Consider the following 72,089-nt stretch of genomic DNA (forward strand, 5'->3'; position numbering starts at 1 on the left):
TCCATTATTTACAACACAGTAATACGCAACCTTTATTTTGGCCACTGTATTTTTTTAACAACGGCAGCAGTGCTTTTGAACGTCCTCATGTCGGGCGTGCCTTTCAGTAGTTCCAGGTTTACCGCGACGAGAAGAGGTCATAGCTCGCTAACAGTCCTCTAGTCCTGCGCTGTCTGTTTACGGCGCTTCATTGGGAGCGCTCAGCGGGTACTTAGTCCGGCAGCCGCTGCGCCATGAATACAAATGGCGCGCTTTAATCCAAAGTCCGCTCTGGGACTGCTGTCGATTTATCGCGGCCGCGGTCATGGCGGCGGTTGGCTGGACGGTGGGGGGGGGGGGGGGGGGGGAGGGGGTTGCAGTGTGGGGTGGAGGTTGGTAGGAGAGGAGTTTCGGACCGGCCTGGTGATCGCGAACGGAAGCGAAAATGGTCGGTAAGGCCGCTCCCACGGCGCTCCTCGTGAAGAGTGATTTGGCGGCCAGTCGGAGACAAGTTAAGTTTGCGACAACGACGAACACTACTCTGTTTTACTGTTACTGCGAAATTCTGTCCACTGCCATCAAGCTACGCTAGATACAGAAATGTCATCCAGTACTACGTGTAACCATGATAAGAAATCCCGAAGAATCAGTTTATCGACTTTTTGATCAAATATCCGAGAGGATATTGATGGGCTACTTTTCTTAACAGATAGTACAGAAAGTATTAATAATTTCTATTTTTCTGTGTGCCGTAGATTTATTCTTACTTCTAAAGCAATCGTCTGGTAATGTTTAAAAAAATTGTTATTGTAAATCTCGAAATAAAGTGGATGAGCACATTTGGTTCTAACACCTCAGTTGAAGCTATCGGTTGTTTATACTAGTAGCCTTAGGTCTACTGTACAATTTACAGCTTGTCATCTACAAACGTTTTTTATTTCCGTTTATTATGCATTTTCAAATGAGAATCGCTGTCTGTCGGGATGTTTAGAGTGTTACTTACACACACACACACACACACACACACACACACAACACACACACACACACACACACACAACACACACACACACACATACATACATCAACTACGTCAACAACACTTCAAAAACACTCGTCACATCCCAAACAAGTCCGCAGCTGGTGGTCGTGCGGTAGCGTTCTCGCTTCCCGCGCCCGGGTTCCCGAGTTCGATTCCCGGCGGGGTTAGGGATTTTCTCTGCCTCGTGATGACTGGGTGTTGTGTGATGTCCTTAGGTTAGTTAGGTTTAAGTAGTTCTAAGTTCTAGGGGACTGATGACCATAGATGTTGAGTCCCATAGTGCTCAGAGCCATTTGAACCATTTTGTACCATCCCAAACAAACATTCCACGAAACAAATGGATACCACACAGCCATAACAACACTTAATGGCGGCGGGAACTCTGAGCTTGGCAAAAGAGTCTTAGAAAATGTTTGTGTAACGACAACAGCGAAAGAAATAAGAGTATTACCTAGACAGAAACAAAGGGAAAAAACACCACAATATCAAGAACTATAAGCAACTCACTAAGTAACCAGATGTAGAGTGATTCGTAATCGGGAATGCATAATAAACAGAATAATGAAAAAGTTGTGCTGTTTGCAGATGACAAGCTATCATTTGTATAACAGATCTGAAGCTACCAGCGTAAGCGACTCATAATTACATTCGAGGTATGTAAGTAAGTGTGTACATCCACTTTTTAAATTCCGTCTGCTAACGTTCCATTTACCTCACAATAGTGAATAACTTACGGGTAAACAAATGTGAGACTATTATAGACATATTGTTGCCAATCGATATTTCTTAGTGCTAGAAGAATGTAGTAGCTGTCTAAAAGTTAAAAGTTAACTACCAAAAATTTAGTTGTGAACCAAGGGCATTAAAAAAGGTGGAATAGATAGGGTTAAAATGAAATATTAGGAGAAGAGCTTTAGTGAAACAAGAGTCGTAAGTTGTTTGTTATGAAATGAGTGTTCAAGAGAAATCGACGGTAAAAGATCAGACTTACCAAAATATAAATTTTAAATCAAAAAACAGACAGCCCAAGCAATAGTTTGGCAAGATTTCCCCTTTGTAAATCGTTAGCAGTGAAGGTTGGTTCCAAAGGGCGAGCAGTGGTAGTAGATCGGTGTGGCAAAGCTTTGAAGTTTGGAAAGGGCTGGGATTCATGGCGCATCACGGTAGCTCTCAGACAACGAGACGTCTACAGGGCTTCCGTAGGTCTCCCTGCACAGCACAGAGCCAGTAAAAGTGATACTGCAATAGTACAATACAAATTTTTGTTTATTTGTAGACGGAATCACATTCTTATGTCACAGTCATAACCGGTTTCGTCCGTACAATGACCATCTTCAGATTCTAAAACAATACAAAAGCAAATTTACATTAAAACCTAAAAATAAGTGCAATATTAAACCAGCATTATTGGTAATGTAACTGAATTTATGCGAAATACATATAGTTCATACCTAGTACGGATACTTTCAGTTAGATTACTGATAAGTCTGGTTTAATATTGAACTAATTTTAGGTTTTAATATAAATTTTCTTTTGCATTATTTTAGAATCTCAATATGGTCATTGTATGGCCGAAACCGGTTATGACTGTGTCATAAGAATGTGATTGCGTCTATATATAAAAAACAATTTTTACAGTATAATCAATCACTCACTCCATTGACAAAATGTGTTTTTTTTTTTTTTTTGAAAATCGTACGGTACCTTTGGTGGCAGTAATAGTTTTGTCACCCGTAGATCGCTTTTACAAGGAGGTTGGACGTGTCGTGATATTACAGTTGAAGAACAAAAACATACTTTACCTTCTTACCGATCTAGTTTGACAAAAGTATATAACTTAGCCGGCTGTGGTTTTGCAGTAGGAACTACTTCGATGTTTGTAATAATTAGGAAAAGCACTGAAATCATAAATTAGAATGGCCAGAATGGGATTTTAGTGTCCTTCCAACCAAATACAGGACCAGGCTGGACGGACAGTCTGTTAATGCGCAATACTGCGTGTAAACACGGTTTAGTCGCATTAACGTGACCATCATGTATGTTTGACGTCAGCGTGCAATAACCACTCATAGGCGACGTGTGGCAGCACTAGAAGCGAAGGGCAGATAGAGCGTGTCAGGGGACATAGAAAACAGTGCAGTCGTTATCGTAATGAGGAAACGGAGCAATTCACCTGGAAACCAAAACAGCATAATCATTTGCTTTCGGGCCAAGAGTGGAATCATTCACTAAGCGGCTAAGATTGTAAATTGTCCGCTTGACGCCATGATTAAAGTACAAAAGTACACCGTGAATGGCAAAATGGCACTATTCTAAACTGGCGCTGATGTTACTGTGACGCACCGTGGTCCATAGATTTATTTTATTTAATCTTATGGCTAGGGCCCCCATCGGGCAGGCCATTCGCCGGGTGCCGGTTTTCCAATTTGACGCCACTTTGGCGACAATGAGGACAGCACATCACCCAGTCCCTGGGCGGAGAAAATCCCCGACCCACCCGGGAATAGAACCCGGGCCCAGAGCACTGACAGTCCGTCACGCTAACCATTCAGCTACCGGGGGCGGACGACAGACCGTAGATGACAAGAGCGAATGACAGCTGCGGAGATGTGTAGGGCTTTTGGCATCCAACTATTGAGCAACTGACCGCCCAGATGAGTGACGGGGCTAGCAACAGTCTTCTCAGCAAGCTTTCAACCGCAGCGGCCTGGTTCATCCACCCAAGCTACCTACTGTTCGTCGGCGTCGCACGTAACTGGATGTCCACCGAGCGGCGACTGGAACCATTTTCAGGCGAATCACATTTTATGCTTCATCTCACATATGGCCGTTGGCGCTTTCGGCGATAAACATCTGAAAGGAAACATCCTGCAACAATCATTGGAAAGTGCAGGCCAGAAAAGAGAGCGCTATGGTCTGGGGAATGTATTCGTGGCATACCCTGGCTGACGTCGTCATTCTAGAAGCTACCGGCTGGCCCCAGCGGAGGTTCGAGTCCTCCCTCGGGCATGGGTGTGTGTGTTTGTCCTTAGGATAATTTAGGTTGAGTAGTGCGTAAGCTTAGAGACTGATGACCTTAGCAGTTGAGTCCCATAAGATTTCACACATTTGAACATTGTTTGAAGCCACAATGGATCAACACATGTGTGCCTGTATCCTAGGGGACCATGTCCACTCCTAAGCACAGTTCGTTTCTCCCCGGTACGGTGGCACCTACCAACAGCACAATGCAGCGTGTCACACAGCTTGCAGAGCACGTGCGTGGCTCGAAGAACAGCACGATGAGTTTACAGTACTCTTCTGGCCTCCAAACTCCTCCTCGGATTTAAACTCAATGGATAATCTGTGGGAGTGCCTCGATCGGGCTGTTCGGACCGTGCATCCACAATCGAGAAACCTAGCCTAGCTGATCACAGCACTGGAGTCGGCATGACCCCACATACCTGTCGGTATCTTCCAGAACCACATTGAGTCTCTCGCTGCGCTGCAGCAGATTGGTTATTCAGGCTTTTGACAGGTGGTAACATTAATGTGACTGACAGTGCACATTCTTGCAAAGGAATTATTTCATAACTTAAAAAGTTAAGACTGTATATTCACTGATCCTGCTTATGACTTCGTGAATCGCAACTTCCTATTTTCTTGCATCAATAAATGTGTCAGCATCACTCCATAGTCAGAGATATGTCTAAGAATCACCATGGTTTTAGAAAGCATAACTTGTGCGGAACTTAGCGTGCCCATTTCTCACATGATATACGAGAACTAAGGAAACAATTTGACACGGTGCTCCACTGCAGGCTGTTAACGAAGGTACAAGCTGACGGAATAAGTTCACAGATATGTGAGGGGCTCGGAGACTTCTTAAATAATAGAACCCAGTATGTTGGCCTCGACGGCGAGTGTTCATTTGAGAGAAGGGTTTCGTGAGGAGTGTCACAGAGAAGTGTGATAGGACCGCTGTTGTTCTCTGTATGCATAAACGATTTGGCGGGCAGGATGGGCAGCAATGTGCGGTCGGCTGCTGTTGATTGCGTGGTGTACGGAACGATGTCGAAGTTGGGTGACTGTAGGAAGATACAGGACAAGTTAGGCAAAATTTGCAGTTGGCGTGATGAATGGCAGCTAGCCCTAAATGGGCAAAAATGTAAGTTAATACGGATGAAACCTGAACTGTTCGGAAACGGCATTACCAGAGTCTTGCTTTACAGTGTCATGTCATTTGAATATATCGACGTGACGTTGCAAAGCGATGTGATGTGGGACGAGCATGTGACAACTATGGTAGGGGAGGCGAATGGTCGACTTCGGTCTGTTGCGAAAAATTTGGAAAGAGTGGTTCAGCTGTAAATGAGACCGCATATAGGACGCTGGTACGACCTGTTCTTGAGTACTGCTCGAGTGTTTGGGGTCCGCATCAGGTCGGACTGAAGGAAGACACCGAAGCAGTTCAGAGGCAGGATGCTAGGTTTGCTACCCGTAGGTTCGAACAACACACAATTGTTACGGAGATGCTTCGGAAACACAAATGGGAATCCCTGAAGGCAAGGAGACGTTCTTTTCGAGAAACATTATTGAGAAAATTTAGGGAACCGGCATTTGAAGCTGACTACCGAGCGATTATACTGCCACCAATATACACTACGCGTAAGGACCACGAAGATAAGATACGAGAAATTAGGCCCCATACGGAAGCGTACAGACAGTTGTTTTCCATCCCTCAGAACAGAAGGGGAATGACAACTAATGGTACGTGATACCCTCCGCCACGCACCATACGGTGACTTGTGGATTATCCATGTACATGTAGGTGTAGCTATTTCGAGCTCATGAAAAACCTTATAATACCTAAGTCTAATATGAAACGACAAAAGCGTTTTGTCATTAATTACTTCTGTTACATTCTTTTACCAAGCACCAACACTCCGTTATCCAAGAAATATGTCCGTATGTAGAACGTATTGCTTAATAGGAGCTTTTAACTGATTTTTAAATTAGTTTGTTTTAGTAATCTCCTATGACAGTCGATAGAGCACTTTCCTGCAAAGGTCCCGAGTTAGGGTCTCTGACCGGTACACAGCTTACATCTACCAGGAAGTTTCAGGAACCAGTGTTAGTTACACATCTTATCCCTAATGATCCCTGATTATTTAGCAGAATCTGAGAGGGACACACTACCACAGCGTGATGAAAGTGTAGCCGCTGAGATGGTCAGCCTCACTTGAGCCTCTTTCGATGAAGATATCTCTCTGCCGCTATAACACTGGAATGACGAAGCAAATTTTGCTCTTTAGCGTTCTCGGAAAGCTGAATTATTTTTCTTCCAGGGCGTGTGCAGTTTTTGGCGCTCCTGAGTTATTTTCCTTCCAGGGCGTGTGCAGTTTTTGGCGCTCCTTATTTCATTTCTTTTATTATTCGGCATTCTTCATTTATTACTTGTAGGATCAGGGCACGTTATTGCAGACCTAGATTCTGTTCAATCAAGCCCAGCGAACTGGGAGCTGGGCAACCAGACAAAGCAAACTGGGAGCTGGGCAACCAGACAGAACTTAAAACGTGTCTGTGTGTGTGTGTTGTGTTGGTGCCTGTGTGTCCGGTGGGAGGGGGGAGGGATGGAGCAGAGGGGGGAGTGTGTGCTGACTTGAACAGCAGGAGTTGTTATACCCAAGGTTGTCTTACTCAAGCGACCTGAGAAGTCTTGCCAGACCACAACTTCCTAGCGGATTTCAAGCTATGCTTTTCGAAAAAGACTTTTTTCTGCTGCTTCCAGAAAGGCCTAGCAAACCTCGCACTGGTTGAAAATAATTCTAAATGTTCATATCGGAAGGTTTTTATTGTGAACTGATGAAATGCTTTGAAATCATACCCCTAAACACATCTTCCTTTGATAAGCCATTTACGATATACATTCTTCTTGTACGAGAAGAATTCTTTAAGGTCTAACGAACAATTAAAAGTGCCTCTTTCCACAAGTTATCAGCCTTTTACTCGGAAATTGTGTGAAAGGGGCAGTTATACCTCGAGGTTTCTCTTATTTTCGTAATTTTCCAGATATCTGGAGTTGGGTTATCATCATCATCTTATAAAGGCTATTCTGTGCCAGTCCTACCACTCTCCTCTATTTTGTGCCATCGTATTCATTTCATGATAATTTTAGCAATTTTTTATCTGCAACAAATCTTCGATTGTTTTCTATCTTCGCTCCACCTTGGTTTCCCAATCAGATATATCTGTTAAAAACTTATTCTGCGGAAATAATTGATCAAGAAGTTTTGCTTTCCTGTTTTGGATAGTTGATGTGGGGTTATTCTGCTCGTTCACCTCTTTCAGAATATCTCCATTTAATTTACTCTCTGTCCATGTGGCTCACGTTAGCTGCATGCACAGCAACATCGCTTTTACGTGCACTTTGTCTGTCTTCAATACTGTTCAGATTTCACAGCCATACAAGAGTACACTCAAGATGAACGTTTTTAAATTATTTTTTTCATTTCCGTACTAAACGACTTCATCTGAAGTCACATTTAGCTGTTGCAATTATTGTTCTGATGGCCATGATGTATCTGTTATCTTCTTTAATTGAGGTGCCTGGATAACAATATACATCAACTTTTTACGTTTTTTTTTTTTTTGTATCAGCTTTGCTATCAGGAGTCTTCATTTGTGATTTTCTCACTATGATGTTTGTGGATGTTTAGGTACTACTTTGAAGTTCAAATTACTGTATTTCGTTATTGTTGCAAGAGTGGGGATTAAGTTCGCTTTAACACCACATGTTTTCTCCATCGGTTTATATGCAATGTTTTTATGCAATGAAAGTGACGACTGGTCCCTCTCTTCGACATCTGTGATTACACATATAATCAGTCTGTTCTGCGTCAAATTTAAAAACAATCACACAGAAACTCACTTTACGATGCCCAAGAAGCTTGGAAAATAAATCTCATGAGGCTTCAATTTCTGTACTCATATTATTACGAAAGCGAGAATTCAGTAACAGTTAATATGAAAAAGATAAAATAATAACAGGCGTAAACAGGTTCATAATTTTGTGAAGAAACGCCCCCTGTTCCAGTTAACTTTCTTGTCACCAATTGTGATCGGATTTTACATGAGGCGATACCTCTTCCGTTCAGCATCTCAAAATTCTTATTATGGATACACACTGCTGATTTGGGTAATTTTTTTAGAGAATTGTAAATATTTATGAAAATGGTTACGCTACAGTGATAAAAATCTGAAGAATTCTTTTATTTTAAATTACACTTCACTCCTGTTTCCAAAGCCATTTATGTCGAATATCATAAAGCCAAATTGTATGAGAAGTTATCTTTTAGAAAGCAAATGTTGCATTATTAAATCACAACATGGGAAAAAATCGGAAACAGGTTAACATTTGTTACAATGGGCGGCGCTTTAGAGCTTCAGATATTCATTCCCACTTCGCTTCAGTTTCCAATTTTCAGTGCCGATTACATGGCGACTCTTGCACGATGCGACAATGTGTGACAAATTACGCATTATGTGGATGGTGGAGGACGTGATATCCCTCGTTAATACTGAGTGGACGTCATTATTCCCCCAGTCTAGTGATTGATGGAAGATGTCACGTTTTTCGTTCGATTATGGTAATGACAATTGTGTTAAAATAAATTACCTCCTTAAATTTTGTCAATTGTGACTTTGGTAACGGAAAATTAAATTACTTCATTAGCTAATGCGGAATGATTTACTGTATCACACGCTGGAAACTGGTGTTTTGCCGTGGCGTCTGACAACGTTACTGAATGCTACTCAAGCATTTACATCATGATAGATACAGCAGATATTGCTCGTTCATACAAATTCAGTGTTCGCGTGTATTCTAGTGTAAGGTATCCTTTATGGTACAGAGCTTCTGTAAAAGAAACTCGTAAAGAAATAAAGACTACTGCATAACAGGTGCGGGAACAATGCATTGTGTTACAGACTGTTGGTGAATGAAATGTATTTGACTGTATATTACGTGAAGCTTTCAATGACTGTCGTAACAGAATATTATCAAAAAATCTCTTATAAACGTCAAAAAAATTCTTGTCACAGCTAAAGACCATAAGTGATCAAAATTAGTTAGTGTAGTTAGTGTCCAGACACTCACTGATAGCACAGGAACTGAAATGGACGGTTACAAAGCAAAAATAGAAGTGCTGAATTCAGCTTTCAAATGTCCCTTTACAACGAAAAATCCCAGTGTATTCCTCAATTGATTTCCTACAAAGATGACTGATGTATACACAGGCATAATTGCAACATTGCATCATCTTCAGGCTAATATTATAGCTATTGGGAGAAATATGTTTTTAAGTTGGTTAGTACCTCCAAGTACATGTGGCAAGTACAAGCCATTAATGGTTTCTCCCCCGGGGCAGCAAGTCAGGTGCTGCAGTGTGGACGCGAGGACGCAAAACCAATTAGTGGTGTAGACACGACTGAGCAGAAAGCATCAGGTCGTAAAGTTTGTGATGTGTTTGCGGGATACTGCTCGACGTGTAGCAAAAGCAACCAACAAACTCATGCTGGTACATATTAAGGTACCACGTATAAAATTATCTGCATTTAGGCCCTTAACCCCCTGTACGCCACTGGCGTTGTGAAGTGATTCATTAAAAGTGAACAAAGCTGTAGATTCAGATCGTATACATCGAGGGGATTCCGTATATAATTTACGTTGAGTTAGACCCACTTTTGATAGTTTATACAGTAGATGCTGGGAACAAAAAGAAAGTGTGCCCAGTAGTTAGAAGAGAGCACAGGTCACACCCATGTACAACAAGTGTACCAGAAGTCACCCATAAAACCACAAAACTGCTGTCCAATATCCAAGACATCCAGAATGTTGGAAAACATTCTGAGCGAAAAATTAATGAGGTATTTTAAACAGAAAGATCTCGTCCATACCAGATTTCGAAAACATCTGTCATGCCAAAACCAACTCGCCATTTCCTCACGAGGCATTCTGAAAGCCATGGATAAAGGCTGTCAGGTAGATGCAGCATTCTTGACTTTCGGGAACCCTTTGAAGCAGTACCACATCTATGCTTATTACGGAAATTACGACTGTATGGGACATTAAGCGAAATCTGTGATTCGACTGAACGTATCCTGCTAGAGGTACGCAGCATATTGTCTCAGATGGGCAATTAAGGACAGATGCAGAAGTAACTTCAAGCGTGTCCTAGGAAAGTTCGTTGGAGCCCTCACATTTCATGTTATACATGGTGTTCAACAACAGTCTGGAAAGCTTGTAAATGTGTTACGGAGTATGTTAACAGAATTATTAGATCGACTGTGCTGTTTCTGAGCTATTTAGAACTGAAGTCAGCCAGTGAGGTCGTCGGGCGGGCACTGTCTCTGGCAGCCTGCATAATATCTTGTTTGGCTAGCTCCAATGCTAAATAATGCGAAAACGGTGCAACGTAGCGAATTATCTCGGAACAATTACCGTCTCACAACAACGTCCCAACTATTCAGACTTTTCTGACACACTATATAATGAAATACTGTCTGAAAAAATCTGCAAAAATCTTCAGTTAAACCTTTAGACGACTTTAAAGTGGTGGAAATATAGTCAACATACTTTAAATCAGCAACATAAAATATACTGTGACTATCGCACAAAAACGTATATGTAACAATCTGAAGGTGTATGAAATGGAACAATCACACATGCTCAGCTGTAGGATACTATGGAAATTCAGTTAAAGAGGATATTCCTTACAAAAACACTCGTGGGTCCATCATCGAATACTGTTGTGTGGAATCACATAACGGGATTACTGAACGGTATATGAACAAGGAAGGGGAACAGGAGTGATCTATAATAAAGCGGGGAGTATTTATACACTTGTGGTGGTGTTCATTAATACTTAATATTTGATTAATAAATTTATAATACATAACGTTAGTGACAAGGAGCTAGTAGTATGGAGATGGTGGCAAGAGCTCAATTTTGATATCAAATTGATATGCATATTAATTAAATTTATCAATTAATCACCCCCGCTTCCACCCACCCCCGCCCACTCCCACCCCTGACCACACCCACCCCCACTCCCAGATGATGTCACGTGTTTTTCTCAGCCTGCACGTGTACCCCAAGAACCTCCTCCCCCTCCCATCTCCCCAGCTCCCCCTCCCATCAACATACCCTATTGGCGGAAATTTCCAATTTTGGCGGAACTCCGAATTTACGCTGTATAAATCAATTGCCAGTTCATATGCCATAATGTTTACCGAAATTATTGACGCAAATTGTTTATAAAACAGGAATAATTGGTAGGAATCAGAAAAAATAATTCATAGGACAGGAAGCCCGAGAATTATGCTCTGAGAAAGACATAGTTTGCATTTCGTAAGACATGGGCACTCTTGTTTAACTTCCGATCGCTTAATCGTTTCACATATTGCGTTCACAAAGTCATTAAGATGATCCGTGGTGCGCTGCGGGGCTCGCACATTACCGCCATCACCTCGTGTACATGTCCGCTGGTCTAATGATGACCACATGTCTGCCTCCATCGATGGGGAAAGGCAGCCGGAACCTGGAATCTGTATACAATTCCGCTATCAAGGTGCCTTTGTTGGTCATTTCCGGTTTCGATGGTCAGCGTCTATCTCCCTAGCTCTGTCCTAAGGGGGAAAAATATGGTTCAAATGGAACTGAGCACTATGGGACTTAACATCTGTGGTCATCAGTCCCCTAGAACTTAAAACTACTTAAACCTAAATAACCTAACGACATCACACACATCCATGCCCGAGGCAGGAATCGAACCTGCTACCGTAGCGGTCACGTGGTTCCAGACTGAAGCGCCCAGAACCGCACGGCCACACCGGCCGGTTGTCCTAAGGATAACCGCAACACATATTTCGAGGGATGCAGCTGGCATTGGGCGTGTCAGACTTCCCATCTGTCTCAGACTACATCTACATCTACATCTACATGGATACTCTGCAAATCACATTTAAGTGTCTGGCAGAGGGTTCATCGAACCACCCTCACAATTCTCCATTATTACACTCTAGTATAGCGCGCGGAAAGAATGAACACCTGTATCTTTCTGTATGAGCTCTGATTTCCCTTATTTTATCTTGGTGATAGTTCCTCCCTATGTAGGTCGGTGTCAACAAAGTATTTTCGCATAATGTCCAGCCCAAATCCTGTATCATTTCTGTGAAACTCTCTCCCATATTTCGCGATAATACAAAACGTGCTGCCTTTCTTCGAACTTTTTAGATGTACTCCGTCAGTCCTTTCTGGTAAGGATCCCACACTGCGCAGCAGAATTCTAAAAGAGGACGGACAAGCGTAGTGTAGGCAGACTCCTTGGTAAGTTTATAAGTGTCCTGCCAATAAAACGCAGTCTTTGCTTGTAAATCAGAACGAGTCATCTTTTTTCAAAGCTGTCTGCTACTGCAAAACAGCTGTGTGGTTTTTTAGACAGTCTCTCAGCACTAACATCTGTTCCCTGCCACGCTCTCCCTGCAGCTTTGTGCATGTGATCGTTCCGATTTAGGTCAGAACTCGGAAAGTGCTATATCTACAACCTTTTGCAACCCAAGTGAAAACAGGATGAGCTGAGTTTATGCGATGGGATTATGTTTTAATCACTCAGAGGAAATGGGAACATGTTGTCGTAGCTTAGCCATCTGTGTACAATGTGTAACGCCAGTGCCAAATGAAAGTTTCTACTGCAACACGAACTATTATTAGAAAAAAGACATAAGAGACAGTTAGAGTCTTGTTTATTCTTGGGAAAATTAGGAAGATACCATATCATAGTGGAACCTGAAGAAGGTCAACGAATTTGTTACTGCATTGCAATGCATCTCCAACCTACACACAGGTACAGCAGTCTGAAGGAGATCTGCATCCGTCAGGGTGTATTTACACTCGTGGAAATGGGAAAAAGAACACATTGACACCGGTGTGTCAGACCCACCATACTTGCTCCGGACACTGCGAGAGGGCTGTACAAGCAATGATCACACGCACGGCACAGCGGACACACTAGGAACCGCGGTGTTGGCCGTTGAATGGCGCTAGCTGCGCAGCATTTGTGCACCGCCGCCGTCAGTGTCAGCCAGTTTGCCGTGGCATACGGAGCTCCATCGCAGTCTTTAACACTGGTAGCATGCCGCGACAGCGTGGACGTGAACCGTATGTGCAGTTGACGGACTTTGAGCGAGGGCGTATAGTGGGCATGCGGGAGGCCGGGTGGACGTACCGCCGAATTGCTCAACACGTGGGGCGTGAGGTCTCCACAGTACATCGATGTTGTCGCCAGTGGTCGGCGGAAGGTGCACATTCCCGTCGACCTGGAACCGGACCGCAGCGACGCACGGATGCACGCCAATACCGTAGGATCCTACGCAGTACCGTAGGGGACCGCACCGCCACTTCCCAGCAAATTAGGAACACTGTTGCTCCTGGGGTATCGGTGAGGACCATTCGCAACCGTCTCCATGAAGCTGGGCTACGGTCCCGCACACCGTTAGGCCGTCTTCCGCTCACGCCCCGACATCGTGCAGCCAACCTCCAGTGGTGTCGCGACAGGCGTGAATGGAGGGACGAATGGAGACGTCTCGTCTTCAGCGATGAGAGTCGCTTCTGCCTTGGTGCCAATGATGGTCGTATGCGTGTTTGGCGCCGTGCAGGTGAGCGCCACTTTCAGGACAGCATACGACCGAGGCACACAGGGCCAACACCCGGCATCATGGTGTGGGGAGCGATCTCCTACACTGGCCGTACACCTCTGGTGATCGTCGAGGGGACACTGAATAGTGCACGGTACATCCAAACCGTCATCGAACCCATCGTTCTACCATTCCTAGACCGGCAAGGGAACTTGCTGTTCCAACAGGACAATGCACGTCCGCATGTATCCCGTGCCACCCAACGTGCTCTAGAAGGTGTAAGTCAACTACCCTGGCCAGCAAGATCTCCGGATCTGTCCCCCATTGAGCATGTTTGGGACTGGATGAAGCGTCGTCTCACGCGGTCTGCACGTCCAGCACGAACGCTGGTCCAACTGAGGCGCCAGGTGGAAACGGCATGGCAAGCCGTTCCACAGGACTACATCCAGCATCTCTACGATCGTCTCCATGGGAGAATAGCAGCCTGCATTGCTGCGAAAGGTGGATATACACTGTACTAGTGCCGACATTGTGCATTCTCTGTTGCCTGTGTCTATGTGCCTGTGGTTCTGTCAGTGTGATCATGTGATGTATCTGACCCCAGGAATGTGTCAATAAAGTTTCCCCTTCCTGGGACAATGAATTCACGGTGTTCTTATTTCAATTTCCAGGAGTGTATTTCTGTCATCCAAACATTGTCTCTATCGTCGTTATTATGCATCATCCAACATAGATAAACTAGAAACTATAGAAACTCTGCTAATGTCATCCGAGAGAAAACTCAATAAGATATTAATACATCCTTCTCATCCAATATATATTTCGAAAAAAAACTGTCTGCATGATAACATTGGGCATATGTTGGATCCTATTAAATATACACGTATTGCTTCATTGGAGCAGGTGGCCAGTCATCGAAGTTCCTTCCACAGATAATTGTAAAGTTTTGCAACCTTTACACTTGGAGGACCACATTCCACAGACTATCAATTGCAAGAGAGGGCTCTGTGTTGTTATTTGTACATTGCTTTTTTTTTCTGCTGTGTCACATCCAAGCAGTGTATGACTTCAGCTACATACATCGTCATGATTTTGTTTTTCCACCACGACTTTGAGGTATTTGTCGCGATTTGATTCATTGGCTCTCTTAGAGAGCTGGACATTAGATGTTGTAAATTACGCTCCTGCTGCTTCCACAATACATAAGATAACTGAAATAAAAAATGGTCCGTATTTCTTCTTGCAAAAAAAAAAAAAAATGCAAAAGACATCGTGATATATGGAAACCAGAAGATTTTGTGGTGTTGTAGGACAATTTTCAAACAGCTGCCCAAGGGTGATTGATGACCATTACATTTAAGATACGTAAATAGACTGTATAGGTTTTTTTGTTGGTAACGCCACGTATCGCTCTGTATGAAAATCACTTGCTGTGCTGTGTGCAGTCTGTGGCTGGTTTGCATTGTTGTTGGCTATTCTAGTGTTGGGCAGTTGGCTGTTAACAGCCGGTAGCGTTGCGCAGTTGGAGGTGAGCCGCCAGCAGTGGTGGATGTGGGGAAGTGAGATGGCGGATTTTTGAGAGCGGATGATCTGGACGTGTGTTCATCAGAGACAGTAAATTTGTAAGACTGGATGTCATGAACTGCTATATATATTATGACTTTTGAACACTATTAAGGTAAATACATTGTTTGTTCTCTATCAAAATCTTTCATTTGCTAACTATGCCTATAAATAGTTAGTGCCTCCAGTAGTTTTAATCTTTTATTTAGCTGGCAGTAGTGGCGCTCGCTGAATTGCAGTAGTTCGAGTAACGAAGATTTTTGTGAGGTAAGTGATTTGTGAATGGTATAGGTTAATGTTTGTCAGGGCCATTCTTTTGTAGGGATTATTGAAAGTCAGATTACGTTGCGCTAAAAACTATTGTGTGTCAGTTTAGTGTTGATCATAACAGGTAAAGAGTGAAATGTGTGAGTACGTTAGTTTTGCTCAGCGGTTTGAAAATCAAATAAGGTAAGAGATTTATCAGCACAGTAATTAAGTAATTTTCCACCGTCAGGTGGCTTGCGGAGTATGGATGTAGATGTAGATGTAGATACCTCACTGGAATCTTCTGATTTTTTCTTGCAGTTTGTGTAATTAGTGTTGCTATTGTTTATTGCTGGCTAGTAATCACAGAGAGAATTTGCTTTGTAGTTGTAGTTTTTCATTGTTGTACAGTAAAAAAGTTGAGGCATGTGTGTAGATTTGCACCAAGTATTTCGTAACTACGCTTGCAATTAACTAGATATTATTTTCAGTGCTATGTTAATGTGTTTTCTTATTTGCTCTTCAAATTGTGCTTTTCTGAGTTATCGTGTGAAATATTGTGACAGTAATGGCGTGTGAAAAACGTAACACTAGGCTCCAAAGTAAACTGAGAAATAGTAGTGACGACGAGCGTAGCTTATCAGCACCACTGTTAATGAATTAACAGACATTCAAAGTGGTAATTTGGTAATTGTGCATAGGGAAATGGAGCGGGCGGCAAATATTGGCGTAGACTGTGAAACAATTAGTGAACAGGGAAGCATTATCGATCGATCGGTCAGCAACAGCTCGCCTCAGGAATCCGAAATGACAGGACACAATCTCGCAAATACTGTAGATTCAGGTTTTGGGTCCTCACCGTTTTCTCAAATAAGTCAAGACACATTTGCTGCTTGTCAAAATGTGAATGCTGCTAGGTGCAAATTCACTGCCCAAAAGCACTGAAGAACATGTTTCACACACCAGTGCATTGTTATTACAATTAATAGAACGCATGGGACAAACACAGCAAAAGCATCAAAATCTTCAAAAGTTGGTCACAACTTACATTGTTGCTTTTACGGTGTATCTGTTTTATATCTGCACAGTTTTTATGTATTATTCTGGAAAGTAAAACATGTTTTAGTAGGAACTTTTGTGGTATAGCTACAATGAGACAACCTTTTCCATAGCACAACAATACGTTGCAGTACAGTACTTTCTTCATAACGGCAATAAGCGTAGTAACTACGATATCTATACGCAAAGCATTTCACTTTTGTTTATGATGAGGTGAGTACATTGACTTCAGAGAACTTGGCTTACAGAGGACGATAACTACGAACTTCCACAGAATTATCTTACAGCAAGACGCACATTTAGGGTTACAGGACACGCATCAGAGTGATTAATTTTGTACATTTATTTTTTAAATATTTTTGAATTACAAAGAAAGTTTTCCGTGATACATTTCATTCCATTGCTGTAATTTGTAACACCTGAAGGTATAATTACATTAATCCTCAGGGGGTACACGCCTACATTGTGTGCTGTGTGTCTAGCATGCACAAGGAGCCCTAGCTAATATGGTATTTGCTTATACAACTTTACACATCGGTGCCATATTTCTCTAACACATAATTACACAGCTATCTGATCATTTAACTGAGATATAAACTTTTTTTTTAGTACATCAGTGACACACGTTTAGACAATTACACAGTTGGATAACTTCACACTTATGAAATTGTATATTGTATGTATTATGTGAACAGTTCATAGTTTTCGGAACCATTGTGATACTATGAGAGCTTTGAATGATGTATTTAGTATGGGATAATGATTTTTAAAGTATATTTGAGGTAGATGACACTATTGAAATGAGCAGATAATTTTTTTAGGGTTTGAAATTATTGCAGAAAGCTATGACGTTTTTGACATTTGACTGAGGTGTTATGATGTTATTATTACGATGACGATGTGTATTATGCTGTTGAGGTATGTTTATTATCAATAATCTGATGCTGTATGAGGAATCTTATTATGCTACGTATTTATTATGATGAAACATTGAAGTGTCGATGCAAGATAGACTTGTCGACGAATTTGTATATGTGTAATAAAGTTAAAAGTAATGAGTAGTTGTTAACGACTCTTGTTTGTGGAAAAGGATCTTCGAATCCAAGAATCGTACTTTAAGAGTTACGAAATATGAGTATATGCGTTATGTTTCACAATGCCGACGAAAATTTTTTGGACATTGTAATATTTATAGAATTTTGTTTCTACACATTTGTAACGCAAATTCTCGACCTGTGAAATTGTTATATGAGACTGTCACTGTAGCGGAAACTGCTGTCGTAAATATTTCGGTAAGAAAGATAAGTGACCGTGACGTTATGCGTTTTAGGGGCCCAGCTGAGAGATAGTTGTCTGACAAAAGAAAGCCATTAGGTGGAGAAAAAAAGAGGCCATTATACTGGCTGTTGACATTCATTTGTAGAAAGCATCGCAAATACGACACGCTCATTACTTGGAAAGATACTTACATCTGCACACCTGATTATGACAAGCGTCTTTCTAGGATAGTTGAGAGAATTTCTACTAACGTATGAAATGTCATATGACTACTGAATGATATTTTTATGCTTTGCTTTTCATAGTTGCTTATTTCATTTAATATCTGGTTTTCAGCTGTGTTGTAGCATTGGTTTTATGAAATAAAATTAAATGCATTTGCTAATGTGAACAATTTCTGTCAACAGATGTATGAAATAATAATTTTATGATCCACGTTCTTCGAAAAAGAAGCACTTGGAAAGGAAAGAACAATAAGAAGGGATTAATAACAGTTACCACATACATAATTTTCTTTTCAACTACACTCCTGAAAATGGAAAAAAGAACACATTGACACCGGTGTGTCAGACCCACCATACTTGTACCGGACACTGCGAGAGGGCTGTACAAGCAATGATCACACGCACGTCACAGCGGACACACACTAGGAACCGCGGTGTTGGCCGTCGAATGGCGCTAGCTGCGCAGCATTTGTGCACCGCCGCCGTCAGTGTCAGCCAGTTTGCCGTGGCATACGGAGCTCCATCGCAGTCTTTAACACTGGTAGCATGCTGCGACAGCGTGGACGTGAACCGCATGTGCAGTTGACGGACTTCGAGCGAGGGCGTATAGTGGGCATGCGGGAGGCCGGGTGGACGTACCGCCGAATTGCTCAACACGTGGGGCGTGAGGTCTCCACAGTACATCGATGTTGTCGCCAGTGGTCGGCGGAAGGTGCACGTGCCCGTCGACCTGGGATCGGACCGCAGCGACGCACGAATGCACGCCAAGACCGTAGGATCCTACGCAGTGCCGTAGGGGACCGCACCGACACTTCCCAACAAATTAGGGACACTGTTGCTCCTGGGATATCGGCGAGGACCATTCGCGACCGTCTCCATGAAGCTGGGCTACGGTCCCGCACACCGTTAGGCCGTCTTCCGCTCACGCCCCAACATCGTGCAGCCCGCCTCCAGTGGTGTCGCGACAGGCGTGAATGGAGGGACGAATGGAGACGTGTCGCCTTCAGCGATGAGAGTCGCTTCTGCCTTGGTGCCAGTGATGGTCGTATGCGTGTTTGGCGCCGTGCAGGTGAGCGCCACAATCAGGACTGCATATGACCGAGGCACACAGGGCCAACACCCGGCATCATGGTGTGGGGAGCGATCTCCTACAGGGCCGTACACCTCTGGTGATCGTCGAGGGGACACTGAATAGTGCACGGTACATCCAAACCGTCATCGAACCCATCGTTCTACCATTCCTAGACCGGCAAGGGAACTTGCTGTTCCAACAGGACAATGCACGTCCGCATGTATCCCGTGCCACCCAACGTGCTCTAGAAGGTGTAAGTCAACTACCCTGGCCAGCAAGATCTCCGGATCTGTCCCCCATTGAGCATGTTTGGGACTGGATGAAGCGTCGTCTCACGCGGTCTGCACGTCCAGCACGAACGCTGGTCCAACTGAGGCGCCAGGTGGAAATGGCATGGCAAGCCATTCCACAGGACTACATCCAGCATCTCTACGATCGTCTCCATGGGAGAATAGCAGCCTGCATTGCTGCGAAAGGTGGATATACACTGTACTAGTACCGACATTGTGCATGCTCTGTTGCCTGTGTCTATGTGCCTGTGGTTCTGTCAGTGTGATCATGTGATGTATCTGACCCCAGGAATGTGTCAATAAAGTTTCCCCTTCCTGGGACAATGAATTCACGGTGTTGTTATTTCAATTTCCAGGAGTGTACTTGGTAATTTTTTTGGTACAATAACTTCTTGTGGTGCACCACTTTAATAACTTAGATATTAAGATATGAATAGACATTTCCCTATTCTGCGTTGTTGTCTTTAGTGTAATATTTTTTCTGCTTGAGCTTTATCATGTTTAGGTATAAGTTATAGTATTTGCTGCTGCTACTTGCCAGGCATAGTACTACTGAATTTGACTTTTTATTAATCTGTTAAGCCAGTTTTACTACTGATTTATTTTTCTTACTTGCTGCATATAGCCTTATATTAGTTCTAATGTTGCATTTGCTTTGCTAACTTAGATTTCCTGCTTCTAGCTTTGCCAATTTGCATTTTTTTGTCATTGGTGTTTGTGTTAATTGTTTTGTGCTGCTGCATTGCCTCATCCCTTAGTTTATGCATCTGAGATCAGTAGATTTCAGTTAGCTTAAGATGGGGTAGGCTACATAAGAGAACGAGTTGTCATGAATTGGAAGAAATGCATTGAGAAGCTATTAGAAAATGATTTGGCCAAAAAAGTATTTTCAAAGAGGAGATGAACAAAAAAGTGGGGTTTTGAGGCAACAGGTTTAAACAGGATTTTCTTGGAAGTAAATGATGAGGCAAGATAATGGAAAATAAATAATGAGGTACGAAATATGTGAACATATAAATACAGAAAGCATGCTTGGATAGGATTTTTTGGTGGAAACAAATGTTGAAATAAGACGAAAGATCTATGGAATGTAGTTTTGAGTTGGACTGCAGTAGCAAATGTTACACTGAAAATAAACCCTGCACTTTCCTCTTGTGTTATTCTGCTATGTGTTTATGTACCCTTGTATATTTGTGTTTTTCCTGTCTTTATGTGTATAGCTAATAAGAGTTATGTTTTAGAATTTTTCTAATACTATGTTATTTTCTTTGTAAAGATATTTAGACATTATTCATTCTGTTTTGTTTTAATGCTCATGTACGAAGTTGATGTTTCAAAAGTTATTCTGATCTTTTATGTATTTACTTCTGTCATAATTCCTGTAACACTGATGTATGCACATATTGTGCATACACTATAACCAACAGAAATGTGTGTAGTGAAATGAATGCTTACAACTTACTTAATTTCATGAACTGCTGTCAATTACAATATTATAACATGAGAATACAATAACAAAGGTACAAAATACATCATTAAAGAACATAACAATACAGATAACATTAGTGGTAATCAGGCTTTACAAAAGAATCGAAATAACATATACATCATTAAAGTGGTGCACCACAAGAAGTTATTCTACCAACAATATGTGAAAAAAGAGGACTGTTTGTGTTTGGATGTGTGTTAATAAATCAGCAAGGGACTGGTTAACAGCATTGCTGGTTCTAAGGACAATTCCAAGAACTTTGTGAGTGCACAAGTGGTGGTTTATGGACTTGCTATATTATCAACAAAACTCTTCAGTGGTGATCGTGCACCTGCACAGTCGCAACAGATGGCTGCTGGCCGTCTCTACAAGGACTGCAGTGGGTCTTCACCTTCGATGGCCCACCAATACCATTATATCTACAAGGACTGCACTGGTTCTGCACCTCTGGTGGCCCACCAATACCGTAATCTCTACCAGGACTGCAGTTGGTCTGCTCTTTGATGACCTACCTACCAACATTCTTCAAAACTTCGACTGACTGCGGTGGGTTTGCTCTGTTGTGGCCTGTTACCTGTCTGCATGTCAAGAGTCAGCACTACTTCTTCAAGACTGCATGGAAATCCACTACTTCTGTGTGCATTCTCTTCTACTGCTGAGACTCTGAGAAAAAAAAAACTCTGCATTTTTACTGTGATGAATGATCAGGATTGTCTTTATGGATTGTGAGAAAAGTTTAGCTTTTGACCAACATTCTATCAATAAGTGTGTGCTTTTGATTTCTTTGTTATTGTAATTACGACAATTTTTTTCAAATGTGTATTGGCCACTGCCCAAAACAATTTGTAAATTTTTTTTGTGGGGAGCATGGGGGCTATGTAAGTAGACTGTATAGGTTTTTTTGTTGGTAACGTCACGTAGCGCTCTGTATGAAAATCATTTGCTGTGCTGTGTGCAGTCTGTGGCTGGTTTGCATTGTTGTTGGCTATTCTAGTGTTGGGCAGTTGGCTGTTAACAGCGGGTAGCGTTGCGCAGTTGGAGGTGAGCCGCAAGCAGTGGTGGATGTGGGGAAGTGAGATGGCGGATTTTTGAGAGCGGATGATCTGGACGTGTGTCCATCAGAAACAGTACATTTGTAAGAATGGATGTCATGAACTGCTATATATATTATAACTTTCGAACACTATTAAGGTAAATAATTGTCTGTTCTGTATTAAAATCTTTCATTTGCTAACTATGCCTATCAGTAGTTAGTGCCTCCAGTAGTTTTAATCTTTTATTTAGCTGGCAGCAGTGGCGCTTGCTGAATTGCAGTAGTTCGAGTAACGAAGATTTTTGTGAGGTAAGTGATTTGTGAATGGTATAGGTTAATGTTAGTCAGGCCCATTCTTTTGTAGGGATTATTGAAAGTCAGATTGCGTTGCGCTAAAAAATATTGTGTGTCAGTTTAGTGTTGTTCAGCATAGGTAAAGAGTGAAATGTGTGAGTACGTTCAGTTTTGCTCAGCGGTTTGAAAAATAATGTAAGAGATTTATCAGCACAGTAATTCAATAATTTTCCTAAGGGGACGTTTCAGGTTGTCTTTCGCAGTGATGCGGTATCAGATATCTAGGTGCCCCATTGCCATTGATCCCACATTGATAACCTCTACATTTATGGTTATCTTTCACAGTGACGTGGTAGCAGATGTCTATGTGTCCTGTGTCGATTGATCCCATACATAGCCGTCATGAATGTGATTACTGGTTTGGACTGCTTTGGTGCAAGCCATGGCCAGAGGATGTTGCCACTCCATTAAGACTCTCTCTCCAACTCATACAAGTGATGTCAGTCGATCATCATGTGGTAATACAGTGCACCAGTAGATGGATGGTATAGAAGAGACACTGTTGATTTACTCTAACAAGCATCAGAGTTGATAATGCGATCAATTTTACCAGTTTTTTCCGTAATTTCAACGCCAACCAATGACATGGCAGCATGTTTCCCTACTTCTGTATCGTCACTGGAACATCCCTACACTACTTTGCGAGCACCGTATACCAGATTGTGAATGTAGATAGATGACTGTGCAGTACGCCCATCATTGGTAATTCCCGAATACATATATACCAAAATATACCAGACAGTGATCTACATATTTGTAGCACTTCGATCATAGTGCGCAATTCACGATTACGATTGCCCATCTCTCCCTATATGTGTGGGACATAGAGCATTCTCGCATTCTTAGGCTGTTAGAGATTGAAAGATCTCCCACATTGTCTCTGACCAACCGTTACTGCAACATCGTTATCAATTTAATTTGCAGCTGACCAGAAATAGGAGGCTACATTCCATGTTTCATGACGGAACAGAGCGAGCCGAGTCCACAACTGCTGTTCCGCAGTCTTACTCGTGGCACCCATTCAAGTGCGCAAGATTCTCCAGATACGCGCATTTGTTGAGGAGGTTAGCACCCCCTATCGATGTGTAGTAGATATGAAAGCGTTGTGCATGATGGAGCTCCAGACGTACGTAGTTTGAAGCATTTTTGTAAGTAAACTGCGCTATCAATTCTAAAGTATTGTTCTAATGTGTGGGGTCAGTACCAATAAGCTATTGATAAGAGAGAAATGATCGGAACATAACTACATATATTCCTAAGGCTACACAGTTTTATATTTAAAACGCGCTAATTCTTAGAGCGGTGGGGCTTCCGACCTATTAGTCGAGAGGAATGCAAGTCTGTTAATATTCCATTGTAAGAAATACGAGGGTGATTCCAAAAGAAATGCACACTAGTTTTGTAAAAACACAGTTTTCATTCTGCATCTGTGAAAGATTTACAGTGTGTAGATAAATTCTTCCCGCCTGTTTTCAAACTAAGTTGAACCTGTTCCCGTGAGTGGCGCCGTCACGTCATGTCTTCAAGGTGGCTGCTACACTTGACGTTCGTCAGAAGCAACGTGGTGTCATAGAATTCCTGCGGTGTGAAAACGAGACAATGGGAAACATCCACAAGTGGTTGAAAAATATGCATGGAGATGCTGCTGTCGATCGCAGTACAGTTAGTCGGTGCCCAAGCAGGTTACATGATGAAAGCGGGCACGGCAATATTGAGGACTGTCATCGCAGCGGCAGGCCTCGTACTGCACACACTCCAGACAATGTGCAGAGATTTAACGAATTAGTGACTGCTGACAGACGCATCACAATTAACGAATTGTCACGCAACTTTGGGATAGGGGAAGGAAGTGTTTGCAGAATGCTGAAAGTGTTGGCGTTAAACAAGGTTTGTGCCAGGTGAGTTCCCAGGATGTTTACAGTGGCTCACAAAGTAACAAGAAACACGGTATGCTCTGAACATTTGGAACAGTACGAGAATTATGGAGATGAATTTCTTGAAAGAGTTGTGACAGGTAATGAAACATGGATCCATCATTTTTCACCAGAGACGAAGAGGCAACCAATGGAGTGGCATAATGCAAATTCATCCAAGAAAAAAATTCAAAACCACACCTTCTGCTGGAAAAGTTATGGCTACGGTGTTTTATGATTCCGAACGACTCTTGCTAGTGGACATCATGCCAAGTGGAACCACCATAAATTCTGATGCATATGTGACGACACTGAAGAAACTTCAAGCTCGACTTAGTCGTGTTCGATCACATCGGCAAAGGCTTGATGTTTTGCTGTTGCGCGACAGTGCACGGCTACATGTCAGTGAAAACACCATGGAAGCGATCTCAAAATTCGGATGCACAACACTGAAACACCCGCCTTACAGACCTGAGCTGACTCCATGTGACTATCGTCTCAGTTGAAAGACTCCCTTCGTGGAGCAAGGTTTGAAGATGATGACTCCCTTGTGCACGCTGCCAAACAGTGGCTCCAACAGGTTGGTCCAGAATTTTACCGTGCGGATATACAGGCGCTGGTTCCAAGATGGCGTAAGGCAGTTGGTAGGGATGGAAATTATGTGGAGAAATGAAAATGTTGTTCCTAAAGGATGTATCTACACACTGTAAAACTTTCAAACATGTAGAATAAAAGATGGGTTTAAAAAAAAAAAAACAGTGTGCCTTTCTTTTGGAGTGACACTCGTATATTCCCAGCGTACGACATACAATTTGCCAGAAAGTTATGATGACAGACTTTAAAGTGATAAAACTACTACCTTTCATACCAAAGAAAACATTTCTTTGTAACGCAAACACTAGATAGGTTTCCAGAGCTGTATGACTCCTCCTGTTTACGAAGTTCAAGTCTGATAGTCGACAGCCGAAAACGTATACAAAAAAACTGTGACATCTTATGAGGAAATAAACACTACGATTAGTAGCCAATGCATTTAGAGTATGACGAAAATGAAAAATATGGTAACAATCACTTCCTATCCATACGAAACTGAAGACTCGATTCATGTCCAAGAAGAGCAGAGAAATGAATTACTTCACACACAGCTTCATTTGTGTGGAGGAGGGTACCGGAATCGGTTTTCCGCTCATCACACTTGAACTGGGCGTTCTCTGATGACTGTGGTTTGGAGAGGTTTGCTATTAACGATCGCACGTAGATACTGCTCTAAGTCACACACAGAACACGCAGTTGTAGACGAGTCGATCGCGTGTTGTACCACACAACCCCGGAAAAAGTGACTAAACGCACGATAAATGGCCTGCAGCAACAAATCCCTCTCTCCCTCTCACCCGATCAGTACATCCACTTTCTACGATTATTTAACGCGGATCCATGTCACTTTAAAGACAGATGGCTCTCTTTTCCAGAAAAGCATCAAAGACAGCAATCAACTTGGATGTATCACTATTACCTCAACAGACAAACAGTAGAATGTTTTTAAAAAACCATACAGCAACTAATTTGTTAGCTGACACCTCAAGATTGTGATTGACGAGGAGTACGAAGAAGCACATTGTAAATATTGCTTGTTGGGGTTTAAAGCAACTAAACAGACCTGCACAGGGTCAAACACGCGATCCATTCTGTAACTGTGTGTTGCAGTCCTTCATCCTGCATCGCCCTGATGTAGCGGAGAGAACCAGTCAACTAGGAATTCTATAGCGCTTTAAAAATGAAATTACGCTTAGCATACATGTAGTGGACGGGAACTCTATAAACTTGACAGTATAAATTCACATGGAAATTTGAAATTCCAACTATTACTTCATAAATACCGCTTCCTATCATGTCATCAAATTAATAACAGGTTTGCATTATTTAATAAAATTACTCGTCAAAAACATAACACTGCTGTTTAATGACGCAAACTACTGTGCAGCGTCGATTTTTTTTATTTCGAGTAGTTTTAAACTGTGCGAAACAAATTATTTAAACGCTATATTGACGATTTAATTAATATTTCTCGTGGTACATCTTCTGAAGCAACATTTGTGACATTTTCAAGATGTTATATTCCGCACCAGATTTAATAACTTCTGAATCAGTTCATGAAGGAAGTACGCCAGGAAGGCCGGGGCAGTTCAGAGCAGTTTCGAGCACATTTAGTAACGGAAACTTCACCTAAGTGGTGTGGATTGGCATAACACAGAAATTACAGAATTTAATACATGATGAACAGTGATGATATACTACAACAATAAAAACTACAAACGTACAGCAAGAAATACAAATAAAGGTAAAAAGATGTGCAGATGAAAATGATTCTGGTGGTACAGTTTGTGCATACGCTTCGCGCTATTAATTCTATGGCACCACTGTTTCCATTTATCTAAACTGCAAATTAGTGTGATCATGTAGACCTCGCCGACGAAATGACTGATGGCACTCTTTTCGGGACTGAACTAGGATAATGTAGTCACTTTGACATAAGTGTATTTTTGGCACTGGCTAATATTAGAGCCCTCCTTGAATCAGTAAAGGATGACTTGGGACTGAGGAAACCAGTATACAAAAGCACATGTTATAGTTGGATGGCTCATATTGGCAAGATTATCAGTACTGTTCAGAATCGATGAGTAGAATACCATCGTCACACTCGTTTGCTCTAGCCAGAGATATCCTCAGTGGCAGAACAGTGTCTTAATGAGGGACATAAAATGTTGTGTAATGTGACACAAATGATAGTCATTGCTTCTCACTATTGCGACTGTGTTCTAAAGAATCTACTGTAATTCGATTATCTAATAATATTTTTAAAGGAGATACAAGTTCCACATAACGTGAGACGTGGAATCCTACTTTATGTGACATTAAACAGTAACAGTCTTCATTTCAACCAGGGGATGCTTTTTGATAGTGTTCTGTTAGTGATGTACTGTGTTGCCTGTTTCTTCCACCGGTGCGCTATTACTTCACTTGCGGTTGAGGGCACGAACACTTCTGCTCGAACACTTGCGATGGGCTTGCTGCAGTGTACAGGATGTTACAAAAAGGTATGGCCAAACTTTCAGGAAACATTCCTCACACACAAAGGAAGAAAATATGTTATGCGGACATGTGACCGGAAACGCATATTTCCATGTTAGAGCTCATTTTAGTTTCGTCAGTATGTACTGTACTTCCTCGATTCACCGCCAGTTTGCCCAATTGAAGGATGGTAATGTTGACTTCGGTGCTTGTGTTGACATGCGACTCATTGCTCTACAGTATTAGCATCTAGGACATCAGTACGTAGCATCAACAAGTTGGTGTTCATCACGAATGTGGTTTTGCATTCAGTGCAATGTTTACAAATGCGGAGTTGGCAGATATCCATTTGATGTATGGATTAGCACGGGACAATAGCTGTGGAGCGGTGCATTTGTATCGAGACAGATTTCCAGAACGAAGGTGTCCCGACAGGAAGACGTTCGAAGCAATTGATCAGGGAGCAGGGAACTTTCCAGCCTATGACTCGCGACTGGTGAAGACCTAGAACGACGAGGACACCTGCAATGGACGAGGCAGTTCTTCGTGCAGTTGACGATAATCCTAATGTCAGCGTCAGAGAAGCTGCTGCTATAGAAGGTAACGTTGACCACGTCACTGTATGCAGAGTGCTACGGGAGAACCAGTTGTTTCCGTACCATGTACAGCGTGTGCAGGCACTATCAGCAGCTGACTTGCCTCCACGGGTACACTTCTGCGAATGGTTCATCCAACAATGTGTCAATCCTAATTTCAGTGCAAATGTTCACTTTACGGATGGAACTTCATTCCAACGTGATCAAATTGTAAATCAGCATGTGTGGGCTGACGAGAATCCGCACGCGATCGTGCAATCACGCCATCAACACAAATTTTCTGTGAACGTTTGAGCAGGCATTGTTGGTGATGTCTTGATTGGGCTCCATGTTCTTCCACCTACGCTCAATGGAGCAAGTCATCACGATTTCATCCCGGATACTCTACCTGTGCTGCTAGAACATACGCCTTTACAAGTACGACACATGATGTGGTTCATGCACGATGGAGCTCCTGCACATTTCAGTCGAAGTGTTCGTACGCTTCTCAACAACAGTTTCGGTGACCGATGGATTGGTAGAGGCGTACCAATTCCATGGCCTCCACGCTCTTCTGACCTCAACCCTCTTGACTTTCATTTATGGGGGCATTTGAAAGCTCTTGTCTACGCAACCCCGGTACCAAATGTAGAGACTTTTCGTGCTTGTATTGTGGACGGCTGTGATACAATACGCCATTCTCCAGGGCTGCATCAGCGCATCAGGGATTCCATGCGACGGAGGGTGGATGCATATATCCTCGCTAACGGAGGACATTTTGAACATTTCCTGTAACAAAGTATTTGAAGTCACGCTGGTATGTTCTGTTGCCGTGTGTTTCCATTCCATGATTAATGCGATTTGAAGAGAAGTAATAAAATGAGCTGTAACATGGAAAGTAAGCATTTCCGGACACATGTCCGCATAACATGTTTTCTTTCTTTGTGTGCGAGGAATGTTTCCTGAAAGTTTGGCCGTAACTTTTTGTAACACCCTGTATAAATGGGCTGCCGATTCCGTTGGAAATTCAGTGCAGCAGCACACTCACCTGAAGATAGCGGGTAGTTGCTCTGTTGAAATTTTGTGTCAAGATGACTACGTTATCTAATATTTTCTGCCTTTATTTGTTATTCTTTTTAAACGTTTGTAGCTTTTAGTTTTGTTTTGTATTACAGTTGTTCATCATTTCTTAAATGTTGTAATTTCTAAGTTATGTCTGTCAACATGCACCATCTAAGGGAAGTTTCCATTGCTAAACTTCACACAGTGTACAGTTTTCCTCCAGTTCAACGCATATTTTCTCATATTTGTTTAGAGGAAACTACTGCTGTATAGACAGACAATACTACATTTGTACAGATTTGTAAGCACGATCATATTTCTGTCCTTCTGTGAATACCGCTGTCTTTAGGGTAAGGTTTGTCGTTTCTGGTCTGACGTCTTTGCGCTTTTTGTCCCTTTTACCTATTACTTTCAAAATTTCTTAACGCTGTATTTGCCTTATTGGTCTACGCCTCATTCTGCACCTTTTCTTTTGACTAATGCTTAAATGCAAATACTATGTAAGTGTCCCTTACAATACTTTAAAATTTCTTACGTACTCATCTTAGAGTTGAATGATAGAACCATGCCCCTTTTTTGTGCTAGTATTTTATTTTCTCTTTTCCTTTGTAGAGAATCAGATAATGCAAAAAAGGAGAAACGCATTATTAAGCAATAATTATTTTTGAACCAAGATTACTTTCCTTTTGAAATAATTCGTAATGGTAGCTGTAACAGCCAGACAATTGAGTGGAAAAGATTAAAAAAAACTAAGAACGCAGTAAGTTATCGACATGATGGTTCCAGCTCAGTTTGTCAGTGACTGGCCCACACGTCCGAGGAAGAGAAAACTGTACGCCAAGAACTTTTTCAGGAATGCCTCTAGATTTTCTAGTCTATCTGTCTCCTTTTCAGTTATTCTATTACCTTGTCTGGAGTCCAGTACCAAATGAATTGTACCGTCCTTTTCATCCTCAACTGTCAGAGAGTTTTTATATGTGGATACAGCTTTTCCAATCTCGCTCAGATCCAGTATTCTCCATATTTCGTGACGTATCTGGTTTCTGAATGCATGTGGGATAACTGTTGGTCTTACAAAAAATTTTGGATGACGCTTCATCAAAAACTTACACTGGAAACTGCACAACGTGCCTACTTTAGGTGAAAATATCTCCACATTTTGCTTGAAAATATTAACTGACTCTGCTGTAAGGTAAGGATCCACCTCCTGTATCACTTTCATGTTTTCGGCGATTTGACTCTTAATTTCATCTTCTTTTCTCTGGTTGTTAGATTGAAAATACTCTTCTCTGTCTTGTTGTCTTCCGTATTCCACTGCTTGATTCGCTGAGTCGAATCACGATGTCAGACACTACAGCGGTACCTATTCTCGTACGGCGTGTTCTTCAAAATGTACATAAATTTCAGTGTCCTTCTGTAAAATTAGCTTGTCTCTATTCTACATCTACATCCATACTCCGCAAGCCACCTGACGGTGTGTGGCGGATGGTACCCTGAATACCTCTATCGGTTCTCCCTTTTATTCCAGTCTCGTTTTGTTCGTGGAAAGAAAGATTGTCGGTATGATTCTGCGTGGGCTCTAATCTCTCTGATTTTATCCTCATGTTCTCTTCGCGGGATATACGTAGGAGGGAGCAATATACTGCTTGACTCTTCGGTGAAGGTATGTTCTCGAAACTTTAACAAAAGCCCGTACCGAGCTACTGAGCGTCTCTCCTGCAGAGTCTTCCACTGGAGTTTATCTGTCATCCCCTTAACGCTTTCGCGATTACTAAATGATCCTGTAACGAAGCGCGCTGCTCTCCGTTAGATCTTCTCTATCTCTTCTATCAACCCTATATGGTACGGATCCCACACTGCTGAGCAGTATTCAAGCAGTGGGCGAACAAGCGTACTGTAATCTACTTCCTTTGTTTTCGGATTGCATTTCCTTAGGATTCTTCCAATGAGTCTCAGTCTGGCATCTGCTCTACCGACGATCAACTTCATATGATCATTCCATTTTAAATTAGTCCTAATGCCTACTCCCAGATAATTTATGGAATTAACTGCTTCCAGTTGCTGACCAGCTATTTTGTTGCTAAATGATAAGTGATCTATCTTTCTATGTATTCGCAGCACATTACACTTGTCTACATTGAGATTCAATTGCCATTCCTTGCACCATGCGTCAATTCGCTGCAGATCCTCCTGCATTTCAGTACAATTTTCCATTGTTACAAACTCTAGATACACCACAGCATCATCCGCAAAAAGCCTCAGTGAACTTCCGATGTCATCCACCAGGTCATTTATGTATATTGTGAATAGCAACGGTCCTATGACACTCCCCTGCGGAACACCTGAAATCACTCTTACTTCGGAAGACTTCTCTCCATTGAGAATGACATGCTGCGTTCTGTTATCCAGGAACTTTTCAATCCAATCACCCAATTGGTCTGATAGTCCATATGCTCTTACTTTGATCATTAAACGATTGTGGGGAACTGTATCGAACGCCTTGCGGAAGTCAAGAAACACGGCATATACCTGGGAACCCGTGTCTATGGCCCTCTGAGTCTCGTGGACGAATAGCGCTAGCTGGGTTTCACACGACCGTCTTTCTCGAAACCCACGCTGATACCTACGGAGTAGATTTCTAGTCTCCAGAAAAGTCATTATACTCGAACATAATACGTGTTCCAAAATTCTACAACTGATCGACGTTAGAGATATAGGTCTATAGTTCTGCACATCTGTTCGACGTTCCTTTTTGAAAACGGGGATGACCTGTGTCCTTTTCCAATCCTTTGGAACGCTACGCTCTTCTAGAAACCTACGGTACATCGCTGCAAGAAGGGGGACAAGTTCCTTCGCGTATTCTGTGTAAAATCGAACTGGTATCCCATCAGGTCCAGCGGCCTTTCCTCTTTTGAGCGATTTTAATTGTTTCTCTATCCCTCTGTCGTCTATTTCGATATCTACCATTTTGTCACCTGTGCGACAATCTAGAGAAGGAACTACAGTGCAGTCTTCCTCTGTGGAACAGCTTTGGAAGAAGACATTTAGTATTTCGGCCTTTAGTCTGTCATCCTCTGTTTCAGTACCATTTTGGTCACAGAGTATCTGGACATTTTGTTTTGATCCACCTACCGCTTTCACATAAGAGCAAACTTTCTTACGATTTTCTGCCAAGTCAGTACATAGAACTTTACTTTCGTATTCATTGAACGCCTCTCGCATAGCCCTCCTCATACTACATTTCGCTTCGCGTAGTTTTTGTTTGTCTGCAAGGCTTTGGCTATGTTTATGTTTGCTGTGAAGTTCCCTTTGCTTCCTCAGCAGTTTTCTGGTTCAACTGGCTCTGAGCACTATAGGACTTAACATCTGTGGTCATCAGTCCCCTAGAACTTAGAACTACTTAAACCTAACTAACCTAAGGACATCACACACATCCATGCCCGAGGCAGGATTCGAAGCTGCGACCGTAGCAGTCGCGCTGTTCCGGACTGAGCGCCTAGAACCGCGAAACCACCGCGGACCTGCAGCAGTTTTCTAACTCGGTTGTTGTACCACGGTGGCTCTTTTCCATCTCTTACGATCTTGCTTGGCACATACTCATCTAACGCATATTGTACGATGGTTTTGAACTTTGTCCACTGTTCTTCAACACTATCTGTCCATGAGACAAAACTTTTGTGTTGAGAAGTCAGGTACTCTGTAATCTGCATATTGTCACTTTTGCTAAACATCACTGCATGATACACTTGCATGAAATCCATACCTAATAACAATAATGTAGAGCGATTGACCACAACTACGAAATTTCACTCATTGATATGGCCTTGACATATTGAGACGTCGAAAGTCATGTAATACCTCCCAGTATCAATCTCGGACCCCATTTTACCCAACGTTGTGCAATAACTCAACAAGCTGTGGGCTCAGCAAGTAGCTGAAAGTCCCCAGCGGGAATAATGAGCCATTGGTGCCTGTATGGCACTCAGTCTTCAGGCCACAATTGGCCCATCGGTACCATCCGATCGCCGTGTCATCCTCAGCTGAGGATGCTGTGTCTGTATAGCTATCCAAAATTGCGAAAGTGTTGCCGGTGCAGAATTTTCTGCACTAACTGACCTCTAGGTTATTTAAATGTATGATGGAATTAGTATCGGGCGATCTGGGTGGCCACATCATTCACTCAATTTGTCCAGAATGTTCTTCAAAGCAGTAACGAGAAATTGTGACTGGTGACATGGCGCTTTGTCATCCCTAAAAATTCCGTCGTTGTTTGGGAATATTAAGTCCATAAACGGTTGAAAATAATCTCTCAATAGCCGAATGCAGCCATTTCCTGTCAATGATGGGCTACTTTTGACCGGAGGACCCAGACCCTTCCATGTAAACACAGCCCGTAATATTATGGAGGAGAATTATGCGGAGATTAGTGTTTAAGTGGAGTTGCGCCCTACCACGACAACCTCCGAACCCAGTCCTGATGAACTTTTACCAACACATCTGGCTGAATTTTACAACACGTATCAATAATGCGTTGTTTTGGATTATGCAAATCCTGTATTTTCACAGAATAAACCAGTGCTTTGATATGATTCCAAGGATAAAAATCCAAAGGAGTCAAAACTGGTGAAAGTGGTGGCCAATCCTCAGCACCCCTACGACCAATCCACTATTGAGGGAACTGCACATCCAGGTATGCTCGCAAATTGTGCTCACAATGTGGTGGGCCCCCATGATGCTGGAAGAATTCCGGAAATGTCCCGTCCTCTGTTAACAACGAGGGAAACACTTCTCCATCCAATACACTCATATAACCATTGGCTGTTAACGTACCATCAATAAAAAAAAAGGTCCAACGACTCTGATACCTCACACACCACACCAGACCATCACTTTTTGTGAGTCGACCGTTTTGGAAGCATCAATCCAGTGCGGATATGTGTCGGACCAGTATCTGTGATCCTGTTTGTTCACTTTACCATTGAAAAAGAAATTGACTTCATCACTGAACAGCACGTGATAGGGGAAACGTGGGTTTATCTGCAGTTGCTGCGTCACCCATTGCGCGAACTGCAGCCGATGGTATGAGTCATCCTCGTTCAGGTGTTGGAGCAGCTGAATTTTGTATGGGTGCCATTTGTGCTGCGATAAAATTCGCAGTATAAAGATACGGCTAACCCCACATTCTTGTGAAAGGCGACGAGTACTCCGTTGCGGACTCTTGCTAAATGATGCGAACACGCTCACTGTTGTTGCTTCATCGGTGGCGGATTCTGGTCTTCCACCCTTAGGTTTATCTGCGACAGAACCTGCTGCTCGTAATTTGGCCAGAAGCTTGGCAACTGCGCTGTGAGTGATGGACTGTCTGGTTGGATGACGACTGTTGAAATCCTCAGCAATGACTCGTGTGCTTCTTTCTCCTGATGTCGATTTCAATACGTTTTTCATGTGTTAAGGACATTTTGTTCTCTGTAAAAAGGAAACAATGATTAAAACGTTAGATGAGTAAATGATACCTAACAGTTAAACACATGTAACGTATGAGGCATGGGATAGTCACTTTGCAACGCTTCAGACTCCATTTTTTGACTTCTCAATACGTAATACTGACGCTGTCGAGCGTCTCACTGCTGCCGTAAGTAATTGACTATAACCCGAGAATGAATAGAGCTATGTTTAAAATAACAACGGCATTGTTTTTCTGCTGAAATTCTCCATCTGTTTGATATGTCACATGACCACCTTCCCATTCCAAATTGTTAGTTGAATCCAAGATGGCGGCTTTCAAGATGGCCGCCATGGTGGTGACATAGCCTAGTTTCCCCCTTCCCGTTCCTCGTGTGTAGGGACTCTGTTTCCTTGTTTGCTACTTTATTTGGATTTTATCGGGGTGTTTCCAGACTTCTGGACCTAATTCGGAAAATTGCAAATTGTTTTATAATGAGATAAAATCCAAAATGTGAAAAAAAATTCCATTCTAACTCACCTTAATGCCCCATCGACAATGATGTCATTAGAGACAGAGCATAAGCTCAGACTAATGAAGGTTGGCGAGGGAAAGTGGGCATGCACTTTTGAAGGAACCATCCCAGCATTTGCCTGAAGCGATTTAAGGAAATCATGTAAAATCTAATCAGGATGCCCGGACACGCTCTCAGCCATCATCCTCCTGCATACTATTATTGAGCACTACCAGCTTGCAGTCATAAGTCTTCTGACTTTGATGCAGCCTGTGACAGTATCCTCTCCTGTGCCAACTTCTTCATCCCATAGTAGCACTCGCCACCTACATCCTTAATTATTTGCTGAATGTATTCCAATATCTCCCTTCCTCTACAGGTTTTACCCTCTAAAACTCTCTCTAGCGCCATGGATGTCATTCTGTGGTGTCTTAACAGTTGTCCTACTATCCAGTCCCTTCTTCTTGTCAGTGCATTCCACGTGTTCGTCATCAAATCTCTGGAGAATCTCCTCATTCCTTGCCTTATCAGTCCACCTAATTTTCAACATTCCTTTGTAACAACATGTCTCAAACGCTTCCATTCTCTCGTTCCTCGGTTTTCCCACAGCAGACATTTCACTATCATACAAGCTGTGCTCCAGACGTACATTCTCAGAAGTTTCTTCCTCCAGTTAAGCTGTATGTTTGATACCAGTAGACTTCTCTTGGCCACGAATGCCCTCTTTGCAGCCGGCAAAGGTGGCAGAGCGGTTCTACGCGCTACAGTCTGGGATCGCGCGACCGCTACGGTCGCAGGTTCGAATCCTGCCTGTGGCATGGATGTGTGTGATATCCTTAGGTGAGTTAGGTTTAAGTAGTTCTAAGTTCTAGGGGATTGATGACCTCAGATGTTAAGTCCCATAGTACTCAGAGCCTTTTGAACCATTTGCACCCTCTTTGCAATAGCCTGCTTTTCATGTCCTCCTTGCTCCGACAGTCATGGGTTATTTTGCTGTTCAGGTAGCGGAATTCGTTAATTTTATGTACTTCGTGATCACAAATTCTGATGTTTTTTTGCTGTTCTCATTTCGGCTACTTCGCATTACTTTCAGCAGCACTCCGTCCTCAGGCCACAAGTGGCTGATCGGGACCATTCGACCACCGAGTCGTCCTCAGCTGAGGATGTGTGGATAGGAGGGCGGGGGGGGGGGGGGGGGGGGCGGATGGTCATCACACCGTTCTCCCGGTCGTTATGATGGCTTTCATTGACTGGAGCCGCTACTATTCGGTCGAGTAACTCGTCAATTGCCATCACGATGCTGAGTGCACCCCGAAAACTGGCAACATCTCATGGCGGCTCAGATGATCACCCATACAAGTGCTAATAGCGCTTAACTTCCTTGATCTGACGTGAACCGGTGTACCCGCTGTGGAAAGGCCATTGCCCTCTTTACTTTAATCTTATTTCAATTTACTCTCGATTCATCTTCTGTTCATTCCATTCAGCAGATCTTGTAATTCTTCTTCACTTTCACTGGGGATAGCATAATATCTTTTCACCTTGAATTCTAATTTAACTCATGGACCTTTCTTTTATTTGCGTAATTGCTTCTCCAATGTATAGATTGAACAGTAGTGTTGAAAAACTACATCCTCGTCTTACACCCTTCGTTCTTTGTCTCTCACTCTTATTGTTCCCTCTTGGTTCTAGTACGTATTGTATATTACCTACCTTTCCCTATAACTTACCCTTATTTTCCTCGGAGTCATGTACCATTTTACATTGTCGAACTCTTTCTCAAGGTCGACAGATCCTATGAATGCATCTAACGTGAACAATTGTTCCTAAGAATTGATAATATTCTTCTCGGGTATGCAGCCGGATCATAACGTCTTCATGACACAATATTTCCGCGGTCCAACTGGCCGCCATCTTCAGGTAAGAGTGCTGGTGCACGATCTCGCCGGAACTGACTTCCCAGCGCAAGCGGCGGCCCCTATATAGGACGCAGAAGACCCACAACGCGTGCGCGTTAAGGTGCCGTAACCGCCCTCTAGCGCAGTAGACATACCCCGCCGCCAGTGATGGAAAGAGGCGAAATCGAGATATCGCTGTCAAAAATTAAAAAAAAAAAAAAAAATTATTCCGACGATAGAACCACAGACCGTTGTTTTTTAATGTCAGATAACACTGGGTCCCAAGTCTTACTTAAAAGAAAACCCTTGTCTTTATTAATAAGATTGTCAGATAACCGAATCTCTATGGATTCTTTTAAAATACAGTCCCAATAGCGAGATGCAGGGGCAACCATTTGTGTCTCGTCGTATAGTATTCTGTGTCCCTCGGTGAGACAGTGTTCCGCCACTGCAGACTTCTCAGGTTGAAGCAGCCTTGTGTGCCGTTGATGCTCAACACATCGCTCCTGAATGGTCCGGATTGTCTGACCAATATAAGTCTTTCCACAGTCGCAAGGGATCTTGTACACACCGGGCTGCCTCAAACCCAAGTCATCCTTAACAGAGAGAAGGAGCGCTCTAATCTTGGCTGGCGGACGAAAAATACTTTTGATGTGATATCTTTTCAGAATCCTTCCTATCTTCGAGGAAATGCTCCCAGCAAAAGGCAGAAAAGCTACCGATTTGCAGGTATCTTCTGGTGGTTCAGGCGAAGGTCCAAACTGGAAAGCACGACGGATCTGTTTATCTGTATAGCCATTCTGCTTGAACACAATCTTAAGATGGTCCAATTCTTGTGTCAAGCTTTCTCCATCTGAAATGGCATAAGCTCTTCTCGCCAACGTCCGCAGGACCCCCGTACGCTGGAACGATGGATGACAGCTAGAAGCATGTAAGTAACGGTTCGTGTGCGTAGGCTTTCTATAAACGCTATGTCCCAGTGTCCCATCATCCTTTCTGTACACCAGAACATCCAGAAACGGAAGCTTTCCATCATTTTCCACCTCCATGGTAAATTTGATACTGGGATGCAAGGAATTGAAATGATCTAGGAGGCGGTCCAGAGCTTCTCTCCCATGAGGCCACACCATAAACGTATCGTCAACATACCTCCAAAAACAGGTTGGTTTTAAGGACGCCGTCTTCAGCGCCATGTCCTCAAAATCTTCCATAAAAAGATTGGCGACTATTGGGGTCAAAGGGCTTCCCATAGCCACTCCGTCAGTCTGTTCAAAATATTTGTCATTGAATAAAAAGTACGTCGACGTTAACACGTGGCGACAAAGCCTGGTTGTTTCCTCATCCAGTTTCTCACCAATTAATTGCAAGGATTCTTCCAGAGGAACCCGGGTAAAAAGCGACACGACATCAAAGCTCACAAGCAAATCCCAGGGACTAAGGGACAAGGACTTCAATCTCTGAATAAACACCATAGAATTGGAAATCTGATGTTCGCATTTACCGACGTGAGGGCCAAGAACAGATGCTAAATACTTGGCTAGATTGTAGGTAGGAGCACCCAAATTACTCACGATCGGACGAAGCGGGACCCCTTTCTTATGAATCTTGGGTAGACCGTATAATCTCGGTGGCACGGCAGCACCAGGACGAAGTTTTTTGAGAACGTCGTCAGGTAAAGAACTCTTCTTCAACAGTGAAAGCGTCTTCCGTTTTATCCGTTCAGTTGGGTCGTCCTGCAATGTTCTGTATGCTGAGTCTTCAAGTAAGAGATCCATCTTTCCCAGATAGTCATCACGTGACAGAAGAACAGTTGCGTTGCCTTTGTCCGCTGGTAGAACTATCAGATCTTCGTCTTCTCTAATGGACCGGACGGCTGCCCTTTCGAGAGAGGAGATGTTACTCCGTTGAGGCGGCGCCCGCCGCAATGTATGTGAGACCTCTTGCCTAATCTCTTCAGCTTGATCCTGCGAAAAGCTGGACACTGCTTGTTCGACTGCGCAGATGAATTCGGTGTAGGGGCAAAATTCAGGCCTTTCTCCAACACTGACAGCGTGGCGTCGTCCAATTCTATACTCGTGAGGTTAATCAGTGTCCGTCGACGGGTGTCGTCATCAGATATCATGGGTTGAGAACAAAGCCGTTGAAACTTCGAAGACTGTTTCTTGACGGCGCTCCTATGCGTCCAGTCTGATAGTGCCCAAGAAGAACTATCCACCCATTCCCAAGATGCATCCGACAGCAGCGACGATAACTCCAAGTGCAAGAAAAGTAAATCCTTGGATATGAGATCCAGTTGTCATCGAGTGAAGCGAATGCGCTCCTTGACCAAGGCGAAACTGGCACGCTTCTTGATGTTGTTGGCCATTTTCGTATCAATAAAATGCACAAATCTAGCAAACTTAGGTATTACTCTTCCATCACAGCATCTCAGCAAAAAGGCGAGGGCACTCAGCAACTTAAGAACTTTCAGCATTGCAGCGCGTCAGCAATCGTAATTATCTAAATAAATTATGTATAATCCGCCTCGATTGCGAAAATTCCCGGTGTTTACCCAGGTTTCAACGTGGATAACCACGCCTTCTTCAGAACAAAATAAAAAACAGCTTGCCTAAGTGTCCATGCCCACTTAGGCAAGCTGTTTTTTATTTTGTTCTGAAGAAGGCATGGTTATCCACGTTGAAACCTGGGTAAACACCGGGAATTTTCGCAATCGAGGCGGATTATACATAATTTACTCAGCAACTTGCCTTTTTTCTTACGAAGTTTATCAAACTTCTTCACAAGTTCCACCATATCCTCCCCATAGAGGTTTCTGATGTGACTACGAAGACTTTCCCGGCGTAATAATTGATAATATTCTTCTCGGGTATGCAGCAGGATCATAACCTCTTCATGACACAATATTTCCGCGGTCCAACTGACCGCCATCTTCAGGTGAGAGTGCTTGTGCACGATCTCGCCGGAACTGACTGCGCTGGGAAGTCAGTTCCGGCGAGATCGTGCACCAGCACTCTCACCTGAAGATAGCGGCCAGTTGGACCGCGGAAATATTGTGTCATGAAGACGTTATGATCCAGCTGCATACCCGAGAAGAATATTATCAATTATTACGCCGGGAAAGCCTTCGTAGTCACGTTCCTAAGAATTCTTTGAACGTGTATAATCGTTTTGCTACAACTTACCCCAATGACTTTAGACATTATGAGAGAACGTTATCTATCCCTTCTGCCTTATTCGGTCATAAGTCTTCCAAAGCTCTTTTAAATTATGATTCTGTCTCTTTCCCGTCAACTTCTGTTTCTCCTTCTGTCACGTCATCAGACATGTCTACCCCCTCTTAGAGCCCTTCAGTGTACTATTTCCACTTATCCGTTCTATCCTCTGCATTTAAGAGCAGGTTTCCCATCGCAGTTTTTATGTGACTACCCTTGCTTTTAATTTAACGGAAGGTTGCTTTGACTTTTCTTCTCGATTTCTTCACATTTTTTTCTGCTGCTATTTTGTCTTACCTCCCCTGCACTTCCTGTTTATTTCATATCTAAGTGAATTGTATTCCTGTATTCCTGTGTTTCCCTGAACACTTTTGTACTTCCTACTTTCATAGATCAGCCAATGTATTTCCTTTGTTACTCCTGGTTTCTTCGCATATACCTTCTTTGTACTTACATTTTCATTTCCAAATTCTGTGATTACCGCTTTTAGAGATGCCCATTCCTCTTCAACTGAGGTGTCTACTGAGCTATTTCTTATCGCAGTATCTATAGCCTCAGAGAACTTCAAGCATATGTCTTCATTCCTTAGTACTTCCGTATTCCACTTCTACGTGCAATGAGCCTTCTTGACTAATCTTTGAAACTTCAGCCTACTCTTCATCATTAGTGAATTGTGATCTGGGTCTATACCTGCTGCTGGGTACGGCTTACAATCCAATATCCGATTTAAAAATCGCTGTCTGACTATGATGTAATATACCTGGAATCCTCCCATAGCTCCCAGTCTTTTCCAAGGACACCTCCTCTTGTGATTCCTGAACAGAGTATTCGCTATTACTAGCTGAAATTTATTGATCTCGATTAGTCTTTCTCCTATCTCATTGCTAGAACCAAGCCCATATTTTCCTGTAACCCTTTCTTCTGCTCCTTACCTACAGCTGCAATCAATTTCCTCATGATTATTACACTTTCATCTGCTCCTACGTTCTTAATTACAAATTCAGTTCTCACATACTCTATCTCTTCATCTTTCGCTTGCGACGTCGGCATGTACACCTGGACTATTGTTATCGGTGTAGTTTTGCTGTCGATTTTGATGATAACAAACAACTGTTCACAGTAAGACACTTTCTGCCATATCTTCTTATCCATAATAAATACCACTCCCCTTATACCATTTTCTGCTGCCGTCGATATTTTCCTATGTTCATCTGACAAGAAATACTTCCGCCTTCCCATTTCACTTCAGTGATCCTTAGCACTTCGCATTTCAGATTTTGTAGCCCCCATAACACGTTGCACCTTCTGTCGTTCTACTGTGCGTTTCTTAGAACGTTATCCTACCGTTGCGTCTTCAATCTTTTTCTCATAGTCACCTCTCCCTTGGCCCCTTGGCAGTCCCTATCCAGGGATCCGAATGGGAGACTAGTGTGGCATCTTTTGCCAATGGGGAGATCATCATGATATATTTTATATATATTTTTTTCAATTACAGGCCACATTTGTCCTTAAATCATGGTTGCCATTGACTTCTGCATCCTCATGCCATTAATCAGGGACAGTTCCCCACCTCAAGGGCAAGAGAGTGCCCTGTACCACTGTCCAGCCCTTTTGGCATGACAGTTTGGCAGAATGGGGTGACTTCTTATCCTGGAAATATTTGACCGACATTGCTGATCATTTTTATTCGAAATTAAGCAGATGTGGGGCTCGAACCCGATTACTTTTGGTTACTTATCAAGGACTCTACCCCTATATCACTGGAGTTGTGACTCATTTGATCAGTCCAAGGGTTTGCCAGTCACCTAGGGCTCAATCGAATGGCCACGGGAGGCTCTGCAGACGACGTCTTGCTGTTAGCAAAGCGAGTCGCGTCATTCGGCTACTGCCATAGCCCATTAACGCCAAATTTCATCAAACTTTCCTAACGGATACTTTTGTCGTAGGTTCCACATTGATCTCTGCGATTATTTCACTCAGTGGTGCTTGTATTTTAGCACTGACAAACGCCGCTGCTCTCGGTCCTTAAGTGAAGGGTGTCGGCTACTGCGTTGTCAGTAGTGAGAGATAATGCATGAAATTTAATATTCTGGGCACTCTATTGGCGCTGTGGATCTCAGAATATTCAATCGCCTAAGGGTTTCCGAAATGGAATGTACCGTGCGTCTAGCTGCAAATACAATTCAGCAGTCAAATCTATTGATTTCCGTTATGTGCCTATAATCAAGTCATAAACCTTTTCACATGAATCGCCTGAGCACAAAAGGAGCTCCGCAAATGTACTGCCTTTTATACCTTTTGAACACGACAGTACCGCCATCTGTATACGTGCATATCGCTATCCCATAACTTGTCACCTCAGTGTAAACTCTACAAGTACTTGGTGATGCCCATGTGTGCTCTTTCCAGTTAATGGCCCATTTACTTTTACCTTCCACTAACTTAGTACTGGCTTGCCGTTTATCTGCGTTCATACTTGAAATATACTGTCTGATAGAGCCTAAATATGTCTGAGAATGCCGAAAATGGCTTCAAAACATATTTTTCTCACAATACAGTATATTTACCACCAGGTTTAAATTGTGCATATGGATAAGCTCTTGTTCCTGTAATTGGAATTTTGGTAAATCTTCATGAGTGATACATTTTATGCATTCTATTCCAAGTTTCTTCATGGGTCAAATAGTTCTTGTGCCTACGAAGTGTTCGAGTCGTTATTGCAGAAATTAGGGTCACACAGGTCAGGTCCTTGCCTATGATTAATTTCTGTTGCTTTTTATGGTTGCACCTGATCATTCATCTCCTGTTGTTAATCTGTATTTCCATTGTTATGTAGTGGTTGTAATGGTTTGCTCATTGGCCATCCCAACTATTCCATCCTCCCCTGATCTGTTGATAAGGCCTGAAATGTCCTCTGCCACTGTGATTCGAACTATTATTTCTTCTGTCGTAGTGAGGTCACAGTCGGCCGGTAAAATTATGTTCCTGATATGCTGAGTGATTTTATCGGCGATTGCCACGGTGCACAAATTCAGTTTCCTGCAGAAGATCCTTAAATTCATCTGTGCTAACACTACAGCGTCCAGTAAGAACGCGTTGATCATGTGTGGAAACAAAATCTAATCGTACCCTGTGAGCTATGTGTTACATCCATAAACTGATTCATTTTCGTCATCCCTTGGAAGACTTTTATCGGACTCCACAGTCCTGACCCTGTAAACAGCTGAAGCCCAAATCATTCTGCCTGCCAAAAATAATTCTGCTCCAGATGCTTCACTGTTCCCTAGTGACTCTGATCCAACTTACATTTCTGCGCTCCCTCTCCTTCTCTCTCACCTGTCTTCATATTCGGTACACCTTCGCTACTGCTTATGTCCATAGCACCCATTATCACCTTCTTGCGTCTCTTTGAATTCTAATAGAAATTGTACGTCTCGCGTTTCATCTATCGGAGTGAGACTGTGCTTGCTGAATATTTGTGCTCATACCATATTTCTTCACTGATAGTATTTATTTTCTCTATACACAAATTATCCATTGCCTTACACAGCCTTACCTACTCGACCTTAAACTGTACCTATACACATTTCCACATCCCTTGTCTTATTCTCTGGCTCCTTCTGCTTTCCTCTATCGCATTAAATTTTGGTTTACTATCGGAAGCTGCTTCAACAGTTGTCCCATCAGCTCCTCTAGTTTCTTAGTCTTAGATTCTTGAAGTTTTTGTCTTTTCCTCTTCCACTCATCTAAATCTTCTCTGTTTATCCTGGGTTTCCTTTTCAGAGTTTCAATTTTTCCTAGAACAAAGATCATGAATTCCAGTATGGTCAATTAACTTTTCTCTTCTACATTTTTAGATGACAGGCTTGGTAAATTCTGTCGAGCCTCCAGCGTTTCGTGTAGTCTCTCTTCCTTCCATTGGTTATTTTCAGATCTTGCAAAGGAAACGCTAGTTTTTCGAGAACATCCCCTTCATCTTCACTAACATCCTCATCTTGTCAAAGATTTCCTACTTCCCCCCCCCCCCCTTATTGACTCTCTATCCTCTCTATTTTCATTGATCTCTAAATTCCCTTCAGCCTGGAGCAGCCCCATGGTCTACTCCTGTTTCTGGTCTTGCGTCTCCCTCTGCATCCGTCTTTTCAGTGGAAACGCTCATAGCTGTAACTTTGAACGCATATTTATGGAGGGACGAATGGAGACGTGTCGTCTTCAGCGATGAGAGTCGCTTCTGCCTTGGTGCCAATGATGGTCGTATGCGTGTTTGACGCCGTGCAGGTGAGCGCCACAATCAGGACTGCATACGACCGAGGCACACAGGGCCAACACCCGGCATCAAGGTGTGGGGAGCGATCTCCTACGCTGACCATACACCTCTGGTGATCGTCGAGGGGACACTGAATAGTGCACGGTACATCCAAACCGTCATCGAACCCATCGTTCTACCATTCCTAGACCGGCAAGGGAACTTGCTGTTCCAACAGGACAATGCACGTCCGCATGTATCCCGTGCCACCCAACGTCCTCTAGAAGGTGTAAGTCAACTACCCTGGCCAGCAAGATCTCCAGATATGTCTCCCATTGAGCAATTTTGGGACTGAATGAAGCGTCGTCTCACGCGGTCTGCACGTCCAGCAGGAACGCTGGTCCAACTGAGGCGCCAGTTGGAAATGGCATGGCAAGCCGTTCCACAGGACTACATTCAGCATCTCTACGATCGTCTCCATGGGAGAATAGCAGCCTGCATTGCTGCGAAAGGTGGATATACGCTGTACTAGTGCCGACATTGTGCATGCTCTGTTGCCTGTGTCTATGTGCCTATGGTTCTGTCAGTGTGATCATGTGATGTATCTGACCCCAGGAATGTGTCAATAAAGTTTCCCCTTCCTGGGAGAATGAATTCACGGTCTTCTTGTTTCAATTTCCAGGAGTGTATAATAGCATGAAAGCTGAAGAGAATTGGTACACGTATTATTTATTTTGTACTTAAAACCTTATACTATCATGAAAAATTCACTACCCACTCTTATTCTTTGCTGTACAACATTTTCAAAAAATGAAATGCTGATGGAAGGTACAGCATCGTATCGAATTCTGAGCAGGATCTCCAAAAATGAGGGGACTCATGACCTCATCAGATTTTTACTTTGATGATCAAACTAATACTGCCATGCAATCAGATCGTTTATCAGGAGCAAGTACTGATTAATTAAATTGAATGACGGAATTTAAAGAATGTGATAAGTTGTTGGGCTCTAAACGCTGTATGTGTCAGTTAACTTTCCAATAATTTTGTCTATGGATATAGGTTCCGTTAACTACAAAATCATTATCAAAGAGTAAAATATATTCATAACTCATTCCATAATTTTCATGTTAAATATTGAAGGAATTTTTTATTATAAAGAATTTTGAATCAAGTAGTACATAGGTGGTCAAATTAATGACCATACCTAATTGTCGACAAGGTTCTGAGGCTGATGGACTCATCATCGTTATCCTATCGCAAAGATAAACAACAAGTGTGCAATGATTGCAAGACAAGAAGATGACTAGGTGAAAGTAAGTATATTACTGAGGCAGGGTCACTGATAAAAGATTCGCTACTTCCATGAAGCTAACGAGTTAACTCGCCTATTCAGCCTAACATGCTGTTGTTGTAATGTGTTCTTGTCGGAGTCAGAAGTGGCTGGCATCAAGTCATAACAGTATCACCTCAGAGACCATTCATCTCTTCTCAGCATCTGGATCTCAAGTCTCATATTATCCCACCTACGGAATCAAAGTGGCTTCTATCGTTTCCATAGCGTAAGTTCATCTTCTCCTGTCACCAGCGAGTAAATCTGTGAGTTGACTAAAGTAAATTTACTGCCTACAATGGCCCATAATATATTTTCGTAATGTTTCTCATCTTTCCTCCAACGGCTCCATGAACTATTCTTCTAATCAATGGTGTTACTGTTTCTCCCAGTCTAAAAAGTGGGAGTCAGGACCTAAGTCAAGAAGCGTCTACAAATATAGGCCCGTGATTTTCCCGATGGTGCATTTTTTCCACTATGGGCAAACAAAAAGGAACAAAATGACTGTGCTTCACTGTTACGCCGCAAACTAACTCGTGCAGAAACGTGAAGCTATAGCTGTAGATACAGCACACAAACCTAGTGAACTCTTCTGCTATGTCCTACAAACCAAACACTGCTGTGACAGAAGAGCCAAACTGACCAGCTCTGGGCAATAGTTTATGAAAGAACTAACAAAGGATGCCGACAAGTCTCTCTCTGCGGCCATCTCTTTCGGATCATTGCCTTTGAACCCCTACCGAAAAAACTAGAAACCACGAGAGATGGAAGAACCGTACACGGGCGACTTACTACCAATGGTAGAAGGTTCATCTTGCATACCAAAAGATAACTGCAGACACGTTCCATGAACTCTGCAAGAGTGGTGTACTGATAGTAAGCTCCAGACAGTCGCACACGAAACTGTTCACTAAGAGCCTAAGGGGAAGCTCTCAAGAAAAAAGAGAAAGTATTCCCTCAACAATGTGAAGGAAAAAATAACTAAACAGACAAGAGGTCTTGAAGTATCGTTTGGGGGATGCTGTTATAAATTTGTCCAAGAGGAATGCAGACAGAACGAGATCCTTGTCACTAGATACGACACGTGATTCCTTGCTGCAGCGCGTGGTGCTTGTGAGAAGTACAGATAACGGTACGCCATATTTAAGAAGACTGTGTTTTGTTTTCAGAGCACAGGGCAATAGCTCATTCGACGACGGACTTGCCTTCTATTTTAACTGACAATCAAACGAATGTGCTGTAACTCTTAAGGTTTTGTGAAATGTCCAACTCGTTCCCTAAGATTTTAGGAAGACAGTTTTTAATGTGTTACCAGGGCTCTTCCAACCTTTTTGTAAATGATCAGTCACTCAAATTTCTCTGAGTAATTATTTTAGTTTTGGTCTTATATTACAGTGTTTTAATTGCCCGTTTTAAAACGCCTTTTTAGTTATACGAGGTGCACTCAAGTTCTAAGGCCTCTGATTTTTTTTCTAATTAACTACTCACCCGAAATAGATGAAACTGGCGTTACTTCTCGACGTAATCGCCCTGCAGACGTACACATTTTTCACAACGCTGACGCCATGATTCCATGGTAGCGGCGAAGGCTTCTTTAGGAGTCTGTTTTGACCACTGGAAAATCGCTGAGGCAATAGCAGCACGGCTGGTGAAGTGTCTTTCATTGTTGGAAAAAGTCAAAAGTCACTAGGAGCCAGGTCAGGTGAGGAGGGAGCATGAGGAATCACTTCAAAGTTGTTATCACGAAGAAACTGTTGCGTAACGTTAGCTCGATGTGCGGGTGCGTTGTCTTGGTGAAACAGCACACGCGCAGCCCCTCCCGGACGTTTTTGTTGCAGTGCACGAAGGAATTTGTTCTTCAAAACATTTTCTTAGGATGCACCTGTTACCGTAGTGCCCTTTGGAACGCAATGGGTAAGGATTACGCCCTCGCTGTCCCAGAACATGGACACCATCATTTTTTCAGCACTGGCGGTTACCCGAAATTTTTTTGGTGGCGGTGAATCTGTGTGCTTCCATTGAGCTGACTGGAGCTTTGTTCTGGATTGAAAAATGGCATCCACGACTCATCCATTGTCACAACCGACGAAAAGAAAGTCGCATTCATGCTGTCGTTGCGCGTCAACATTGCTTGGCAACATACCACACGGGCAGCCATGTGGTCGTTCGTCAGCATTCGTAGCACCCACCTGGATGACACTTTTGCATTTTGCATTTTCAGGTCGTCATGCAGGATTGTGTGCACAGAACCCACAGAAATGCCAACTCTGGAGGCGATCTGTTCAACAGTCATTCGGCGATCCCCCAAAACAATTCTCTCCACTTTCTCGATCATGTCGTCAGACCGGCTTGTGCGAGCCCGAGGCTGTTTCGGTTTGTTGTCACACGATGTTCTGCCTTCATTAAACTGTCGCATCCACGAACGCACTTTCAACACATCCATAAATCCATCACTACATGTCTCCTTCAACTGTCGATGAATTTCAATTGATTTCACACCACGGAAATTCAGAAAACGAATGATTGCACGCTGTTCAAGTAAGGAAAACGTCGCCATTCTAAGTATTTAAAACAGTTCTCATTCTCGCCGTTGGCGGTAAAATTCCATCTGCCGTACGGTGCTGCCGTCTCTGGGACGTATTGACAATGAACGCAGCCTCATTTTAAAACTATGCGCATGTTTCTATCTCTTTCCAGTCCGAAGAAAAGAAATCGGAGGCTTTAGAACTTGAATGCACCTCGTACTGTATCTTAAAGGATGTGAGCCCGTGTTAGTGTACGGATGACCGTGAGTGAGGTTGGGAGAGGGTGCATTCATCTGTGTTATAAAAACGTTTGAAGGTCAACGGAAACCGAACAATTCTTGTGGGTGTGGTTTTGAACGAGCTATGGATCATGTAGCACAGGATTGCAACAGAGTCAGACATAAGATGATAGGAATGTCTTCCATAATTAAACAGTGCCTCTAATATTGAGAGACGAACCTTGTGGGACAAACTTGACAAAATAAAATCCCCTTGAAAAAATTATCAGTGCACCACGAAGAAAGAAGTGTTGGAGCAACCACAGCAGGAACCCAGCAAGCTGGTTACATTCCCTGCAACAGCGTGGTGAGATGAACAATCTCCAGAAGTGACATAATAATAGAAGGAAATCAATACGAAGAGGACTCTGCGTGCGAATTTGTGGGTGCATCGTGTTTCTGTGTGACTGCAACAAGGGGCCCTCCTGGAATAACATGGGGTTGCGGTTCCACGGCCTCTGGTCTTTTACCTGGTTTGGAGTTTCCGTGTGTCGGAGACAAGGACAACGTGTGGGGAAGGGGACAAGTGCGAGAATAGAAAAAATAAATAATGCGAAACTTGCTCATCTTTTATAACGAAACATGAAAAGAGCGGTGGCCGTATACAGTAGCAATGTTACTAACTGGATTTCTCTTGTTATTTCCTAAAATTTAGCTAATCATTTCATTTTAATCATTTTTCACTCATGCTAATTAAATTATACATCAAGTAACGTAATTAGGTCACACGTTGAAGCCTGACTGGAACTCTGGATCAGGAGGTTTCTTTTTTGAGAATCCAAGTACAAAAGCTCTGGGTAAAAAACACAGCAGGTAACATGTAGGGAGTTACAGTTTACTGAAAACTGCGTTACTTACTTGTAGAACTACAGTTGAAGCAGGATCTAGAGTCCAATCTGTTCGAAGTTATACACAAAAAAGTATGTTTTGTTATTTATATTATTACACATAAATAAATAAACGTAAAATTTATCATGGCTGACGCCAGGCAAGAAGATGGCCACTCCCCAGTGCTCTTTGTGTTATAGACAAAATCATAAGGGTATGTAGAATGTAATTAGGAGATTGACAAGTCGCTGAGAAAGCCAGATTAGGTTGAAAAAGACTCATCATACAAATAGACTGTCTAGTGTTTGCAGACGGCCTAGCAAATTTTTCAGACTTAGCCACTAGACAGAAATGCTCAGAGAACAAGCTGATAATGCAAGCTTACAAATCTACTTTGAGAAAAACAAATTCATGACAAAAATTAAGGCAACCTCCAAGACAATGAAAATTAAATAGGGAAAAACTGATCCCGCGCCCGGGTTCCCGGGTTCGATTCCCGGCGGGGTCAGGGATTTTCTCTGCCTCATGATGACTGCGTGTTGTGTGATGTCCTTAGGTTAAGTTAGGTTTAAGTAGTTCTAAGTTCTAGGGGCCTGATGAGGAGGAGGAGGAGATTAGTGTTTAACGTCCCGTCGACAACGAGGTCATTAGAGACAGAGCGAAAGCTCGAGTGATTGAAGGATGGGGAAGGAAATCGGCCGTGCCCTTTCAGAGGAACCATCCCAGCATTTGCCTGAAGCGACTTAGGGAAATCACGGAAAACCTAAATCAGGATGGTCGGAGACGGGATTGAACCGTCGTCCTCCCGAATGCTAGTCCAGTGTGCTAACCACTGCGCCACCTCGCTCGGTGGGACTGATGACCATAGATGTTAAGTCCCATAGTGCTCAGAGCCATTTTTAGAAAAACTAACAGAACTAACAAGTTCAAGTGTCTAGAAGAATCAACTGAACAAGACATTTCGCTGAAAGAAGCCATTACAGCAACATTTAGTAATTTTTGGCAGGAGAATAATTTCGGCGTACATGCCTAAAGGTTTTGCAATTCTACACAGGAGCTCATAGCCGAGCAGGCTAGCTCGGAGATTGTCAGTATTGCGTACTGCTGATGTAGCGGATGACAGAGCTTCAGGGGAGAATTGCTACACAGCTACCGAGAGAGGGAATCAAAAGAGCAAACGCCGCAGTGATGCGTAACACGGCAGTATGAAGCAACATTACGTAATCTGAAGTACCAGAGCGCCACTGTTATAGCTAAACGTTGCAGAAATACTCGAACTCGGCTACCCACAATAATTATTGAACCATAGCAGCGAAGCAAGGAGCGCTGATGAGACCAAAACAAAAGGTCAAATTCGATCACACACCAAGAGCCACTGCCTCGTAGCCGCTGGCTGCGCTCTTTAAATAACGAGGCTTTCAGAGCATAAAGACAAATCCGGTCGTGGCGCTATTCTGTCCGTGTCAGTAGAGCCAGAGAGAATGACGATCAGTTCAGTTCCAGTGAAACCACGACAAGCTGATCGACGATGGTCCGCCAGATACCCACTTGCTGACTTCAATGCAAAAACGCTGTCAACCTTAAGCTGCAGCAGTTGTCTGTCACTGTTACCTACTGGGACGTCGTGGGTGAGGATAAGACTGATATCCTGCCAACCGACCTCCATTAAGAGTCAGTCGCGCATGATCTATAAATTCTCATTCCTTTACCGTCGAGGCGTGGTACGTTCATCCAGTCCCCTGGCCAACTCGTAATGCTGCATTCTTGGTCGATCCATGGTAGATTACCATGGCCTAGTCTTCGCGATAACCGACGCCCTGGACCACACAGATCGCTATCCTCACCTGAGCGTGTTACGGGCTATCTACTAAGTGCGCTGAGGTGTAATAGTCGCATCGTATCGCAGAAATTTCAGGGCGAGCGGTGCCTTACCACCTCCACCCTTCCACCTGCACTGCAGTATACAGGCACCAATGTGCTGACAAGCCTCTGCGAAATCACGACAAGCTGATGCGGTACGCCAGCACCTCATGGCGACTTTCAGTGGTGCACGGCCGTCGTCCAACACAATGAGACTCTTTATAATTCTACAAACTCAGCCTGGCAAATAAATGCTATTACAGATATCGTTACATCAGTAACCCCTTTGTTCACAATTTGCACCACTCTCCCACACTTCATGCTCAGGCTCCTGAAACAAAACGACTCCATCTCCTGGGGTCTCAACATAAGATGAAAGCAGCTACTACCACACTAAGGGAGTATAAAACGATAATTGATTAACCCTTATCGCTAAACTGAGACATTACTGTACAATAGCAGGCCGTGGTGGCCGAGCGATTCTAGGCGCTTCAGTCTGGAACTGCGTGACTGCTACGGTCGCAGGTTCAAATCCTTCCTCGGGCATGTATGTGTGTGATGTCCTTAGGTTAGATAGGTTTAAGTAGTTCTAATTTCTATGGGACTGATGACGTCAGACGGTACGTCCCATAGTGCTCAGAGCCATTTGAACCAGCCATATTCTACAATAATTTGCCCCAAAGCACTTTGTACAGCATAACGTTTAACGCTAAACAAAACGGCGAAGGTGGAAGCCCTGGAACTCTCAAAAAGAAAACTGCTACGAAAAACGTATGGTATCAGTTAAAGAGCAAACACAGGAAAGAAGATGTCGTAACTGTGAACTTCATACACATACTGAAAAAAATCGCGTACATAATTACGAAAAAAATAACAGCTTTCAATGACGGATCCAAAGGATAAATCCCAACAGACTCATAAAAAGATATTTCGGTAAATTATACACGGGCATTACATGGTACAAAGAAGTAAGAATGAACATGGATGAACTCCGAATCACTGCACAAAGTATTGTGGAAAGTGATTTACCACAAGAAGGAGGTTCTTACTCATCGGTCTGAAAATGACCACAGTAGTGATCGAAACCGGTCACCGTAACAAATAAATCGTGATCAAGACTGTTTTTGATAGTAAATATTGTGGAAAGTAACTACAAGGTTTCAGAGGTTTCTATGAAAAACGCAGGAAAGAAACTGGAACCGCTTGGACAGAAGAAAGAGGAGAGAAACATCGAGGCGTTATGACATACATGTGCAAAAAAAGCAAGGAGAAACATTTGAAATTATCGTAGTCCACAGTCACTCATACGTAAAAAAAAGCGTAAGTGTGTATACAGATAGTTCTTCAGTAGGTACTGATGAGTGAGTTTGCTCGTATCAAGATATACAAAATATGTGATATAAAAGGCAGTATCTTTCACTGTACTGACTTAGAAGCTTAAATTTCGTACTTCGCCAAGGGACCCTAGACGTTTGTATTTGACATAAATTTCCCCTTTTCGCCTCCCGGAGGTAGACGGTTCGCCAGGTGCAAGTCTTTTGAGTTGACGCTACTTCGGCGACTTGCGTGTCGATGAGGATGAGATGACGATGTTTATGACAACACAACCCCCAGTCCCTGAGCGAAGAAAAATCTCCGACCCAGCCGTGAATCGAGGCCGGGCCTCTTGGCATGACATGCCATCGCACTGGCCACATTTTTTTCAAAATCTCATTTTGTTCTATATCGTTCGTCGAATATGTTCGTAGCGGACGTCCGATGACACCCGTTCTGGCTGTTCGTTGATCCTTTCACTCAGTTTTTTATTACAGAGTGGAGCTAATAAGCCCTCTGACCAAATACGCTGAGCTATCGTGCCGGCTTCACTCAGCTACCGGGGCGGATGCAAAGTACAGTGATTACGAAGTACATTACCAAGCTAGAGGGTGACGTCGCAGGGTGTCACGCTTTTGCACCTTTACAGAGGAAAGTTATGGCACGTTTGAACCAAATTTCTAACTTTTGCGTCTCAATGGGAGACAATTACGGTGTTTCAAAAAAGTTACCGTTTAATTGTTTTGCACCGTATAGAGGTGGCCAAGTGGCAATAGGTTTACACTAATGTGGCTGCCAACTGTGCGAATTCGGACAGAGGGAAGTTTTACGTCCAGCAGAAGGGTTATGGGAAGTATTCCTCAACCGCTTTTCTCACCAATTGCGTAGCCAGGCACGCATTCGTAGACGATGTAAAATGTGGCCAATCTGATACTTTCCGCTATTTTTGCAAGTTCTTGTCACATTAAACAGGTCTCCAGACTAGTTGGTAAGTGTAACGCTGATTGTTATTCTGCGACATGATCAAAATATAGTTTACGGTGCATAGTTTAATAGAGCCTTCGTACTCATTACTTGTTTCCTACACTGACGAATCAGTTTTTCGACTAGCCTGATGCTGTCCTCCATTAACTTATATCTTTTGGTCTCTTGTTAACTACTTCACCAAACCTTATTCATGGTATACATCAATTATCCCTGTCATTGTCACAATTTTTGTTTGCTTCTGTTACTCCTTCCAGCGTCAGATTAATCATTCCTAAGTTCCATAGCAGATTTAACACCAATCTGTAAATTTTTCTAGTAAGGGTCTCCCATAGACTCCTCTCCTCGTCGCCGGCCGTTGTGGCCGAGGGGCTCTAGGCCCTTCAGGTCGGAACCGCTCGCCTGCTACTGTCGCAGGTTCGAATCCTGCCGCGGGCATGGATGTGTGTGATGTCCTTAGGTTAGTTAGGTTTAAGTAGTTCTAAGTCTAGGGGACTGATGACATGAGCTGTTAAGTACCATAGTTCATAGGGCCATTTGAACAATCTGAATCTTTCCTTGTCTATCCTATTTTGAACTTGTTTATTTTCTAATTTTTTGTCCACTTAATTTTTCACGCTCTTCGATAGCACCACGGTTCAGAGTATTTCAGTTTCTTCTTTTCAAAATTTTATGATTCTCGTTTCACTTCCGAACACTGTTGGTGTCATATTGTACACTTTAAAGAAGTTCTGCCTCTGTTCCATATGTACGTACAGTATCAGAAGAGCTCCCCTTTTGAAGAAACCTTTCTTCACCTGTATAAATTTGCTTCTCATGTCTCCCTTACTTCAGCCAGATTTCTCGATATAATTATTTCATTACTTTGTCGTTGCCCGAACAATTCAGGACAGTTTAGTCATGAGTTACAATCGACATTACAATGACAACAGAAATAAAATAGTTTGGAGGAAAAAGACTGGAAAACAACGTCCTGCCGTCGAGGAAATCGTTGGAGGCAGATCACACGCTTAGCTAGTGGAAGAATAGGGAAGGAAGCCGACCGCTTGCTTCCAGAGGATCCATCCCAGTATTCGCATTACGCTATTATAAAAAACATAAATCTGGATGTTCGTTCGAGAATATCAACCGGCCTACTCCTACGAGTCCACGAATCCCCTGCTGCAACGCACTCGGAATCACAATACGTATCAGATGTCTGGCATATTGAAAGTATATTTTTGCATGTAGCGCTTTTTCTTCTGTGCAATACGGTAAATGAAAGCGGACGTCAGCAACTGCTTTGCTGTTTACGTTACTGGAACACTAAGGTGTAATTTCTCCAGGCACCGCAACGTATATAAAATGCATTTTTCGTATATTATTTGAGAGTTATGTATTTGCATAACCGGTCAGTCTCACGTTCTGCAAACAGGTTATGTCCCGTGTGATTATGTCTAAGAGCTTGTCTGACAGTTCGCATGGAATGGCAGTTATTAAAAGTGAGTCACCAGCATTTTATCTTTCAACAAAATGTGATGTATTAACAAACTGCAAATGATATGAGCTTCAGAGTCGACGTTGTCTGTCTTTATCAATAAACGCTGCAGGATGCATAGAAAATACGGCAGCTGTGCACTGTCGGGTGGTTAAGGGTCGAGTGTCCCAGCTCGTCCATCGCGAACTCTTACTGACACCTCTGCCAAGTTTGGTAAATTTTCCATGTAGGGAGTACCACGTTCCGAGCCTACGATACTGGCCATGTGTGTATATATCGTCTCATCTGGAAGGTAGTGGATAAACAGTTTATGGAGAATTGTGTTTAGCGCAGGAGGAAAATAAGCTTCTGCGATAGACTCGACGGCTAGCAGGGAAGTCTGCCTATGCGAATGACGATTTGGACAGTTTATGACGTGACTGCACTCATAGGTTTATTCAGTTTTAATGACTTGTGTTGCCCAAAGTTCCTACCTTACGGAAAAGGCGTTGGTTCTGAAGAATAATGCTAACCAAATTAATGCAGTCAAGATCACAATATGCGCTAATTTGAATGTAAAAGTCACGCATTAAAAATTCATTTAAGTTGATTAGCAATGCACTGAAATTCTGTAACAAATGAAACCAAATACTGATTACCTATTAGCAGTACGTAAGACGAGATGCACTGTACTAAGCAACGTCACTTACTGTAATGCTATATGTCGTTGCGTTTTGTGAAGCAAACACACACACACACAACAAATCGCTGTTTTATAATAAATATTGTTTCAGAGAATTTCGTAATTTCTTCAGTACCCAGCAGTAAAAACTTTTATGAAAACAAGTTAACGAAAGTTAAATACAAATAAAATATTTACAAACACAAAAAAATCTTAATAGTCCCTTTCGTTAAAACTGAATATTCACTTTAATTTACCAGAACTTTGAAGTTATGTTTGATTTGTGCATACCACAAAATCTGTATAGCAATGCTTACCAGTTGTGCCCCTCAGGCTCGTGTTGTTTATGTCGGCATTATTTAGTTGACACTATTTATACTTCTTGCCGTGGAACGACTTTTGGGGTATAAATACTTTTAAAACAATTTCATTCATTTGAAGTTTACAGTTTTAAAAACTCAGTTTTTATACTTTCATTGGTGGCTTTTATTCATACTGAAAATTTGCGTACTGTCTACAGAGCAGAAAGTTCCTAGCATACAGGTTTCGTGCACTTATAACACGTACTCTGATTTTTTCCTATCTTTCTTCCCTACATAATGTGCACATCTCGTTTTCTTGGACGGTCGGTTCACTGCCCTATCTGGATCCGGTGCTACTAATGAATTAATTGACATCTTTAACCTGCTAGCTGCTTTTCCAAGTTGATGATGCAATTCCGACGTCTCAGCACCAATAAAAAATATGGTAGCCATTATCATACAAATTATGAATGCATTCATTACACTTACATCGATCATGCTGGGCAAAATCACAAATGGCCAGTGCCTTGTTTTCCTCTTCACACTGTAGCATCGCGTCTTCTGATCCATGGTGTTAACGCCACCCTTTATGGCACTGTATGTCAATATAACATCAGGCTTCTTTACTTCTGATGATGACACCGTTGGTTGGTCACGAAGAGAGCTAAGGACAGTAACAACTTCGTTTTTCTTAGGAACATAAGAGGCTACCATCACATATGGTTCAAAATCAAATAATGTAGAGTGTACTTCACGTCCTTTAGGTGTAATAAAATTGGCCGGCAGTTCACCTTTGCTTATTTGGACAGTACCGACCAGTGTCAGATCTTTCGACAACAAATAATGAGCAAATCTAAAGCTGTAAAAAATTATCACAGGTGATACTGCGACCACAATTTTCAAGTTCAATCACCAGGGTTTCCATAACATTCTCTCCAAGTCGCACAGCTCCGTTTTCTTCCACCTTTCCCAAATACACTTTCGTCTTCCAGCAGTAGCTTGTTGAAATGTCACAAATTGACCATAATTCTATTCCGTTTCTTCCAGGCTTTCATGGGATGAATTATCGAAATGGACAGCGTCCTCGAAATTTGGCCAATTTTACATCCACGGTCGCGCAATATTCTAAAATGTAGGCTTCCCTAAGGGTCATTTCCGGCAACTCAAAAGCTTCACTGATTTGTTCCAGTTCGTCGCTTGACCTACATTCACGTCGGGCTGCAGCATTGTCAAAGCGCAACATCCTCAAAGTAGCATGGAAGCGGTTGCGAGCCGCAATTTCACTGAACAGTGGTCGGGCATTCTCAATACTCCAGAGCTGATTGACATCATCATTTCTTGACTTGTCAACTCCAGTCAGGATCAGAACACCAAGAAACATTTTTATTTTACGTATATTCGTATCCATTCAGTCCTCGTAAACGATTCTACGTTCCTTGTTGGTCAACATAGACACTTCGTCAACGAGGGGTACACGAAAGAACACCAAAAGACAAAATGCTTGATTACCACAGTTCCTAATCGAACAACTTGTAGGTCCCTTGTACTCTTTCAGAAAACATCCCAAAATTACTTCCAATTTGAAAAGAAATTTTACTTACAAGAAGACGGACTTCCAATGAGATCCCCAATTTCAGGTACACTGGCAAACATATTCATCAACCACATAGAAAACGGAATCTTTGATGCAATCGTCACAAAGAAAGGATACAAAATTGTTCACTGGTACAGATACGTGGACGACATAATCTGCAAGGTAGATGAACCAACAGAGAGAATTGATCAACTTCGTACAGTTATGAACAACATACATATAAATATTCAATTCACCATGGAAAAAGAAACACAAAAGCAAATACATATCTTGAATATAACAATAAGAGAGAAAACAGTGAACACACGTTTGACATCTTCAGAAACCCAACAGCTACAGACATAATTATACATGCTTCATCCAACCACCCGAAAAATATAAGTTACACAGACTAAATAACATCCCACTCAGCAAACAAAGCTATGAAAAAGTATTCTAAACATTACAATTCATAACCACGAACAAATACAAGACCCATACAGAACAAAAACTCAACCAAAACATTAAAACACAAGCAAAGAAAAATCAAAACAAGCAGAGAACATAAACACCAAAGAACCCCACAGACACTACAGCACGCACGGAGACACAAAACAATAGCGCTCATGACGTGAATAGCAGAAAAAGATAGTACACTCTTACATACAAAGACAATGCAACACACAAGATAGTAAACAGAGTAAAGAAACAGGGAAGACACATAGCTTACACAACAAGACACATACTCCAACCACATTTGCAAACAACAGACAAACCAAATAAATGCCAAGGAGAAGTTATAGACCAGCTAGAGTGCCAAGAATGTAAATCTGTATATCTGGGGATGAGAAGCAGGAACTTCAAAACTAGATATAAAGAACGTATAAGAAGTTGGATATATGGAAACAGCCGTTCTACCTTCACCGAACACCTCGTAAAACATGGACGTGAACCATCCAGCATGGAATGTGACATGTCAGTTAGCAGAGCGAATAATCACTACAAAAAGCTCCTGACATTGCAAGAAAACTTACACATACAAAGCAATGGAAATGAAGGTAGTCAACGACCAAATCCATATAAGCAGTAACTCTCTTATCATGCTAGCCACCAATACAGTAACAAACCGAAATGTAACCAGGATAAATAATTAATGAATCTCCTTACCTCCTCTCTCTCTCTCTCTCTCTCTCTCTCTCTCTCTCTGTCTCTCACACACTCTCTCTCTCTCCCCTCCCCCATTCCACACACCACACACACACACACACACACACACACACACACACACACACACAGATACAATACAAAACAAAAATCGAACCAAAACACAAAAAAAGAAAGACAAACGCATGACAATAGTTGGCAACAATTCGCACGAAAAACACACATATGTTGATCACAAAATGGAAAGTGGAAATGATACATGCGCTGTGACAAGTGTGGGTGGAAGAACGCCAGAAATCGGCCAGCCGGAGTATAAAAACTAACGAATACATCTCCAGGACCAATCACATGAGTTAACAGCGCTGGAAATCGCAAGCAACACCGAACGATATAACGATGACGGATATAAATTCAGATAAAAAGATTATTGTTCTTAATGCACATAAGGGTAACGCCACCGTCATATTGAGCAGTGAGGATTATCATGCAAAGATCAATGATATTTTGGTTCCCTCCAATTACAAAAAGCTACAGAAGGATACGACTATGAAGATTTTAAGAATGACCAGTAGACTGGTGAAAGCGTCTTCATTCGCCTCCAACGATAAGAAGCTTCTTTGTAAAACAGAAACGTACCCACCTAGACTTTATGGATTACCCAGAGTGCATAAACCTGATGTTCCGTTGAGGCCAATAGTCAGCGCTATAGACGGACCAACACACGAGTTAGCTAGGCAGCTGGCCTCATTGCAGAAACCTTATGTTGGAAGGGCGGGCAGACATATTAAAAATTCAGCTCATTTCATTGACAAGTTAAGGGAAATGAGCGTTGGCCCGGATCATATCCTCGTCAGTTTTGATACTGAGTCGTTATTTACCATGATTCCGGTAAACCAAGCTATCTTCTGCATAGCGGATATTTTTCCCACAGATATTGTGGCATTATTCCGATCTGCCTCACCAAAACCTACTTTCAATACAGTAGTGACTTTCATGAACTATGGGCAGTCCTCTTAGTCCTGCTGTGGCTAACATGTTGATGGAGACTATTGAACAATTGGCGTTGCAGACTGCCAGTAAGAGACCAGCCAGATGGTATCGCTATGTCGATGACACGTTCGTAGTATGGACACACGGAGCAGAGGAGTTGGATGCCTTCCGGACACATTTAAACAGCATTAATCCGAAAATCCAATTTAATATGCAGACGGAGAGTAACGGGCAACTGAATGTCCTGGATGTGTCTGTGATTAAACGACGGGACGGAACGTTGGGCCATACGGTATACAGAAAGGCTACAAATACTGATCGTTATCTACATAAATATTCAAACCACCACTCTAGACAAAAAAGAGGTGTAATGAAAACCTTGGTAGACAGGGCGTACAAAATTTATGAATCTGTTTATTTAAAAGGTGAGATTGAATATCTACGGTCAACTTTCGTGAAGATTGGCTATTGTAGGAAGGATATAGATCGAGCACTTAGCTCTAGGCAGAGAATCAGGAGAACGACAAACAACAGTCACCCAAGAGCAAGGTTTTTCTTCCGTTCATTAGTAAGGTCACAGATCACATTGGGAAAATTTAAGCAAGTGTGGGGCGTAAACTATTTTCAGCCCCAGCAGGTAAATAAAAGAATAATTAAGATCGGCAAAAGATGCACGACACGCTTTGACTACACCGGGGGTATATAAAATTACTTGTAGTTGTGGACAGGTTTATATCGGTACCACAAAGAGAACTATGAGTACCCGACTTATCTAACATAAGACGAATTGCCGCCTGGATCACATGGATAAATTGGCCGTAGCGGAACATGTTTACCAGGAAGGCGATCATGAAATAAAAGTCAGCGAGAAGAGTGTCATATCTAAAACCTCGCATTATTATGCACGCATGTATAGAGATGCTATCGAGGTTGATTAACACCGTAGTAATCTTAACAGGAAAGACGAAGGTGTAAACTAGATAAAATTTGGATGTCAGCGTTGCACCGCAAGCGTGACGACCGATTACTTTCAATCGAGAATGTAGGCATTGCCAGAGACAATCACATAGCCGACTCCACGTGATGGACAGTGGCGCTCTCTGTACTGCCTATGTAATCTGCGCTTCCTCGAGTTCTCGTCGCAGTTCGCCGGTTTACCTCGCAGGATGCCTCCCACCGTCGGAGACGAAGCGTCAGGGGAGAGCTTTATACATTGACAACGGATTATCAACCCGGAAGTTTTAAGTGAAGATCAGTTCACATTACGATCTTTGTGCTACAAAAGTTCATTTTAACCTAAAAAAGGTAAGGACACGACAAAATGTAATATAGCAGCGTATTATATTTACCACATAATACTTTTATTGTATGTAAAAAAAAGAAACATGTATTACAGGCCAATGATGACGCCTCCCAAATCAATGAAGCGAAATGCGTATGGCAACAAACAAACTGCCTTCAATTGGTTGCATAGGCGGTAGTACCTACAAGAAAGAAACAATAAGTAACAATTAACAGAATTTGCACTGAATTCTGTCTGCAGCTGCTCGTCCAAGTGGGCGGTTACTTGTACAGGACCGTGTTGGTGTGGAGTGTTGTGCTCTACGCTGTTACGCCCGAATGACTATCAGGGTTTGCGAATGAGCGTCCGCTGATGTGGGCTTGGTGATCACGTTTATTTTCCCTGCTAACCGCAGGTCCTACCATATTTTTGGGTAAGGCACTTCTGTTCGTGGGTTTTGGCACCTGTGCTCCAGTGCTGGACTTGCTCCCATTAGGCTGGTTTGCCTGCTGTTCTCTGTCACGCCGTAGACAAGCTGATAAATTCTCCCTCCCCACCTCTGTGTGAACTCCCGTTACACATGATATGTTTAAAAGTATTTAAACTGTTTCCCTTTCATTGCAATTAGTTCAGCATTTCGGTAATCTTGTCATTATTGCTTGGATATGAGTGGTTGTAATACGTTCTAGGGCACATTCTAGTGACAGCTGAGGTCGAATATCGAGCCTGACTGTGAAAGTGGAAAGTTCTTGCTTGTCCGATTGGTCTATGAATGTAAAATCGGGCATGGTCGCGAGAAGTAAACGCCAGCGGCCCCATGAATGTTGGCTAGTTTTCTGTGCTCACTAAGGAAGGCCTTGTTGAAGTTCAGCACTTCTCTTAAAAGAACAACTCGTTTTGCTGTTGTATATTTTATTACTATTGTGATCTCATGCTTCGGTATTAGCACTAGAGCATTTCTTCTTCCTTTTAAGCTTACCAATTTTTTTTTTTTTTGGGGGGGGGGGAGGGGTACTTTTGCTAATATTTTGCTGCTTAGTCGCATATCACATTAGTTCCTGTGTTTGGTCATTACTGTTAAACTATTAATCAGTTAATCTTTGTTTCAATGATGCAGTCATTGCAACATACAGATTTTGATCCGTGTCTGGGGCGGTGTTCACATTTGGTAATCTTGTGTCGGGCCGTGGCAATGTACTTATTTGATGCACAGTCTAGCATAAATTACACTACTGGCCATTAAAATTACTACACCACGAAGATGACGTGCTACAGACGCAACATTTAACCGACAGGAGGAAGATGCTGTGATATGCAAATGATTAGCTTTTCAGAGCATTCATACAAGGTTGGCCTCAGTGGCGACACCTAAAACTTACTGACATGAGGAAAGTTCCCAACCGATGTCTCATACACAAACAGCAGTTGACCACTGTTGCCTGGTGAAACGATGTTGTGGTGCCTCGTGTAAGCAGGGGAAATGCGTACCATCACGTTTCCGACTTTGATAAAGGTCGGATTGTAGCCTATCGCGATTGCGGTTTATCGTATCGCGACATTGCTCCTCGCGTTGGTCGAGATCCAATTACTGTTAGCAGAATATGGAATCGTTGGGTTCAGAATGGTAATACGGAAAGCCGTGCTGGATCCCAACGGCCTCGTATCACTAGCAGTCGAAGTGAGAGGCATCTTATCCGCATTGCTGTAGCAGATCGTGGAGCCACGTCAACCGATGGAGACGTTTGCAAGACAACAACGATCTGCACGAACAGTTGGACGACGTTTGCAGCAGCATGGACTATGAGCTCGGAGACCATGGCTGCGGTTACCCTTGACGCTGCATCACAGACAGGAGCACCTGCGATGGTGTACTCAACGACGATTCTGGGTGCGCGAATGGCAAAACGTCATTTTTTCGTATGAATCCAGGTTCTGTTTACAGCATCATGATGGTCGCATCCCTGTTTGGCGACATCGCGGTGAACACGACATTGGAAGAGTGTATTCGTCAGCGCCATACTGGCGTATCAGCCGACGTGCTGATATGGGGTGCCGTTGGTTACACGTCTCGGTCACCTCTAGTTCGCATTGACGGCACTTTGAACAGTGGACGTTACATTTCTCATAATTTCACTCCAGTTCTTTATAACAAACAACTGTCAACATTAATTGAGCCATGGCGGGCCGGCCAGTAGTATCTCTGACATGAGTACGATCGATTTCCTAGTACAGAGGTTTGTCTTGGGGCTTGGGCCGGCTCGGGATATAAGCGAGTGCCGACCACGAGAAAGGGGAACAACGCTTTGAGAACGAAAGGCGGTGATGCGGGAGTCGGCGACTGGCTGGCGCGCAAAAGCGAAGACGGCGTGCCTGAGGCCGGGCGGCAGTTATCACGTGGTTGTACTGGAGGCGGCGGGAGTTGGCCGGCACTGTGCATTCTGCGGTGACCTAGTGAGCTGAGGATGTGCCCGCTTCCTTGGAGAGACACGCTGTTAAGGTCTTGCGAAGTGATAGTCTGACATCTTCGCAAAATCGCCCCTGCATCAAGACACCCAGTTAAGTACTCTAATTACAAAGAGCGCTTAGTTAACAGCGATTGTGATCGCTCTTGGCACAGTAAACCGTTGCAGGACGTGTCATGTTATGTGTGTTCGATTTTATTTGATGCCTCTTACTAAGCGTGTGCTCTGCTTCCACGTAATATTGATGTATTTGCAGAATGTTAGTTCATTAGCTATTATTACCAAGTGTTTAATTTGCTTACGATGTCGGTTAATCCATGTCAATATGTCCTCTGCGGGCAATATAAAAGGTTACCTTGTTGAGCTTTGCAGGCCCACTTAAGGTGGCCAATATGTGTGTCATTAAGTCCTAGTGAGTATCGGTTCTAGTGAGCCATTTCATGTCCCACTCCTAGCGTTTGTTTACCAGTTAATGTTTAACTTAAAGAAAGGACTTGCGAGTGACATTAGTTGTTATTTGGCCTTGATTTTATAGTGTTCATTTACTGGTCAATCTTGAATGTTAAAGTTAAGCATAGTTCTTTCGCCTCCTGCTGTGGAGTGTGGTCTGTGTTTCAGTGAGCTGAGACATCGGGCAACCGAAGCGCAGAGCTTCCCTTTAGATTACAAGTTTGGTTTACGGGACTTCGCCTGAGCTCGTGTGTTCCTCCGCGGTAGCATCTGCTGGGTTCACATTTCGGTGGCCTACTCGATGTGGAGTTGCAAACGGAACCACGTCTTGGTTCGAAGTTAAGTATTACTTCCCTCAGTTGGCTCCACCGTTTGTGGTTAAACTTCGGCCGTACAAGGTTGAGCCTTTCTTCTGTTGTTACACATATTTGATTGTTCAAAGTTCTAACTTTATGTGCCGTAAAAGCCCATCTTACAAGCCAATGGGCATTTGAACAGCTTCGTGGTTCGCTTTGCAAGGTTCTCCTGCCTAGTACTTTGCAAGATTGCCCAAGTTACGTTTTAATCAATATGTTATAAGTCTTCGCGTTAAAATTGAGGCTGTGTGTCCGCTGTTATTTTACATGTAATGTTAAAGTATTGGGATTGAAAGAGTCTTAAATAACGTGTCTTAACTAGAGCTGTTTTGTTAAAGTTATGGTTAAATTCAGGCTTAGTCGCCATTCTCAATGTTTATGGGAGATCATTGGCTAATGATTTATTAACTTGCTTATGACTTTATGTAATAAGTGTTTCGTAAATAATCTTGCTTGAGTGGCGTCTGTCAATTTTTATGTAAGACTGTTTTTAGTAGTTAGTAAACACACTAGAATTGAAATGTTCACTTTATTTGGTCAACTCTTCCACTCCCTTTAGATTTAAAGGTTAAACAAAGCAGGTCTTATGTAATAACGTTCCATAAAATACATACAAACACAAGAAATTACATCACAATTAGAGAAATAATTACTCTAAGAATTACGAGGCACTGTGTTGTAGTATTATACGTTCATGCAGGAGTCCAGAGAATTATTATTAACCGGCTGATTACTGTTGTTGGGCTCCAATGATGTGTCGTAGGTAAACTGCATTGGGCTTATTTCTAGATTACAGATCATTCAACTGGAAAGCAAGTAACCAGACTTTACCTGCCAGAAACAGTCTGAAAAGCCTGTAAGTGTTTTTCAGGGTAGGTTCTGCTGAGAAATAACTGTTAAGCAAGAAATTCCATATGTTGCGACGTTTACGAGTTAATTAGCACTGAAATGAGTCAATCAAGCCGTGGCGCTTACAAATTCAAGTGGCCCTCCAGAGACGGCTTCCTCAGAAGCGCACTTCGTTTGGTTTCCTAAAACCGAACACGAAACCCATACAAAAATAGAACGTAGAACGATAGTAAGGACCGAAAACGATCCAAAGGCTGAGCCCTTTTATGCACTACCATTTACGCTGTGGGAACAAGTGCTACTAATTGTGTCTGGCGGTGTCTTGAATCTGGGAGTACGAAGGCCTTATTACCTAAGTCCAATTAACTCTGAAACGGCCCAAGGTATCGAAATTTTTTAGGAATCATTTCTCAGCACAAACTACTCTACAACACTCTTACAAGCTCTTCAGACTATTTATAACCACCCTGTACAGTATAGTGGCAGAAGCGTGACAAAATATTTAGGGAATATCTGGATATGCGGTACGAGAAATTCAGTAAACCACAGGCGGTAACAATGGCTCTTTCCCGACTGGGTAACGAGTCAACCTGATCTTGAAGGGCAGCTTCAGTGCAGTAAATCAATGCTGCTCTCCTTGAACTCTATGTGAGAGTCATGCAATCGTAGTGTGTGACTATTGATTTTTAATTTATTTTTTTATTTATTTATTTACACGTCAATTTCCGTGGGACCAAACTTGAGAAGGAAATTTCCAAGCTCATGGAACGTGTCAGTATATGAAATTACAACAGAAAAGTAATAAATGGTAAAAATAAAATGTTTATGAACGCCAAAAATAGAAGGTTCATAAGATTAAATAAACGCAATCAACAATACAACGGTAATCAGCTTAATTTGTCAAGGAACTCCTCGACAAAATAGGAGTGATCCATGAGGAAACTCTTCAGTTTCGATTTGAAAACGGGTGGATTTCTTCTAAGATTTTTGAATTCTGGTGGTAGCTTATTGAAAATAGATGCGGCAGTATACTGCACACCTTTCTGCACGATAGTTAGGGAAGTCCGATCCAAATGCAGGTTTGATTTCTGCCGAGTATTAGCTGAGTGAAAGCTGCTTATTCTTGGGAATAAGCTAATATTGTTAACAAGAAATGACAGTAAGATATTGAGAGGCCAATATCTAAATATACAAACCTGTGGACAGGAGTCGACCAGAGGTTCGTGAACTTACACCAGTTATTGCCATAATCGCCCGTTTCTCAACCAAAAATATCCTTTTAGAATGGAAAAAGTTACCCCAAAATGTAATACAACACGACATAATCGAATGAAAAGAAGCAAATTAGACTAATATTCGTGTCAAACGATCACTCACTTCAGATACCGTTCGAATAGTAAAAATGGCAGCTTTAAGTCTTTGAACAACATCCTGAACGTGAGCCTTCCACGACAGTTTACTATCTATCTGAGCACCTAGAAATTTGAAGTGTTCCGTTTCAGCAATCATATGCCCATCCTGTGAATTTAAAACGTCAGGTTTTGTTGAATTGTGTGTTATAAATTGTAAAAACTTACTATCACTGTGATTTAGCGTTAGTTTGTTTTTTTACAAGCTATGAACTTAGGTCATGAATTGCACTATTCGAAACCGAGCCAATGTTGCCTACAACATCCTTTACTACCATGCTAGTGTCATCAGCAAAGAGATATATTTTACAGTTACCTGTGATATTAGAGGGCATATCATTTATATAAATAAGGAATAGGAGTGGCCCCAACATAGATCCCTGGGGCACCCTCCAGGTTGAGTACCAGTCCCTCGGGAGCACGTGAGCTGATGTTTTCAATGAAGGAGAAACTTGGGAACGTTCATGCTATAGCTCTAGTCTAATACATTTTGTATCGAGGTAGGTCAGGCAACACATGGTTTGGCGTTGTTCTATTGAAAGATAGCATTGAGGAGTCTTGGAAGATGTAATACGTTCACCGTTCATAACAAGTTAGAAATATAACGGGCGCTGCCCAGATTACTGGCTACGTGAGCCATCACGCCAGATGCTGGGACCGTACGGCTAATTCGAATGCAGTCTGCTGACGTTCGTGCTACCTTGAGCGTTCACACAGTGCTGATTGTGGCGCTGTGCGCAGGACTAGGACGTCGGGCTGCCACCCCTGCATCCAGTGTTGCCGCTGGACGGGCCTCTGTCGGAACATCCCCCTCTACCTCCGCGGCAAGGAAGGCGCAACAATGGTCGCCTTGCCAACTGTCTGTGGTGCTCCAGATGTCCAGAGTTCTGCATGTGGATATGGCTGCGCGAACGGTACCTGTATTGGAGTCTAGTCCCGTTGGGCTGTTGAGATTCTCCATGGCCCATATGAACCCATCGATTTCATATTCCCATGACAGCCATGGGAGCGCGATCATCACTTGCAGTAATATCCCAGTTCGATAATCTGCTGTCTCGAAGGCCGTGATGTTATCGCTGTCCGATTCCGACTCGTGCTGGTGTATGTTTCTCCTTCCTGCACGAGCCATAACACGATATTCTCACAAACAAACAACATTCACGGTCATTCACACTCTTATGTACAGGATACAAATGGCGTGACTCCTACCTACTTTGAGCCGTGAAATGATAATGATCTACATACCCGAGTGTATAGCAGTAATACACTCCATACTATTTTATGTTTGCAGTTTGGCGCGTCCATAATGTTTCTACGAGGTGGCTATTAGTACGTAACATGCCGAAGTCCTTAAAGAAATCGATTTGATTACAAAATCGGCCTCTCACTGTGATTTGTGGAAGTGCTGTCTTTGTGTCCACTTGTCATGAACCTCCTTGTTGCAACCTACCTAAACGCTACACTGCATCTGATGTTGTTGTTGTTGTGGTCTTCAGTCCTGAGACTGGTTTGATGCAGCTCTCCATGCTACTCTATCCTGTGCAAGCTGCATCTGATGTAAACAGTCATAATTGCTCATACATCGTCGAAAAAGTTCTGTTTGTCAAAGTACAAGTATACACTATTACACAGAAATACGAGGGCTGTCCAGAAAGTAAGTTACGATTGATCGCGAAATGAAAATCACAGTGACAATCAGAAATGTTTCATTTGTAACAGTTAGCTACACCTTTCAGCTACTTCTCTACGTAGTCGCCGTTCTGACTCAGAAAAATCGTCGTAGCGTTGTACCAAGTTTCCAATGCCGCTATCATAGAAGGCAGCCGCCAGTGCTTTCCGCCAATTCTCTACGCTGGCCTAAAGCTCGTTGTCTGTGCCAAAATGTTGTCTTCATAGCCAGTGGTTCTTTTGAGCAGAGATGAAACTCAGTGGGAGACAGTTACGGTCTGCATTGTGGGTAACCAAAAATTTCCAATTGGAACGATGCAGGAACGTCTTCATTGCCCCTGCAGAATGAGGCCGAGAATTGTCTCGAAGAAGAAACCGCACAACAGTTATGTAATGTTGGTTGCATAGCTTCAGGGGAACATTTTCACCAGCCCCTCGTACTTGGCGGGAGACACTATTTTCTATAACATCTTTACACGCTCACTAAGAACTCAAGAATGAAAAGAGCGACATAATTCTACCTAGAGACATACTGAAGACACTGCTCAACACATCTTTGCAAAGCTTTATCGGATTTTCATAGTCGTTTCCATTTCGCGACCGATCGTAACTTACTTTCTGGACAGCCCTCGTACACTGCAGTAAATTACTACACCTGGAAAGACGATTCGATCTTGATCCTATGATAGCTTATATCACATCGATAATGGTTTCAAGGGTGTCCATCAAGAGCAGCGTAGTAACATAAGTAACAGAGTGCCCACTGTGTCTACCCTTCAATACGGAATGTTCAAAGCAAGAAGGCTCAGTGTGGTGCACACATGTGAAGCAAGCAGGAAACCATGCCACGGAGAGGCACTTGTGCTTGCTACAGCCAAATGAGCGAGTTTGAAAGGGGATCAAATAGTGGCCTTCCGAGTGGAGGGATGCTGCTTTCGGAGGACTGCCAAATTGGCTGGGTATGCCGCGTCCATTGTGCAACAATGTTGGTACCAGTGATCACGTGAACATTCTCACACACACGTAGACGAGATTCTAGACTTCCACGCAGCACAGACGTCTGCCAAGATAGTTGTAATGTAAGGACAGCACCGGCATATCGTGCAGCTATCACAGCACGGATAAGAAAGTTTGTGAGATCAGACATGTGAACACGAATTGTTACGAACCGGTCATTAGCAGAGATACTATGGGCTCGCACACCTCTAGCACATCTTCCATTACGCCACAGCATCAACTAGCGCTTCTCGACTGGTGTCGTCAGAGAATCACACGGAAGATGGAATGACGAGCGGTGGTCTTCAGCGGTGAAAGCAGTTTCTGCCTACAGGTAAGTGATGATACAGACCTGGTGAGCGCGGAGTGCATTCGTCCTAAACACACTGGCTTCATAGCAGGACTTATGGTCTACGGTGCGGTAAGCTACAACTCTAGTTCACCTTTGGTGTTTCTGGAGGAGACTGAGTGGTTCTAGGCGCTTCAGTCCGGAACCGCACTGCTGCTACGGTCGCAGGTTCGAATCCTGCCTCGGGCATGAATGTGTCTGATGTCCTTAGGTTAGTAAGGGTTAAGCAGTTCTAAGTCTAGGGGACTGATGACCTCAGATGTTAAATCGCATAGTGCTCAGAGAGGTTTGCCAAAGATATCTACTGCATGACGACATCCCCCCTCCCTCTCCTTACATCCTAACTACACCGGTGCCAATGTAATATCCTGCCACAGAATAAAACCTGTACTATATTTCTAAATGTTAAAGCCCTCTACTGCTAGCATAAATCAGTACTTTTATACATATTACTTCTAGCTGAAACAAACAGAAGCTGCCTGTACCAATATTCCAGATCATTTTAATGTTAGAATAAAAATAAGTCAACAGTTAAAGAACTTTTGTTCATGGTTTTTAACTATAAAGTGTACAGCCATACAAACAGCTTTAGTCCATTACAATCACGATAACTTTTATACATATACCTTTAGCTAAAATAAACAGAATCTACTCTTGCTAATACCCCAGACCATGTTAACATAACAACAGAAATAAGTCAACAGTTCATCTGAAGCTTAGTTATTAATTTAAATATAAAGATCCTAGTCCAACAGAAATCTGCATCTCACTGCAGATGCACAAACTCTATAGCACTGATTCATGGACATCCATGTTAATGCCAATCACACAAGAAAAATGTTATAAACTGCCTGTATTATACGTAATATACAAAAAGAAATAACATATCAGATCACCTGAAGTTTGTTCTTGTAGTAGTCTATTTACTTATTTTATTTTGTACTCTCAAGTTGTCGCCAGTCTGATTAAAATATTTGGCCTTATATTAACCTTAATACGTGTAAAGAAGAACAAATTACATCTCTGTGCAAAGTAGGCCTACGCCATACATTTCTATCAAGATCTTTGTTAAAAGCAACAATTGTAATGCGCATGCTGGATGCGGGAAAAGTCTCGTTGTCAGAGTGCAATTAACATAGTTGGTGTGGAAGTGTGTGTAGTGATACAACTGGACATCAAAATGGAGGCAGACAGATGGATACTAACCGATAAGTAAATTTACATCCATACCGACAGATAAGCTATAGTGATGGTGATACATTAAAGTGTGTTCAATCTTTTTGCCCTAGAGCCAGCACCCAGCATTATGCTAGCAATAAGGATGTAACTTCCTGAAACCATCTGAACACGAATCTGAAAAGGTTCGGAAACCGGTTCATGGAATAAAACATACTAATTCAAAAAAGTGACTGGTTGTAGTTTTGTATAATTTATTTACATGCAATATACAGTCACGGTTCTAAAATATCCGTAATGGATCAGCGTAATCAGAAAAAAATATTTTGTGAATGCATAGAACCTTTACTAATGAAAATTAATAAATATAGTAATTTACATGATGAGACAGACTTCAGAAAATTACTTTATGAAGGCATAAAGCTATCTCTAATTAAAATTAACTAGCTTTTAAAAAGCTGGCAAATTCTTTTAAAGAAATGCGTAATGTCCTGTTGTTTTCCACACTGCACTCTGCATGTTGATAGAACAAGGGGTTGACTGTTCTTCGTTGAAAGCAGTTCATAATTTCACCTTGCTTCTTCACAAATCTACAACTGGTCTCTGGTCGTACCTTCAACTCGATAAATTTCTTAAACATTTCATTAAATTGAGACATACATTCCATGTCACCAGATTGTTCGTTCCCACAAATACTAAACTGTCGGTCTCCATAGCGTTTTTTCCAACGATCAAACCAGTCAGAGCCTGCAACAAATTTAAGATCGTTGCCTTTTTTTTTTAATTCTTCATAAAATTTCAACGCGTTTTTTCACAAGACCGGTCCACTAATTGGGTTGCCTTGTCTCTTGTTTGGCGAAACGCAATGAAAAGTGTTTCATTTACCTCACAAAATGACTTTGCTTCAGACCTTTCCTTTCTCTCAATGTTTCTGTGCAGATTCTCTTAACACATCAAGACTCGATTTCCAGACACTTTTTCTTCAAGTCCCCAGTTGTACTTTTGCGGACTCCCAGGTCGTTAGCCGCTACAATGACACTTTCTCCATTATCCAGTCTTTTTAATTCGCTCAACTTTTGCTGCGTAGTCAAACTTGGAACAGAAGACGCCATCCCTGAGTGCTGTACTGTAAAACATACAAATACTTTGAAACAGCTCTGAACAATATCTACTCAGATCGACTTACGCAACGCGGTTAAGAAACTAACGGTGGTGAAGGCTGCAGGCAGGCTGAGCGGCTGTGCATGCGTCGGCGTCTGCCACGTGGTGGAGGAATGGGAGTGTGACGCATGACCAAGCGCTCTTCCGTCCTGCCGGGGGGTGTGCCAGGGGAGCGGCCAAGTTATCCGGACTGCCGGGTTATCGAGTGCCTAGTTTGCGGGACTCTATTCAAAACATTGTCCGTAACATGAAATGCAGTACATTTAGTGTGGTATTTCGGCATTGAGCGTAGCCTGTCGTTAATAACTTATGAATACTTTTCAAAGAAAGCAAAGAAAGGGTCGAAAAATAGGTTGAACAGTGCTCTCATATCAGGCTTTCGGGGATTGCTTCAAGTAAGTCATCG

The sequence above is a fragment of the Schistocerca gregaria genome, chromosome 3 (genome assembly GCF_023897955.1).
Source record: "Schistocerca gregaria isolate iqSchGreg1 chromosome 3, iqSchGreg1.2, whole genome shotgun sequence".
Classification (NCBI taxonomy): Eukaryota; Metazoa; Arthropoda; class Insecta; order Orthoptera; family Acrididae; genus Schistocerca; species Schistocerca gregaria.